Below are 72,089 nucleotides of genomic sequence, written 5' to 3'. Positions count from 1 at the left end.
GTCCGTATTCGGCCGAATTCGAATCCTACGAATCAAATTAATATTCCCAAAAAAACTCCACCACTTGATTCCAATTGGGTTCTAGGAGGTCCCCTATAGGCTAAAGCAGCAATTCAGCAAGTTTTAGAAGGCAAATGGTCGAAGTCGAATTTTTAAAGAGACAGTATATGATAAATTTCGATATTCGAATTTTATAATTTTTTTCAAATTCGAATTGGACTTAGACTATTCCCTAGTCGAAGTACACAAAAAATAGCTCAATTATATATATATATATTCCTGTGAGTGCGAGACTTTCTTGCAGTTTATATATATATATTTAGCTCCAAAGGTTGCCAGCACTCTCGAAAAAAGGAATTAATTTGCCTGGGTGCAGAAACAACAAAATATCTCCAAGAACTGTAGAAAGATCCGCACTCATAGGTCTTATAGAGAAAAATAAAGAATTTATTAGTTACACAGGACTGATGTTTCGGCCTCCCCAAGGCCTTTCTCAAAGTGCAAATGATTCACAGTCATGCCTTATATTCACTCACTGGCGGGAAACATCAGCTATAACAAAACTCAAATAATCATGGTTGCAGACAAAATCATTTAAACAATTAACACATTCATTCACCGTATATCAGTAAGGTATAACATATGTTCAAAAATACACAGCAAGTTAAAAACAAGTTACCAAACCCCTAGATAAAAACAAGACACAATGTAGCCTTATATTACTCAATCCATCTAAGCAGGCTACATATTGTTATTAATATTACAAATGTGTCGCTTAATCGAGAAACAATTTGGTATCAAACACAATAAATATCAATCTCCCATTATTCCACTGGATTAACCATTTCATATCTTATACTGTCGGCTTATGTGCTGATGAGAGAGGGCAGAATTATGTAAAGCAAGATTTGTATAAATATAAAGTGGGACATTAACTAAGATTTGTAGTTGTGCCAGGCGTAACTTCGCCGCACTTCGCCAGGCGTAGTTTCGCCAGCGCTTCGCAAATTCACTAAAATCCGAAGTTGCGCTTAGGGGTAGTGTAAGGTTGCGAAGTTGCGCTAGCGTTGATTCTCTAAGCGAAGCGAAGTTACGCTAGCGATGGTTAATTTGCATACGGCGCGAAATTCAAATTTCAATGGAGGAATATGTAGCAGCACTACAAATGCCTAGAAAACCTTCAAAACATCAAATAAAATTTTTATTTTGCCCTACACATGTGCCCACTGTATAGTTAAGTTGCCATGAGTCAGGTAATGTAGGGGGGAAGGAGGGGAGCCCCATACATTTTTTCGATCTTTTTCAGCCAACCACCCATAATATAGAAAAAACACCAGCGCTTTTTGGGACTTAGAAAAATGTTTAACTTTTTTTGAAGAAATCCCTATCTCATCCATGATAATGTGTTAAACCTACAAAAAAAAAACCCAGGTGCTAGTTGTTTAAATCTATCTAAAAAAAACCAAAACAACCCTGAAAATCCATCAGTGTATCAGAAGTCTCTATTACCCTCCTATATATATATATATTGATTCCTGTGAGTTTGAGACTGAGACTTTCTTGCAGTATATATATATATATCTATATATATACACACAACCATAAAATAACCCATTATGTGTGAATTTAAGTGGAATTGAGTATTTCTTAAACCACTGTCCATATAAAGCTATGTATGAGCATCGTATAATAGCGTGCCCATTGTTCTTCTCATATGAGGGTATAACACTTTCCTTTGGGAGAGCCGGGCGAGGGCTTCTACAGACAAACAGATGGAAGACAGATCTGCAATGCAGTCGTATCATTTTTGCAAGGAGAAGACATTGGAGTGCCGAGTGTATTAGGCAGTGATGGAGAACAAACACTGGGGTTACATTTGTGGATTTACTTAGACACAGCCATCCGCCTCCAATAGAGCCACATTATATCCCGCTTCTAGGGTGGAAATCATCTGTAGCGCATTGTATTTCTTCCCCTGACACACTCCTTATTAAATAAACCGAGAGCTGTTGTTAAAATTGAGGCGATTAACCATTTCTAAAAATACCAGCTGCTTTTCCATAATTACGGCTGCTTAGCACGCACTGCCTTCCCTCTAATAAATAAATAGATCTTGCAGCATGGCAATGGCTTTTTTTTTTATTTGTTATGGAAAAAAAACCAGCCCTCATTTTTTTTATTCATTTGTTCATGTTGTGATTATGGCGTCTTGTTAAATTGCAACGCAGCATCCTCACTGGTTATTAAGGAGTTAAATCCGTCCCGATCCTCTGGGTTATGGTGGCTGCTTTGGGATTAAGGTACTCACATCTGTTAGACTAGCAGAAGAAATAAAAAAACGAATGAGAGCAATAAGCGTTGTGCACTCTGGAGTCCCAAATTGTGCCATGATTTAGAATGTTGTTACAGGTATCCTACGGGTGCATTATAAAAGCTACTGGCAGATAAATTGGTAATAACCTGTATTTTATACAATGGATATCATTACTAAGGACTGCAGCTGTCGACATAATGAATTCCCGTACATGGGGCATAACTCAGCCATTAATGTATGATATATTCAGCTTTTTCTTATATACACACAGTAATTGGCATAGGCTTAATGGATATAGAATCTAGTAAAATGTGTCAGTTATATTCCCTACACCGCCAACCTATTGGGTGAAGGAAGGAGGAGAAAGTTTGCCTAGGAAATTAAGTAAAGTAAGAGAGGGAGCAAAGGAAGGAAATGAGGGACCCCATTTCACCCAAAGGGGTCTTGGATTAGGCGTTGTTGGCTTTCTTTCTGAAGGCTGTCCTCCAGGTGGCATCTAAAGTGCTTGTTTATTTTTTTGGATTCAATTTTGTCAGGTAGGGATGGTTTTCCAGCTTGTTCCCAAGTACCCCAGGGTGGTGGAGTTTTCTGCTAACAGGAGCACCATCCCAGGGTATCAGGTAAATCCTTGCAATCCTCTTGGATGCCCTAACATTTGGCACCCCTCATTGATTGGACCTTTCCTTTAATCCATAGTTCCTCAGCCAATGGGATGGCACTTTACTTCACTGCCACTAAAATTGCTGCACTTGCACCTCAGCCCTAGCCTTATGGCACAAAAAAAAAATCTGTCAGGTCATTCTTTTGTGATTTCTATCTATTTACTGTATTTTACCTCTTGTTATGACTTGGGCCCAACAATCTAGGGGGATGTGTCCATCAGGCTCCTTCTCCCTTGAACCCTTGTAGGTGTTTTGTAGGAAGGGGGGCAAAGGGATCCTCCGTAGCCTTGCAACTATGGATGGTCTGAAGACTTTTGTCCCTACATGCTTTCTGGCTGGGGGGTGGGGGGTGGGAGTTGAAGACAGAGGGACTTTCCTTAGCCTTGTGGTCAAGGACCCATACCATTTCATGGTCACAGTTTTTTTGGATAGGTTCTTCAATTTTTAAGGAGAGTCTGATTGCAACCACACTCAGGGGTAAAAAACAAAAAAATGTGTTCTCTATACTGGAGAAATGTCACCTGCATGATATATCTCTACCAGGGGTCCCCAACCTTTTTTACCCATGAGCCACATTCAAATGTAAAAAAAGTTGGAGAGCAACACAAGCATGAAAGAAGTTCATGGAGGTGACTAATTAGGGCTGTTATTGACTACTGGTGCATATGTGGACTGGCAGCCTACAGGAGACTTTGTTTGGCAGTACATTTGATTTTATACAACCAAAATCTTCCTCCAAGCCTGGATTTCAAATATAAGCACCTGCTTTGAGGCCACTGGGAGCAACATCCAAGGGGTCCGAGAGCAACATATTGCTCATGAGCTGCTGGTTGGGGATCACTGATCTATACTAATAAGTCAAATCAGCTTCAGACTTCAGAATGGCTTCAAAAAGACCTTGACTTTTTCTAGATTTATTATACCCGAGGCTGCTAAAAGTCAGAATCCAAAAATACTCCAACGAGGTCCTGTAGAAGTCAATGGCAAAGTTCCCATGTCAAATTTGAAGATATCATGGTCTGTGCTGAATTTCATCCAAAAATCCGAAAAATGTGTGGGTTTCTAGTGATATCAGGAAAAATTTGAGCGTTCATGCATAAAACTCAAAAAAATTGTTTTTATTAAACAAAAACACAAATTTTCCAAGTTTTTTCCAGAACCGATTGTATCGAGTTTTTCTAATCGTGGATGGGAGTTTGGTCAGGGTTTTTATTTATTAAAATAATGAGAAAAATTCGGATTTTAGTAAATAACCCCCTTAGTGTATGAGTAGTGGAGATGGATCACTTAGTTTGGCATGTATGTCTGTCTTATGTGCAAACCAAAGTTTATGTCTTTCAATTTAGATTCACAGTATACGGAGGTCGCAGAATATACATTTTTGGAATCATATAGACAAGGTTTGGAAGTGAAGTGAGTGGCTGTGAGGAGGTTAGGATCAGGTCATGCTTAAATAATGAGAGCTCATGTTCGTTCTTGCCTATTAAAAGCCTTTTAATGTCTGAATAATCGTGAATAGCTATTGCGAGGGGCTGAAATTCTTGTCCCTGCCTTGTCTTCTTGCTAATGGGTATTTTACTCATCTGTGATGCCAGCAGCTTAAGCCTGGTAGTAATATTAGAGAAGTACGTTTTTAAATCTTTACGAAACCCACAGAGACTCTTATTCTCTCTAGAACTTCCCTCTAGCTGATGGAATTTATTAGGGAGCTAACGCTTCACAAAGAAGTAGCTAAAAATGTTATACATTATGTTTTGTATCAGCCCAAGGCAACCACAGCCCTTTACCAGTAAACATCTGTGTCTCCAAAGATGCCCCAGTAGCTCCCCATCTTCTTTTCTGCTGATTCACTGCACATGCTCTGTGCTGCTGTCACTTACCGAGCTTAGGGACCCACTCACAATTTACACATTTTCTGCTATGTTTGATGATGATTTCCAGTGACCCCTAGGTTTAGCTTCTTAAAGGGGTTGTTCACCTTCTAACACTCTTTTCAGTTCAGTTGGTTTCAGAAAGTTCACCAGAAATGGTGGAGGAAGATGGTGCCCCGGAGCTCTGCTGTGCTGCTCTGCATATTAGGATCAGCTTTTTTTTAGGATTTTTTTCCGACTAATGCACAGTACGGAGAGGGGGCAATGCCAGGCAGTTAAAGGGGACCCGTCACAATTATTCCAAATTCTATTTTATCACATTAGTCAATCAAAATTAACTTTTATTTCACTGTATAAATTATTTGAATCTTGTTTCCATCAGTCTGGGAACACATAATTATAACAAGCAGGCAGGAGCCATTTTGTGGACACTGTTATTAAGACAAGCCTTGTATCATCTCAGAATCTTGTTTGTGCACCAGAATGGGGGACCTGATGTCCATCCCCATGTCCTGGCTACACAATTAAATGGTAATGAGAACAGGGGAATGTGGGGAGAGCAGTGACATGTAGGAAGTGCTGAATGGAAAGTGAAAGGAATTGCTTGTCCCTCCTCTCTGCCTAAGGCAGTGATCCCCAACCAGTAGCTCGTGAGCAACATGTTGCTCTCCAACCCCTTGGATGTTGCTCCCAGTGGCCTCAAAGCAGTCGATTATTTTTGAATTCCAGGCTTGAAGGCAAGTTTTGGTTGTACAAAAACCAAGTCTACTGCCAAACAGAACCTGAATGTAGATTGACAATCCACATAGGGGCTACCAAATGACCAATCACAGCCCTTATTTGGCACCCCAAGAACAATTTACAAGTCTGTGTTGCTCCCCAACTCCTTTTTCTTCTGAATGTTGCTCACGGGTTCATAAGGTTGGGGATCCCTGGCCTAAGGCATAGAGGAGGGGCAGACAGTATTTGATTGACAGCTGAGATTTTTAAAAGAGCTTACAATGACTGTGAATGCTTTAATAAAAATGTGAAATTGGATTTCATGTTTAATTTGAAAAGGACTCTTATTATACAGATTTTTGTGTTTGGGTGACAGGTTTACTTTAAGGGGGGCTTTTTTGGTATGGAGGGTTTAGTTCTCCTTTAACTGAAACCCAAAACACACTGAGCATGTGCAGTGCCACTGGCACACAAAAGATGGCCTAACAAGATCCAATATGTCCTGTGTACAAATTTGAAGACTTTGACCAAATCTGTTTAAAGGGGTTGTTCACCTTCAAAAAACACGTTGTTTTCAGATAGATCACCAGAAATAACGACTTTTTCCAATTACTTTATATTTTCTATGAGTGACCATTTTTCTAATATTCAAGTTTAAAGTGTAATTTTTCACCTTCTAAAGCAGCTCTAGGAGGGTAGGGGGTCGTCGACCCTGTAAACTGATCTAAATGGATACATTTAGTTGATACATTTCTTATCTTTGTCCCTGCTGAGCAGAATCTCTGGGTTTCATTACAGGCAGCTGTTAGACTTGATTCAATAGTTACTAATACTCCAGAGATGCTGCTGAGAAATGGATCAACTAAGGGGCATATTTATCATGGGTTTAATTTCGAATTGAAAAAACGTAGAAATTCAAAAAGACCATTAAGTCGAAGTTTTTTTTTTGGTCGACTAGGTCTGTTTCCGATTGAAAAGGTCCGTATTTGGCCAAATTCAAATCATACGAATCAAAGGAATATCGCATTCGATCGAATTCGATTCAAAATGTTTCCCCATAGGCTAAAACAGCAATTCGGCAGGTTTAAATGGTGAATGGTCGAAGTCGAATTTTTAAAGAGACAGTACATTTGAAACGAATTTGGACTATTCCCTAGTCAAAGTACACAAAAAATAGTAGGGATGCACCAAATCCAGGAGTCGGTTCGGGATTCAGCCGTTTTCAGCAGGATTCGGCGGAATCCTTCTGCCCGGCCGAACCGAATCCAAATCCCAATTTGCATATGCAATTTAGGGGCGGGGACGAAAATCACTTGACTTTTTGTCACAAAACAAGGAAGTAAAAAATGTTTTCCCCTAAAACAGTAGCTTATACTTGATCCCAATTAAGATATATTAAATCCTTATTGGAGGCAAAACCAGCCTATTGGGTTTATTTAATGTTCACATGATTTTCTAGTAGACTTAACGTATGAAGATCCAAATTACAGAAAGATCCATTATCCGGGAAAAAAAACCCAGGTCCCGAGCATTCTGGACAGGGTCGGACTGGGCTGACGGGACACCGGGAAAAAACCTGGTGGGCCATGTCAGCCCAGACCCGCTCCCTGCAAAAATGATGTTCAAGTCGCGGCAGTACATGTGCATGCGCAATTGCGAAAAAAACCCCAGTACACGTGCATGCACAATTACGGTGCACTGCGGTTCGGCAGGGGGCCTGGGGACAACAACCCTGGTGGGCCTCGGGCCCCTTAGTCCGACCCTGATTCTGGATAACAGGTCCCATACTTGATTTCAACTAAAATATAATTAATCCTTATTGGAGGCAAAACCAGCCTATTGGATGTGCAAGGGAGCGTCTAATAAATGCTTGTTTCTGGGAATCACAGATTACATTGAGGTTATAGTGCAGCCCTTCTAGATGGATTTTCTAGACGTGTGCCTGTCTATTATTCAAATGAATGCATGGTTACTAGGGTCATTTGGACCCTAGCAACCAGATTGTTGAAACTGCAAACTGAAGAGCTGCGGAATAAAAAGCTAAATAAGTCAAAAACCACAAATAATAAAAAATGAAAACCAATTGCAAATTGTCTCACAATATCACTCTCTACATCATACTAAAAGTTAATTTAAAGGGGAACAACAGGGGGAACTATATTACAGAGCAATGTTTGGGGTGCAGTAGCTCAGTATCACACTGTACTGACATTCTAGCAGCAGCATAAATAACCAAGATAATTTCCAAGCATAATTTATACATTTAGCTGTTGCAGTAAACAATTCACTTGGATTCTTTATTCCTCGTGCTTCTTCAGTCGCTTTATCTGATAATGCCGGGTGACAAGTGCAGCACTAGGCTGTTTATCAATGTAGCTCTAAATCCTACAGACACAATAGAAAATAAACCTCTCATGATGAAACGGTGCATTTCTGAAAGTATAAATATATTGAGGATTATTTAGGCTGTGCAGTAGCTTATCTAGAATTACATACCTTATTGTAATATATAAGGCTATAAAAAGTCACTGAGGATTCCATGATCCAGGACATGGGACCTCTTGTACTTTTATATATTACATGAAGGTATATTATTCCTGATAAGCTACACATTTTAATAAGTCATGAAACATGTAGGAACTCAATACGCAACAATTATAATTAAATGTATATGAGTTATTTTTGGCTAGTATAACTAGTATAACGCTATAGTCTCCATGGAGTTCTGTGACCATATAAAGGCACAAGGCTGCAGGCTGAGTTATACAGGGAACTCTGAGTATCACTCATGTATTATAAGGGATAATGTACCCCCTACTGTAAATGATAAGGATATTAGAAGTCACTGATGAGTTAAATGACCTTATAAAAACACAAAGCTGCATGCCATAACACCAACATATGCCAATGCCGCGCCCCCTCCTGCTCCACTCTTCTAACTTCCAGCATCAGAGCGGGTGGAGGAGGGGCCGCATCGCTAGTGCATTGAGCGCTATTGCAATCGCTGCACCAGAAGAGCCGAATTTCCGCTTTAAAAAACGGAAATTCGTCTCTTAAAGTTACCAGAGGCGGCTTTTTGCCGCCCTTGGTAACTGGCCGCTCCGTGCTGCTTGAGGCAAGACTCTCACCTTGCCTCATGGCTGGAGCGGCCCTGCAGGGAGGTTCTTAAACATGAATAAAGGGTTTAAATCATAGTCAGATCAAAGCAATGGCATCACTGTGCATTGGCCAGGAAGAGCCACCTCCAGCTATCAGTCCTATGGTGGAGCACAATGCTGCTCTTGCTAGTTACTTCTGTCTTACACTCCTAGAGTGTCTATGACACAGCTAGTCCCATTGAATCTCTTTCACAAGTTCCCTGTTCTTTCACTTCATTAAAGGGTTGTCCCTTTAGGGAACACTCTTTACTTTGGCCTTGTTGTCCCAGGCTTCACAGTAGACATCCACCTTAGTCAGAAGATAGAGGCCAAGGAAGAAAAGGCCTGGGGTTTCAGTCACTATATTAAAGAAAATTGTCATATATCCCTGAGCCAATAGGGGAATAACTATCCCACCCAGGTTACTGAGCCAATAGGAGAATTACTATCCCACCCAGGTAACTGAGCCAATAGGAGAATAACTATCCCACCCAGGTAACTGAGCCAATAGGAGAATAACTATCCCACCCAGGTTACTGAGCCAATAGGAGAATTACTATCCCACCCAGGTAACTGAGCCAATAGGGCAATAACTATCCCACCCAGGTAGCTGTGGATACAGGTGCCAGAACTTAGAAAGAAAATGAAATAATTTTTTAGAAGGGAATGGACTAAGCATTAGGGATTTTAAGCCTACGAGTCCCTACATAAGCTTTCCAGAAAGTAGGTGGATTTTAGTAGTGACCACCAGTCAGGGTCGGACTGGGCTGGTGGGACCCTGGGAAAAAACCTTGTTGGCCCCACTTCCCAGAGCCGCTATTAGCGCTGCTCCCTGAACTCCCTTGCGGCCCCCAGTTGCTGCCGTGAGCAGGGAATAAATGAAGTCACAGGGGGCCAAAGGAGGGTTGCGGCACTTTGGGGGCCTGAGGTGTCTTCACCAGGGGCAGTTTTGGGGCCCCAAAGCAGCAGCCCCAGTGGACTTCCGGCAGCCCAGTCCAATTGTGCCACCAGTTGGGTGGGTTCACGTTGAAATTTGGCCAGCCATTGCAGGTTAGGGTTGGGTGCAGGTCAGACTGGGGAAGTACACTCCTTCTCTGCTCCCAAAAATTCCATCTTAGAACTGGAGGTGTGCACAGAAGTAGTAGAAGAACAGAGAGAGAATAAATGGGTACGGGTTGGGTGTGGGTCCAACGATGGCAATATTTTGCAGGTTAGGGTTGAGTGCTGGTTAAGGTTCACCGGTTAAAGTTGGGTGTGGGTTGAGTTTTTCCTGGCCTGCACATCACTAATTGTAAGGTAGGGTTGCTACTTTTCCTAAACCTAGACAGCCAGGTTTTTGGGAGGGCTGTCTGGGCCAAAAACTACCTGCCCAGTTTTTCAAATTAGGAAAACCAAGCAAGACTCTATGAGATTGACATGGACGTTGCAGATCTCAACGTCATAGCCCCACTCTGTGATGTAACTGGCCCACCTCCCATGATATCACTGTCCCATACAGTGATGTCACCCCCAACGCCCCGAGTTAGTGACAGGCAAAAGTGACAACCCTATTGTTAGAGTCACCCACTTGTGTGGGGTCAATATTTACTGAATTTTCAGTGCAGAATACTGGTAACAATGTCTCAGCAATGAGTTTAAACTCAGAATTTCTGAACCTGACAAACTGCTTTGTTCTCTGTAGCAACAAAATCTCTGCACCAGACTCATTCATGGAGCATCACCGGAGCACAGAGAAACTGTTGTATGAGAGCAAGGAGGTATTTATGGTTGACCGAAGCCGAGATAATAGATGGTTAATGACTTTATGGATTAAAGGTATTGTGTTCAATGCAAGAATTTGACAGCAGCTACATGGAAAGTTGTTTTCCGAGACTTACTGATTGACAGGTTCCAGGTCATTGCCATTTTCCAAGGTATCGTTCTTCCGGAACAAGTGCATAGGAAACAGTATATTTATTGACATAACAAGCCATTTAAGGACATTGATACCTTGGTGTTTTTTTTTGTTTTGTTATTGGAATTTCCTGACATATTTTTCCAAAGTTTTTTTAAAAAAATCTGCTGAACTGAAATTGATAGAGAGAAATTCCTACGCTGGTACAGTTTTATCTTGACATATGTTATAAATGGAAAAAGAACAGCTTTCCTTAGGGGTAACCCTTATTTTTCCACAAGATCTGGAAAGCTACATAAATTTAAGGCTATACCGTATGTGTTATGGAACTTGTTGTACTTGGATAGAAAATTGGCTGAATTCTGAGATTTATGTTTAATGGAACATTCTTCCTTCTGAGCAACGCTGTCACTGGGACATCTCATTGTACCATTCTTGCTCCTCTTATTTGTAATTCATTTGCTAGGTTTGGCACAACAGGCGTTTTTCACAGTAAAAGTATGAAATTCTCCGCCTGGAGAGGTAATGTTGGCAGAACATTATAATACTGACACTACTGTGCTGGATATATTTTTGGGAAAAATTCAGGGACACTTGACTTAATTAAAAAATGTGTCGAATGTCCCAACCTCATTCACCAGAGACACAAAACAAACAAAATCAGTGGCTGATGATGGCATAAAATTTAAGGCATGAAGATCCTTGAAGAGATTTTATAAACCAAATAAAAATGGCTTTGCCTTGAAACAATGTACAGTATGTCTTTTAGTAAATGCTAAGTTTGTTGGAAATTTAATTTGGAGTTAGAGCAACTTCTACTTCCTGTCATGTGACTACACATGGTTTGCACCTGAAAAGTGTCCAAGAGTCAGAGGTCCTGCAGTTGCAAGTTGACTGCGAGGTCCTGGACAAAAGATACTGTAAAATGTTCTCGGAAGGTAGCCACAGCCAACTTTGAGTTATTCTGGGGTCAACTTTCCGAAGCTCTGAAAAAATATCTTCATGCATGAGGTTGATCCAAGAGAGCTCTTTCCTTATATACATTCATGGGTGAACCACATGTTCTGACTTTTGGACAAGATACACTTTACTCACTGGGCTGTTCTTCCACCACTTTTGTTCCAGGGAAACACCCGTCCTGCAGGCAACCAGGTTTTTATTCTTATTCAATTATATCACTTTGGCAACGGTATCTGGATTTTCGCATCCCTTCGGCAGAGTAAATGTGGGAAGAGCTAAATATTCTCAGTTATGATGCACAAATGTGCCCAAAATCCAGGTTTCTATTAGTATTCAAAGATATAATTTTGGCAGTGGTATCTGGTTTTTTCACATCCCTTTGGCAGAGTAAATGTGGGAATTGGGAAGAGCTGTATATTCTCAGTAATGATGCACAAGTGTGCCCAAAATCGAAGGGACCCGCCAATGTACTTGTGCAGTGTCGGACTGGCCCACTGGGATACCAGGAAAACTCTGGGTGGGCCCTGGTGTCAGTGGGGCCTCATGCTGCTAAACATTTGAGCTTTTTCATGGCCATTCCTATTCCTATTCATTCAGAGGCTAAATAGTTGGAATAATACATTATAGTATGTAAACAAAAGATACAAGGAGAATAGAGGTTGAGTGAGGAGCAGAAGAATAATAGTACTGAGAGTGGGCACTTGCTCTAAGGTTTTTTTTGGTGGGCCCCTGGTTTAAGGTTTTTGTGTGGGCCCCTGGTGTCCCAGTCCGACACTGTACTTGTGGGTCTGGAGGCTTCAGGTCACAAAGAACCATCTACTGGCTCAAGTTTTAGGCAGGTGTCAAGTCCATCTACTTGTATTGCTTGATCAGGTCAAGCAGATATTCTTTTGACCCCAGGCTACACTCAGGCCTTGCCCTAGCCCAATCTGTTCTGGCCCCATCCCCAGCCTGCCCTTTTTCTCTGTGCTGGGCCCAGATGAAATTAAAAGATCCAGACAACAGGTCCCCTTTGGAGATATCAATAGGGATGTCCTTCTTCCTCCATGATGTGAACTGATGGTTCGGACCATGGGAAAACTGGAGTGATATGGGTTCTGATGGATGTGGATACTGCTCCAGCCATCAACCTCCCAGAACAGACATTCAGGAGGTATTAGACAATACCCCCCTTTACACTTCATTACAAACCAACCATGCCTTGTTACACCTGCACCTGCCTGCAGTATAAATATAGACGACTCCTGAAAAACACTCAGCACTCTGATCCTTTGAAAACCTATCTTTATATACACTTATTGACATTTCATTACTGATATTTAATGGGATTCTTTCCCGGCAACCTTTCACCCCCCTTTATGGCTCCATAGAAACACCATTGTGTCATTACTGTAGACTCTACAGTTTCATAGCTTTAGTTTTACATAGTCAACGGTTCCTATAGTAATTGAACTTAGAGTAATTCAGCATCCGCTTTAGTAAATTAGACCTCAGAGTCTTCAAAAGGTCATGATCGAAGCCACCAATGAAAGGGAAGCAGGCAAACCCCTAGCCTTTAATATGTAAGCCTGCTTGGAGCTCTATTTTCTAGCTAGTAATCTCTAATCCACATCTTATTATTGTCATTTTGAAAATTCTCTGCTCACAATCTAGTTCTCAGTGGAGACATTTTTCTCTGAGGCCCCGAGCGCCACCTGGAGGAGCACAGCACAAGGATCCTCGTATATAGACAAAGTCTAAGATGACTGACATTCAATTAAATTTTAATACAATATGAAATCTGTGTAGCTATACATATTGCTCTTCCTCCCTCGTGTATTTACTAGTAATATCTAATTTTTAAATGAACACAAAATGTCCCTTTTACATTGTGCCCCTTTCTGCACATATCAGCCGACGAGAAACATAACGGACACGCCACATGATTGGTGCAGTATCCCTGCGCCTCCAATAATCTTCAACAGATGCTTTCCACGAGGAAAAAAAAATATAAGGAGTTTATCTTGTTGCCATGGAAACAGTGCAAAGGCAGCAGTTGTGCATGATGGGACATATAGTTACCAGAGCAGTGACTGTAGTGCCATCTTGTGGCGGCACAAGCACATTTTTTTCTCTCTTTTCTTTAATCGAATCTCTTAATTCTTTTGTTTTAATTTTTTATTCTTGGTTTATAAATTGTAATATTATTATTAAGACTAAGAACACCTTATTTGATATTGTTTTCTGCCTGGCATGCAAGGAGACACTATAACAGCGTAGAGTTCTGTAAATTCCTGATAATCCTCTTAGTACTACGGTTGCCACCTGGCTGGTATTTCATGAGCCTGGATGGGGAAACTGATGCTCGATATCAATTCTATTAATAGGGAAGGAAGCATAAAAAGGTTGCAAGGCCACTACATTCCTAAAAATATATGTATATATATATATATATATATATATATATATATATATATATATATATATATATATATAGTATTTATGGCATATTTTTATACTAGGTATAAATTGATCTCTCAGTTCATAACAACAATCAGTTATAAAGACTATTTAGGAGTAAGTAGAAGCACCGAGGGGTTTCCCGGGGTTTCAGGTTAGGCACTTGGGGGTGCCTAACATTTGGCACCCCCAAGTGCTAAACGACTTTCCTTCTCCTTTAATAGTTAGAACTTCTGAAGGTCATCCCACTTTAAAATATGAAAAACGCCAGTGTTTTTTTTTAAATTTTTATGATTTTTCGGCATACAGGTGTCACTGACATAAGATTGAGGATAATGTAGCTTCATCTTATCAGTTCGTCGGGTATAACCTGGTGAAGGAAACTCTGTCGAAAGGGGTAACGTAAAGGAAAATTTGCACTTTATTGAATTTGTGGCGTAACAATCGTTCACCTGAGCGAAAATTCGCCTGGCTATAGGGGGTGAAACTTCGTTAGTGATGAACTCTTTCGAATTGTCTTCTACGCCTGTTAGTGAATTAGTGATCTCCCTGTGGATTGGATTTCTGGTGAATTTTCACTAGCGATGGCCACTTTGCCTTTAGTAAATTTGCCCCCATGAATAGACAATATAATGGTTGGCAGTATGGCACATGAAACGTCTCTTTGGTGTACAAAATAATCATAAAAGAAAATCAACCATAGCAAAAGGACAACAATACCTCACAGCTCTATGGTCCCTGAGCTCCTCCCTTCTAACGCGTTTTGTGCCTCCTCCGGTGAAGCATCAAACTACTCAGTACAAAACCCATCACCATGTAAAATCCAGCAAGTTCTAAGCATACCTTCTAAGAACAGGTTACCACCTCTCTGTCCCCACTGCGCCCATCCTTTTCTATTTAGCAACCAGAAAAAGCATTAAAGGATAAGTAAACCTTAAAAATAAGTGAATGTAAAATTGATGAGGGTTATATTCTAAGCACTTTTGGGATGTACATTCATTATTTATTCTTTTTAAACTCCTAGATATTAAAGGAGAAGGAAAGCTACTGAAGCAGTTTATTGCCAATAGATTAGCCACAATAGAGCAAGCTATTAGACTATATTTATTCTGTAGAATGCTTTACCAGACCTGAGTAAAAAGCTCTAGAAGCTCTCTATTTGTTTAGGATAGCAGCTGCCATATTAGCTTGGTGTGACATCACTTCCTGCCTGAGCCTCTCCCTGCTCACTCATAGCTCTGGGCTCAGATTACAGCAGAGAAGGGAGGGGGAAGAGGAACAAACTGAGCATGCTCAAGCCCTAGCCCTGGAGGTTTAAGCTGAAAACAGGAAGTCTGATACAGAAGCCCATGAGTACACAATAGAAGGAAAGAAATGCTGTGTTTCTTTCGACAGAGGACTCAGAGCAGCATTACTTTGAGGGTTTACTGGTGTATTTATATAGACCTTTCTGATAAAGCTTACTTAATTTTAGCCTTTCCTTCTCCTTTACATGTACTGTTAACATGAATGAATTTTGTTACAACAGCGTCGCCTGCTGGTCATTTTCCAACAAGTCTGACCACCAAGTAGTCAAGGAAGTTGTCAGGAGAAAGAAAGAGGCTGCTCTGATGTTCTTCTGCTCAGGAACGATGTGAGAAAGGATTCTAATTGTTTTCCTAAGCAGAAGAACATCAGAGCAGCCTCTTTCTTTCTCCTGACAACTTCCTTGACTACTTGGTGGTCAGACTGGTGGGAAACTGACCAGCAGGTGGCGCTGTTATAACTTTCATTCACTTATGTTTAAAGGGGTGGTTAATTTTTAGTATGTTACAGAATGGCTAATTCTAACCAACTTTTTAATTGGCCTTCATTTTTTTCTTTTTTATAGTTATTGAATTATCTGCCTTCTTCTTCTGACTCTTTCCAGATTTCAAATGGGGGTCACTGACCTCATCTAAAAACAAATGCTCATAAGGCTACAAATATATTGTTATTGCCACTTTTTATTACTCATCTTTCTATTCTATTAGCTGTCCCCAGCACGCCCATCTTCTTCTATTTAACAGCCAAGTAAAAGCACAGATCACCACCCATCTGTCCCCTGTGCCCCTATTTTCTTTTATTCAGCAGCCAGGCTCAGCACCTCTATCTCCCCGGTGCACCCATTTCTACTTCTATTTAGCTGCCAGGAAAAAAACTTCAGTTGTCACTAGTGAACTCATCTTCTCCTTTTTAACAGCCACAATGCACAATACACCCATCATTTTCTATTCAGCAGCCAGGAAAGAGTTCGGAGAACCAATGCTTTGTACCCAGTGCACCATTTTCTTTTATTCGGCTGCCAGAGTTCAGTTCACCACCTCTCTGTCCCCAGTGAACCCTTCTGCTTTTATTCAATAGTCAGGAAAAAGGTTCCAGTTTGCCACATTTCTGTCCCTAATAATGAACCATCTTTTTCTGTTTAGCAGCCAGGAAAATAGAGTTCAGTTTAGCACCTTGTACTTGGTGATCTCGTTCCTGGATCACCGTTTCCCACAGTTCAGCCCCCAGTGCACTCATCTATTTCTATTCAAGACAAAAAGCAAAGTTTTGAACTTCTCTGTTCCCATTGCTCAGATCTTCTCCTTGTGACAGGTCACTGTTTGGTAAATAGGTGACATAGTCAGACTGTACTTTCACTCACTGGTGTGGGTTTGGTTCTATTCTCAACTCCTTGTGACCTTGGGCATGTGGGGGCTGATCATTTGCCTACCCCTAGTCTGTGCTTTCTTGCCCCTTGCTCCCTCTGACCCCCATGGGCCCCGCCGAACCAGACCTGCTCCCGACCCTGGGCGGTGCAACCTTACCTCCACCCGGCCCCGATCGCAGCCTCAACAAGATAAAATAAGGTAAGTGGTGTGGGGTTGTTGCTGAGGAGGCCAGAGCCAGAAGGGGGTTGCGTCTGTGGCAGGGGCAGAAGGGAGTTGCAGCTAGGGTCCCAATGGGCCCTGGACCCCCAAGACCAATGCTACTTGCCCCAGCTGCTGCATGTCACTACTTGTTACTGCATTAGCCACCATTTTTCACATGCGCATACCGTGGGGGCACCTAGCCAGCTTGGTCTGCATCTGGTTAAAGGAGAACTAAACCCTCAATATGAATATGGCTAAAATTCCATATTTTATATGCTGAATTTATTGCACCAGCCTAAAGTTTCAGCTTGTCAATAGCAGCAACGATCCAGGACTTCAAACTTTCACAGGGGGTCACCATCTTGGAAAGTGTCTGTGACACTCACATGCTCAGTGGGCTCTGATTGGCTTTTGAGAAGCTAAGCTTAGGGCTCGTCACTAATTATCCAGCAGAAAATGAGCTTCCCTGGCTGTAATATAAGCTGATGCTACAGGTTTGCTGATTATTAATTTCTGATGCTAATTGCACTGGTTTCTGTGCTGCCATGTAGTAATTATCTGTATTAATTACTAATCAGCCTTATATTGTGACATTTCTATTCTATGTGTACTGTATATTGTGAGTGGGTCCCTAAGCTCAGTAAGTGACAGCAGCACAGAGCATGTGCAGTGAATCAGCAGAAAAGAAGATGGGGAGCTACTGGGGCATCTTTGGAGACACAGATCTTTACTGCTAAAGGGCTGTGGTTGCCTTGGGCTGTTACAGAAGCACAAAACATCATGTACAATATTTATAGCTACTTATTTAGATAGGCTTTAGTTCTCCTTTACAAATTAACATAGTAAGTTTAGTTGAAAAAAAATGTCCATCAAGTTCAACCTTTTAAGTCTATATATAACCTGCCTAACTGCTACTTGATTCAGAGGGAGGCAAAAAAACCCATTTGAAGCCTCTCCAATTTGCCTCAGAGGGGAGCAATTTACCACTGGTACAGATCCAAGTGCTTTAATTTCCCTAATTTATACAATGCTGAGGAACAGAGACATTGATGTATTCATGGGGCAAAGTGCATGGAATCCACTCAATATACAGTATATATATATATATATATATATATATATATATATATATATATATATACACTAGACATTAAGCCCATTAAATTAACGGGCGCTAGAACGGGCCGCCAGAGACGGTCCGTGGGGCACATGCGCAGTAGCGCAATCCCACTGACACAGGGACAGAGACACTTCAACTTTATTATATAGGATATATATATATAGAATCAGTATGGAAATGTGTCTATTAAACACTGCTTCCAATGGGGCAGAAGGGCAGCCACTGAAACTGGAGGATGCTAACTGCTGACTAGTTGCTATGGGTTACTAGACTGAGTGCAAATGTTACCCCTTCTATTACATTACCCCCACCTTTTAGAATAAAAATGCAGGAATATTTACAGGAATTAAATATAATGATATATATATATATTCAAATATAATAAATCTGGACTGAAATTCCGCGCAGCACAGACAGGATTCCATATCTATCCCAACGGTTTCCCTAACAATAACTGGGCCAAACGCCCTAACACTATAAATCAATAATTCCTATCAACTATACTCTGATTGGTTTATTGTTCTCCCTTTCCTTTTAGGGATTGCGTCAGTCCAACCTAAAGTGATAACAAGCAGTCACAACAGATGTCTTTCTCCAAACCTATCGTCGTGCCAGCTGCCTGTTCCTAAAATATCCTCAAGCCAATGATCACGTTGCAATGTCCATGGATCAGAGAGCAGGTTAGACTCACAGACACTGTGCTGGGACTCTGTCTGGATCTGTGCTCCCTGTTCCAAGTGTTCTCCCCTTTCTCTTGCGCCCAAAATGGTTATTAAGGTCTTTGTGGCTACCGTGGCAGGATCCACTGCGGTAAGTTTGAGGGTTTTTATTTCCTTTTATATGGGGGTGTTGCACGTGTCCAGTGTGAGAAAGGCATCGAGGCTGCACAGAAGAATTTCAAAACAGGAAAAACTAAATTTTTTAAAACTAAATTATGTTAAATCTGCGCGTTGGGTTACATTTATTTTTTTAATTTATTGCATTAATATATGCAAGGAAATGGCTTTTATAAGGGCTATGGCACATGATGTATTTCGCTTGTCTGTTCCCCCAAAAACACTGCACTTTTGGGGGATCATCACACCCGCAGGGCAAACTATGGCACATTCCCTTTTTGGATAACGGAAAGCAATTATGTCTCTTCCCCCAATGGGCCCCTGGGATCTATGGGTCGAAGAGACACCCTTAAAAAAAATATCAAAGACTTAAAAGGTATAACAATTACAGCAGAACGATTTTCTGCGGACCAGAACAAAATGTTGTGAAATCCCGGAAAATGTAACTCTCTATTAGGGCAGAGACACACGGGCAGATTCGGGGAGATTAATCGCCCGACGACAAATCTCCTCTTCTTCAGGGGTGACTAATCTCCCCGAACTGCCTTCCCGCCGGCTAGAATGAAAATCGCCGGCGGGATGGCACTCTTAGCACTTTGTTTTCCGAAGTCGCCTGAAGTTGTCTCACGAGGAAACGGGCGACTTCGAAAAATGAATCGATCCAAGGGCCATCTCGCCGGTGATTTTCATTCTAGCCATCGGGAAGGCAGTTCGGGGAGATTAGTCGCCCCAAAGAAGAGGAGATTTGTCGCCGGCCACTAATCTCCCCGAATCTGCCTGTGTGTCTCTGCCCTTAGATATTATATACAGTATTGGTGGGACCACGAAAAAAAGTTTAAAAAAGGGTATGTATTTCACTATAATACACAAAAGCCATGAATATCTTGTAAATTATATCCTTATAAACTGTGAGTTCTGATGTCATCAGTTATAAACGGTGAGTTATGTCATTTCTGTCACATGACTCACTGAAATTTGTGTATTATAATAAATAAAGTACCCCCAGTTGTAAAATATCAGGATATTAGAAATTACCTCGGAGTTCCATGACCTGTATAAAAACACTCGTGTTTTTATATGGTCATGAAACTCCTCGGTAACTTGTAATATCCTTATATTTTACAAGAGGGGGTACTTTATTCACTATGTATAACATATTTTCAGTGAGTACATCAGTGCTGTCCAAAACAGTAAGTAAGTGAATCCAGTGATTGGATTACTTTTCTAGAGTCATAAAAATTGTGTTTTCTCCCTCCAGGCATGATTTAATTGGGCAAACGATTGAACTTGCTGAAATGTTCATTTTTTTCAACCTCATCCATTATGTAACTATGTAACCAGCGGCCCTCCAGCTGTTGTTATAATGCAACTTACAGTATCCCAGTCAGTGAAGTAACTAGATATTACTGGACCCCACAGCAAATTATTTTTCAGGCCCCCTAAATGCCTAGAAGTTTATTTGTTTTACCAATATTTATTGAAATTGTAAATGAATTCGGGCCTTATGGGGTCCCTATACCTCCTGGGCCCCCCTGCAGGGTCTGCTTCCTCTGTAGTTACACCCCTAATCCCAGCCAACTCGTACAAAGGGGTGTTCCTGGCACATGGTTTTGGCATTACCAGAGCCTTGGTATTTTCAAATATAAAATGTTTTAAAACTTTGCCTGCAAGGGCCGATCCCACATACTTGCTATGCAATATGCTCAGTGCTTAATAAATAAGATTAAATGCAAAATAAAGGCACAGCTCATGTATCCTTAATAGTGTTAATAATGTGTCTGGAAGGCTTGGGAGAAGGTATTTGGGAGGCCGGTGGGGTTACAAGTTGAGATGGGTGAAGGGACAGTAGGCAGGGGGGGAGGGAGACGAGTTTCCTTATATATCCCTGTCTGACAACTGATCCCACATACTGTAACTTGGTGCCTTGCATTTCACAGCCACTCAAAAGACTTTATCAGCTTTGCTCTGAGAGATATAACAGGGGACACAGAGACACTTCCAGACGCATTCCGTAGGGATAAGATAAAATGTGCCCAAATGTCTTGTTTTCCTGCAGCTGTAAGGGCAGAGACACACGCTCAGATTCGGGGAGATTTAGTCGCCCGGTCAGTGCCGGTCCAGCCCAGCCAGTAGCCCTAGGCGAGGAAAGACGTGTGCGTGCCTGCGCAGAAAACCTCGTGTGAGCATGCACGTGAAACTGCATGCGCGAAAAGTCCCGCAGGTGAAAAAAAAAAACGATTGCGCCGCAAAAAGGACACCGGCCAGAGCACTAATCGTGGACTGGACTAGGGGGTAGGAGAGGCAGAGAAGGTGCATGCCTGGTGCCCCCCAAAGCTTTGTGCCCTAGGCACGTGCCTACTCTGCATACACCTAGTTCTTGCCCTGGTGATAAACTACCTCTTATTCGGGGCGACTAATCTCCCGAACTACCTCCCGCCGGCTAGAATGTAAATCGCCGGCAGGATGGTACTCGGAGCACTTCGTTTTCTGAAGTCGTCCAAAGTTTCCTCATGAGGAAAATAAAAAAATAAAGAGTGCCATTCCACTGGCGATTCACATTTTAGCTGGCGGGAGGCAGTTTCGTTGAGGGAGATTAGTCGCCCCGATTAGTCTGGGCGACTAAACTCCCAGAATCTGAGCGTGTGTCTCTGCCCTAAGTGCTGCTTCCAGGCATTGCTGGGGCCCAGGGCAGAAATAATATTGCTGGGCCCTCAGATCCATGGCAACAGCTATGATTTCATAGTCTGTTATCTGAGCCCCCCACACACACTTTTACTACACAACAAAAATAGTGACACACAAACATTTTGACAGACAAAATCAGCGATGGGCTGGGGGGTCCACCAGGGCTGCTGTCTCAGGGGTCCACACAGACTCCGGGGTCTCTGCCCCAGGCGAAACCCCCTCCACCAATGCGCCCCCTGCCCTAGTCTCAACCTACTTCTACTACTGGGCCCCAGCTGCAATCCCCTCTGCCTCTGGGCCCCCCACTTCCACTGCACCCCCCTCGGCTCCCCTTTAAGCACACCTTATATTACTGTATCTTGTTGCGCATCAATCAGGGCCAGGATGGAGGTAAGCGTGCAGTTCCCAGGGCAGGGAGCAGGTCTAGGCCACCATTGCCACTGGGTTGTTTTCCAGTCTGACCGTGGACAAAATGGGCCTCATTTTAACAATCAGTTGGTACAATGAGCTTTCTCTGGGTCAGATCAGAAAGGAACAATTAAAGATGGAGTGGGAAATATGGCAGAATTTACTATAAAATGTAGTTAGTAAATTGCAACTCACTCGGGGGAGCATTCCCCAAAGATGCAGAGTAGAGAGCGTGTTCTAATGAGATTCTGCTGTAATATACTGGCCAGTTTCCCCAGCAATGCCGTGTAGTCTGGCACGTGTGTGTCAAAGAGAAATAACATTTGCACAAATAAGAATAAAACTTCACGTCTTACAATGTAATATTGAGCATTTTAAGGCCTGCTTGAAGGTGGTGTAATCCTTTGGCAAACATGACTTTTTCCGTAAGAAGTTTTATTACATTCACCGGCCACTGGGGCAAACTTTAACATTCGCAATCTTTCTTCCAGTTTCTGGAAATTCCCACATTTTTCTACTGCGCATATTTTTCCCAGTTACCGACTTTCATTTCACATCCGAAATGCATATTGATCATAATCATAATCTAGAATATACAGGATTCTGTTCAAATACTTCTACCAACAACCAATAGTCCGGCTTGTTGATTATTACACGTGTTCCCTCAAAACATAACTGTGAATCAGACTTAGGGGCCCATTTACTTAGTTCGAGTGAAGGAATAGAGGAAAAATTGTTTGAATTTCGAATGGTCGAATATGGCTACTTCGACCATCGAATGGGCTACTTCGACCTTCGACTACGACCTTCGACTTTGAATCGAACGATTCGAACTAAAAATCGTTCGACTATTCGACCATTCGATAGTCGAAGTACTGTCTCTTTAAAAATGTCTTCAACCCCCTAGTTCGCCACCTAAAACCTACCGAGGCCAATGTTAGCCTATGGGGAAGGTCCCCATAGGCTTCCTAACAATTTCCTGATTGTTAGGAATAAGGAATATCCTTCGATCGATGGATTAAAATCCTTCGATCGAAGGAATAGCGCAAAATCCTTCGACTTCGATATTCAAAGTCAAGGATTTTACTTCGACGGTCGAATATCGAGGGTTAATTAATCATCGATATTCGACCTTAGGTAAATGTGCCTCTTAGAGAACTTGAATGCAATCTTGTTTCAACCCTATAAACGCATAGGGGCAGATTTACAGAAGAGCGAAGTGGCTAACGCTAGTGACTTTTCGTCAGCGTAGCAACCGGCAGGGACATCGGCAATTTACTAACAGCCACAGGCGCCAATTCTTTAGTGAAAAGGACCGTCGATATCGGTCATTCGCACCCTATCGGCAGGCGACTTTTCGCTCTGACGAACGGACGTTACTACGCAAATTCAGTAAAATGCGGATTTTACTGAACGTTACCTCTTTTACCAGAGTTGACTTCACCACCTCAGACCAGGCGAAGTGCTATAAAGCAGCGAGATCTTCCTCAATCTTCCTCACTTACATCATAGCCTGTCTGCCGAAAATGCATTAAAGTTCAAAAAATGCTGGCGACTTTTCCTTTTTTGATGCTGAATTGCTTGAAAAAGTCCTGACTTGAACTTTTTTTGGGTAACCGGTTTTCTTCAGACATTTCCTAACATATGGAACATTCATTTTACAGTGGGCTCATGTGTAGGGAATTATATTAACTCTCTTGTCTTTATTAAGGTTCCCTGGACTTGTGTAATATAAAGCCGGAACTTAAACCATTTGCAGCAACATTTATAATAAAGACGTCCATAAACTTTAAATTACCTGCTGTAAGCAAATTGACCTAAGCGCAAGATCACTATTGAATTTTCACAAACGAACGCTAGTGCATCTGTGCTAAGAAATGCTCGCACTGCCGAAGTAATGCTAGCAAAAAGTCGCCAGCGTTCTTCGCCCGGGAAGAAACTTTGCATTTTAGTGAATTAGCGTATTCGCAGTGCATATGCGCTTGGCAAAATGGTGCGATGTGCGCAAATTGGTCGCTGGCAACAATTCGCCCTTTAGTAAATCTGCCCCATAGATTAGAGCAGTGGCGTAACTAGATGTTACTGGGCTCCACAGCAAATTCATTTTAGGGCCCCCAAGATAAAGGTTGTCCTTTTTTTTACCAATATACGTTGAAATTGCTCATTAATTAGGGCCTCCTGGGGCCCCTGTACCTCCTGGGTCCCTCTGCAGCCGCTGGGTCTGCTTCCTCTGTAGTTACACCCCTGCATTGCAGATTGTGAAGGGAAAAAATATTCTTCTCTCTCTTGAACAGATAAAAAAGAAGCAACAAGAAGTAGTGGGGTTTTTGGAGGCCAACCGAATTGACTTTGAACAAAAGGATATTGCGTGTAATGATGACAATCGCCAATGGATGAGGGAAAACGTCCCCGGGGAGAAGAAACCGGAGAATGGGATTCCTCTTCCTCCCCAGATTTTCAACGAAGAACAGTATTGTGGGGTAAGAAGTGACCCTCTCAGTCAAGGAATCTGAATTTCTAATTTTAAATAAACGATAACATAGAAGGAACAGACGTTGATGATTTTATTTAGAGAAAGTGGCCGTGTTCCCCAGATACTTCAATAGTGCCAGATTCTTGCTTCATCCATATTATTATTCAATGATATATTACTTATTAAATGAAGCAACAACCTTTGCTGCTCTGTATCTATAGAAACAGGCCAATAGGATAACCCCACCAAGTTATTAAGGGAAATTAGAACTCATTGGGGCTCATTTATCAACACTGGGCAAATTTGCCCATGGGCAGTTACCTATAGCAACCAATCAGTGATGAGCTTTTTGAAGCCAGCTGCAAGTAGAACAATGAATGTAGCAATTTGATTGGTTGTCATGGGTTACTGTCCATGGGCAAATTTGCCCAGTGTTGATAAATGACCCCCACTGTGCTGGTGAATAGAAATGGGCATGTTGATAAAATCAATAATATATATACTGTTTTTACTTAGTATGTCGGTAGGTGTGGTTAATTCAGGTATGGGATCCGTTATCCAGAAACCCGTTAACCTCTGAATTACGGGAAGGCCGTCTCCCATTGTATCCAAATTTTTAAAAAGGATTTCCTTTTTCTGTACTAAAGATTCTCATTATGGCAAATGATAACAGGGCCGGCCAATCAATTTAACTAGAACTCCCGGGATCTTGAGTAGATGGTTCAGAGATTCTTTCAGCTGAAGCTCAGTGGAGGGAATTTGCTGCATTTCCCTGGATTAGAAGCCAAAACATAGGGAATATGGATAAAAACTCATCACTAACTGGCACTGTTTGCCCTCGGGGAATTAAAAAATTCTAGGCGGCTTTTACAAAAGCACCGGGGTTTAAGCGATTGTCTTGGATAATTAGATGAGGCACGAGGAGAGCAGCGGGGAGGCACCAGTGGGAGGGGGGTTCACTTTTATTTTCATTGGCTTCTTGCCAGATAAAAAAAAAAACAAAATAAAAAAGCCTATGAATACGTAGAGCCGACCAGTGAAATCTGGCCTTAACTTCTCTTGTGCCATGTTATAATGAATATACAGTATATCCAGTGTTTTCCCTTTTCCTTTCTCTTTTACTAAATGATCTTTATTTTATAATTTTAAAGTTTATAAATCAAAATTAACTTTCACAGAGTGATATTCTGAGACAATTTGCAATTGTTTTTAATTGGGGTTTGACTTATTTAGCTTTTAATTCAGCAGCTGTCCAGTTGGCAATTTCAGCAATCTGGCTGCTAGGTTTCCAATTACCCTAACAACCATGCCTTGATTTGAATAAGAGACTGGAATATGAATAGGAGAGGCCTGAATAGAAAGAGGAGTAATAAAAAGTAGCAATAACAATAAATGTGTAGTGTTTCCGAAACATTTGGTTTTAGACGGGTTCAGTGACCCCCATGTGAAAGCTGGAAAGGGTCAGACATAGAAGGCAAATAATTAAAAAAATTATAAAAAAAGAAAAAAATGAAGACCAATTGAAAAGTTTCTTGGATTTAGCCATTCTATAACCCACTAAAAGTCAATTTAAAGGTGAACCATCCCTTTAAGAAAAGTTAAAGAATTTCCATCAACCCACACCTGACCATAACTCACCCACTCCCAACTCAGACCTGGCCGCCCCGTCCCCCCTATTTATAGACCTGCACCCGACCCACTCAGCGGTGATGTAAAGAAAAGGGCGGGTCTAGAAAGTCAGGGAATGGAAGCCAGCAGTGTGAGACGAAGGCCTGTGACCGAAAGATTCATGGTCGGACTGGGCCAGTGGGACACCAGGAGAAAACTCAGTGAGTCCCAACTCTTGTGGACCCCTCCGGCCCAGACCCGCTCCCTGCAAGACCTCCCTCTCCTGCCCCGGACTCCCGAAGAAAAAAGGGAAACATGCGGGTGCACACACGCAGGGAAGGTGGGAGGGGGCATGCAGATGGGCTGGAGGCACAGAGGTGACTTTGCACCAGGGGCCCCTGAGACAGCAGCCAATGGGCCCCCCGTCCGACCCTGCAAAGATTTTTTGCGGATCCCGTGGGTTTTTCAGGCTTGCCCGCACTTCACTAATTGTCGGCTCAACTCAACTAAAACAGCTCTGCAAATGTATCAAGAAATGAAGGCAGGTTATTGGTTACTTTTGTACCCTATAAGGACACACACACCACTCAAAGAAACTTTTCAATGTCACAAATGAATAATTAATACTTTTACTCATTCTTAGGACTTTGAATCGTTCTTTGATGCTAAAGAAGGAAATGAAATATTTGTGTTCCTGGGATTAACTCCACCTGCGAGTAAAAAGGTATGACTGTGCTTTGTGCTTATACTAAAGGATAGGACGCTCGGGCTATGGTTTGTCAGTTTTTTTGGATAATATTATTTATTGATATATTTTCATTGTAAACTCTATTGGCAATGCCCGAATGCCTTGGGTACATACAGTATACTCTCCTTAATTTTATGATGTATAAAACTTTATAAATAAAGGGGAATATTTTGATTAGGGATGCATCAAATCCAAGATTCGGCCTTTTTCAGCAGGGTTCTGCCGAATCCAAGTGCCTGGTTGAACCGGATCCGAATCCTTAAAATCACTTGATTTTTGTCACATGAACAAGGAAGTAAAGAATTTTTTTATCGCTTTAATCGGTTCTCTTTTGCCTATCCTAACCCTGATTTGCATATGCAAATTAGGGTTTGGATTCAGTATTTCAGTATTTCAGTATTCCAATTATTCACAAAGGATTCAGCTGGATCCCAAAACAGTGGATTCAGTGCATCCCTAATTTTGATGACAATAATAATGATGATCTGACTTAACTATGGAGGAAACAAGACCCCACGGTCTGGAGGGGTCTGGACCTACTGTCTGTTTCTTCTATAGCTGAAAAGAATACTGACGCTTAGGGATGGGTGAATTTTTTCGCCTCGTTTCGCCGCAAAAATGACACCCATAGACTTGTATGTCGTTGTGCATCAAAAAAAAAAGACGCACGTCAGAAAATTTTGCAGCATGACAACATTTTTTGTCGCCCGTAGACTTTAATGGGCGTTGGCGACATTTCGCTGGAGGCTAATTTTTGTTGAAACGAAATGAGTCAAATTCACCCATCCCTAGTGACGCTTCCCAACCGCTCTATTACCTGCGGTGAGGAAGAGGATCACAGGTGGCCAGGAGACTCCGCCTATGGCGGAGAGTGGGGCGGGGACTGAGCAAGCGCCAGATGGAGAGTGGGGCGGGGAGTCAGCAAACGCGGAATGGGGAGTGGGCGGGCAGGAGGGTGGTTGGGGATTGCAGTGCTCTGGGTCCCTCCAACATTTATTAAAAAGGGGGAACCGGCACACTCTAGTTAAGCCGCTGTGCTCTGACCGTCTCATTTTCCTCAAAGACTAATTTTAATTTTACAAATGTTAAATGCTTAATTAAATGAACACTATCCCCACCTAATCCACTGTGTGTGTGTGAAATGTTTATCATGCTTTCTGGTCATGAGCTTCTGAAATGTTAAGAACGACCGTGCCAGGCAAACTATGGAAGGATCATATGATATTGAGTGTTGTCTCTTGATTTTCTTTCCTTGAATTCATGTTTCATCTGTACAAAAGAATTTCTTCAGATCTCTTAGATCAATGCCAGTGATTACGGATTATGAATTGATACAGGGGTGTTTCGGTGGGGCCCTGCTGTGAGTCTGTATGTAACATGACCCATACCAGCTCATGTGTGTTGGCTGATGGAAGCTCATCCAGTTTGCAGGATATTTTTATCTAAGGCGTCATGATTGGAATTCTGCCTCCCTTTCAAGTTTCTTCCCTTCTCATAACCAATTTTATTTCTTCCAGTGCTCAAACCCCAATGACTCCAGAAACATATTTCATTATGTGCAGATCTATGAAAAGGTTTTTCAGTAATGTCCTTCACCAGCGTCAGTACACTGAGTAAAGGCTGAAATAATATACAATACCCATGTGACTTTATTTAAATTGATGATTGGGGTGTAAAGCTGTAAGTACAGAATGTTGACAGTATAAGATAAATAATATAGAAGTGACTGTACATTTCAGACTGCACAGTCCAAGGACGGCAAGAGAGAAGGTTATCTGCCCATTTGTCACAGTCGTTTATCTGATTTTATATAATTATCTGCTCAAAGAGGCAACAATAACAAGTGTAGATAATATAATGATGTGTCTTTCTCTGGGGATATTTATACGTGTGTGTAAATTCCTTAGCAGAAGGTCAAATGGCTTCAGATTTGTAATTGGGCTCAGTATCTTGGAACATGATTGGCCTGTGTTTCCATTATCTGACGGACTGGCCCATCACTGCCTTTGTTCTTGGACCACTTTGGGGCACATTTACTAAGGGTCGAATTTGGAAGTTAAAAAACTTCAAAATTCGAACATCGAATTTGATACTTCGAGAGTCGAAGTATTTTTTTTGATCGAAAACGGCTGATCGATTAAATCGTTTGAATCGAACGAAATACTTTGACTAGTAAAAACTTAGCCAAACACTCAGAAAGGTTATAGGAGGTCCCCCCATAGGCTAAACAGCAATTCGGCAGGTTTAAGGTGGTGAAGTGTCAATGTTGAAGTCGAAGAGACAGAACTTCGATTTTCGATTCGAATCAAATTGAATTTTGGCCTATTCCATGGTATACCCATAAATTACTTCGAAAGTCAAAATTTTTGAATTCAAAAATTCACTTCGACCCTTAGTAAATGGGCCCCTTTGTGTTGACTAAAAATCCACATCTTTCATTAAGAAGATATTTATTTCTTGTTTCTTCTTGTTCTTCTAGTGATCACTGCCCCTACTGCCACACTAAAATGTAATTAGGTGCTCCTTCTCCTTCCTACTAAAACTGACTAGGTGGTTTAAAGGAGAACTAAACCTTAAAAATATATGTGGCTAAAAAGGCCATATTTTATATAGTGAACTTATTGCACGAGGCTAAAGTTTCAGCTTGTCAATAGCAGCAATGATCCAGGACTTCAAACTTGTCACAGGGGGTCACCATCTTGGAAAGTGTCTGTGACACTCACATGCTCAGTGGGCTCTGATTGGCTGTTGAGAAGCTAAGCTTAGGGCTCGTCACTAATTATCCAGCAGAAAATGAGCTTCCCCTGTAATATAAGCTGATGCTACAGGTTTGCTGATTATTAAATTCTGATGCTAATTGCACTGGTTTCTGTGCTGCCATGTAGTAATTATGTGTATTAATTACTAATCAGCCTTATATTGTGACATGTCTATTCTATGTGTACTGTATATTGTGAGTGGGTCCCTAAGCTCAGTAAGTGACAGCAGCACAGAGCATGTGCAGTGAATCAGCAGAAAAGAAGATGGGGAGCTACTGGGGCATCTTTGGAGACACAGATCTTTACTGCTAAAGGGCTGTGGTTGCCTTGGGCTGGTACAGAAGCACAAAACATAATGTACAACATTTCTAGCTACTTCTTTAGTTATGCTTTAGTTCTCCTTTAGGATGTGTTCTAGTGGTGGTCAAGATGAAGAAGAGGAAAGCATTTAAATCATTAATCAAAGCAGACAGATGCTTCTTTTAAGAAGAATTATTTTAATCACTTAAATACTACAAGCGTTGTGGTACATCCAATTGTGCATTGCAATATGTTTGGAAAGGCCGGAGATACTGGTGGGGGGGAAATTCTCTGGATGCCAGTGATGGGCGAGAATAGGATACACCTTGCTGGCTGCCTTGTATTTCTCTGTACACAACATAATGAATGTATCCTTGCAGACAGCAGTCGGGGGGATTAACCAGGCTTCCATATGGCATAAAGTGCAATTCAGAGGCAAGGCGACATTAATACATCTCAATAAAGCTCCGTGTAAAGCAAAGAAGAGCAAATGTCGGCTATCATTAGCTTGGCTTTCTGCGGCATCTCAGTTGGCTGTGCATCAAGAAATCCCACTGACCAAAGTGTTGCCTGTCCGTATCCCTAGTGCCTTGTTTCAAAGCCTTTCCTTCTGCTGCACAGAATGTATCATAGTCATAAGACAGGCTGTTATCTATCCAGATTGGCTCTCATACATGTTCCTATGTGCCGGAGTTTGGGAATGATTTAAAAAAATATGGAAGTTGAGGAATAGTCAGAGGAACATTTTTGAAATTTAGAAATGCTTAGTCCGTTAATAGAATTTTTGTGTGGTTTGTGCAGAGCGGTGTAACTAGAATAATTAATTATATATATATATATATATATATATATTATATTAATAATAATTTAATTGTGCCCAAAGCTTTTGGAATCTTCTAGATGTTGGTCCTCTCAGTAGTAGTTCCACCATCTGCTTCTTCTCTACCACTGAGGATGTCTATCCTATGGCTCAAGAGCTGTGGTTGATCTACAACTCCAAGTGGGTTATTTATTAAAGTCCGAATGGTAAAAACTATTTGTGGAAAAAAACCCTCAAATCGATTATACCCCAATGCTGCAAAAAGCCTGAATCCCATAATCTCAGACCTGTCGAGGTCCTGTATAAGTCAATGGGAGAGGCATCTATCTCAAATTGAAGTTATCGGGTCTTCTGGGTTTTCACCAGAAAATCCGACTTATTCAGGGTTTTCAAGCAAGAACTCGAAAAAATCTAGGTATTCGGTAAAAAAGCCCAAAATATTCAGAAAAAGTCCGAAAAATTTTAGCAGTTCTGTTTTTTTGGAGTTTATCCAATTAAATCAATTTTTTTACTAATAAATAAGCAAAAATCGGGCATAGTAGTTTGGTTGTGTTTTTTTTCTAAATAAAATATGAGATAAATTTGGATTTTAGTAAATAACCCACCAAGTATCTATATCTGTAGTCCTAGGGAAAATCTAATAAACCCACTGGCTCAGTGAATACTTGCTATAAGGAACCTCTGTTATATTGCATATAGAAACTGGGGCTTCGGTATCATAGCCCTGAAAATAAAACAGAACGATTATATATATATAAACCTAGACAAGACAGTGCACCTTGGTCTTTCTTGGTGGCAACCAGATCTAATCTAATTTCTGACCTTTCCAGAAATACTTGTTGTGTCCATATTTCACATCGTACTGTATGTAAGATGAATAACCAGAAAGCATAATTACTGCAGGTTTTTATTCTTCTTCACTCAACTGACAGTAATAAAACTTTTGTTTGGTATAGGATATGGAGGTACCATCTGACTTGCACAATGGGGAAGTTCCAGTAGAAGACAACACTGTAATCATTATTTTCTTTGTTTACTTTCTAAACAACTTTTTTTTTCTATCTTTCTTATCTCTTTTATTATTATGGGATCTATTATCCGGAGTGCTTGGGATGTAGAGATTTTCCTCCATAATTTGGAACACCATGCTTTAAAGGGATACTGTCATGGGAACAGTTTTTTTTTTTTTTCAAAACGCATCAGTTAATAGTGCTGCTCCAGCAGAATTCTCCACTGAAATCTGTTTCTCAAAAGAACAAACAGATTTTTTTATATTTAATTTTTATACCTGACATGGAGCTAGACATTTTGTTAGTTTCCTAGCTGCCCCCAGTCATGTGACTTGTGCTCTGATAAACTTCAGTCACTCTTTACTGCTGTACTGCAAGTTGGAGTGATATCACTCCCCTCCCTTTCCCCCCCAGCAGCCTAACAACAGAACAATGGGAAGGTAACCAGATATCAGCTCCCTAACACAAGATAACAGTTGCCTGGTAGATATAAGAACAGCGCTCAATAGTAAAATCCAGGTCCCACTGCGACACATTCAGTTACATTGAGTAGGAGAAACAGCAGCCTTTCAGAAAGCAGTTCCATCCTAAAGTGCTGGCTCTTTCTGAAAGCACATGACCAGGCAAAATGACCTGAGATGCACCTACACACCAATATTACAACTAAATACACTTGCTGGTTCTGGAATGAAATTTTATATTGTAGAGTGATTTATTTGCAGTGTAAACAGTGTCATTTAGAAATAAAAACGACATCATAAAAAAAAATGACAGAATCCCTTTAAGGCGACTGAAACATTTCAACATAAGAAATAAATACGATTATTTTGCCATCAAAACCGATCCAAATTGGTTTAGTTATCATGGAATACAAGGTACTGTTTTGCTATTAATGAGAAAAAGCAGGTCATTCCAAATTTAAATGGGTGCCTGATTTTCTGAGTATTTGGGATAACTGTTTCCGGATAACAGACTCCATACCTGTATTAGACTCTAACTGTGTGTGTTGGAATCACTTTATTTGGAACAGTGCATCACAGTGAAATTGTGAAAGCTGTACAGAATCCATAATTTACAAAATGAACTTAAATCTGCAAAACTGAAATAATGAGCATGATTTGTCAGGATGATAAAAAATGATCAAGTGCACTTTATAGGCAAAAACGTGGTCAGCCCTGGTGAAACAAGTGAACAATCTCGTTTCATATTTAGTTCAAATTTAAATTCTGGGATGTGTCGCCCTCGCTGATCCATATTCTGGATTCTGTACATCCCCACACTAAGGGGGTTATTTATCAGAGGTCGAGTGTTAGAGTTTTTCTTATACCTTGAATGAACTCGAATGTTTTTTTTATTTAAGAAAAAACTCGAATGGAAATAAACACGAAACCTAAGAATTCGAGTTAATCGAGTTTTCTGCGGGAAAAAACTTGAATCGCTTGAATTATTTAAGTTTTTCGGGCAAAATCCTCGGAAAAAACAACATGAAGGCTATTAACATATTCAAATAGTTCAAGGAACCTCTAACATTGACTTCTACATGACCTCAACAGGTTTCAGAGGTTGGGGTATAATAAATCTTGAAAACATTTTTTGAGTTTTGACTAAAAATTCAACTCGAAAGCTCAAATTTTTGTGGAGAACACAACTCGAACCGAAATAAATAACCCTATTGATAAATAGCCTTAATGCACTGTGAGAGTACCGTAATCTTCTTTTTTTGTGTTTAAGATAATAATCGGTTGATCAGTTGAATGCCAACAAATAATAACCAAGTATCGGCGTTAATTCTCCAAGTTTGGCACTAAATATTAAACTAACCAAAACTGTTTAATCAACGTATTGATTAGGAAATGTATTTTACTTCAGGGGAAGATTGTGTCGGAGTTACGGTTGCTGTAAAGGAATTAAAATATAAACCTAAAATCAAGGGATGTTACACATGATCTTACCATCTGTGTATAACCCTCAGGGAACACATAGGAGGACACCAGTGCTAGCTTGTGACCCAACCCCATCTTTATGGGAATATAGGGATCATTTTGGGTTCTCTCTGGACAGAAGATCTGCTTGAGACTAATCTCTGCTATAAAGATTCCCATAATCAGGCCCATATCTAAAGATGCATCTCCAATACGGATTCTTACACCAATAGGTGGTTGGAAATAATGATGTTTCTTGCTCACAAGTATGTAGATTAACTGCAATTTAAGGCAGTTGCATGCATGTTTTTCTGTTAATACCTAACTCTAGCAGTTTACTTTATTCATTATAAAACAAATACTCCTGACTCCAGCGATAATGAAACTGCAGATGGCAGATAGAGTAGACACGCCGCCTGCAACGAGGAACGAAGTTGATTCTAAGCAAGACGTGATGTAGTCTATCAGCACACACACACACAGCGGGGGTCATTTATAAACTGTGGGCAAATTGGCACCTGGGCAGTAACCCATAGCAACCAATCAGTGATTAGCTTTTTTCAAACAGCAGCAGTTTGAGCCTTGAAATCAGTCGTCTGATTGGTTTCCATGGGTTACTGCCCAGGTGAAAATATGCCCATTGTTTATAACTGCGACCCGGTGATTTCTTTACTCTGATGTTCCCCAATGATAAACTCCCCATAATCATCCCCAACAGCCACCCCTGTGGGCCGACAGAAAGACAAGACTATCAAAGGGGTGGGGATAACTAGAGATTGGGTTGAGTTTGGGCTGATATAGGAGTGTTTAACCGAGTTAGGTCTTTAAAGTGTGGATTCTTTGGATGAGAAGTCTTTTAACTTTTAACTTGTGGGGCCATTCTACTAAGTTGGTAGGACCCACCACATACAAGGCCCAGGCAGGCAATTCGCTAAGAGCCTGGGCCTCATAGGGGGCAAGGGCCCTAACAACTAGTAGTATGGACCCCATGATTTCTGACGGCTGTCATGGGTAGCACTAGAAATACAACACTATTGTCTTGTGAAAACAGCAGCCATGCTGTACAACTCTTGGCAGTTTGGAAAACATGGAGGACAAAATGCCTGAAATTTCTTTGTGTACCATAGTCCTGATCATGAACTTTAAAGAACCAATTTTATTAAAACTGGAGGTGTTTTTTTCGACAATCTGTAAAAACTGTAGTGATATAAATGGGATCTCAAATCTTTTGGAATTCCGTTTTTATTTAGACCGAGCAACTGAAAAATCTAAAACTTTGAATGAAAAAAGGGGAAGTGTATTTTCATCATTCTGTTTTAGTTTTCACTGTATTTTAAAACAGTAAACTTTACAATATAACAATTTGATTTTTGTGTTTCAAGTTTTTTTCATAAATAAGCCAGCGACGGAGGAAAACAGACAAGCATAATAATGATTTTATTCTATCTTGAAAAATCTTGAATTTGAAAATTCAAGGACAGTCACAAATGTTATCTATCCTATGTTCTCTTTCAAGGAAGCAAATGGAAAAAATGTTCCTTTAATTCTTTTAACAGAGAAAAATTTTTTCTTTTGCAACAATGGAAATCCTTAGAACGCTGATCCAGAGCAACAATATTTATTCCTATATATATATACTTATAGGTGGAGATAATGCAGATGAAATTAGATAAAGTGCTCAGTGTACTTTAGTATACCATGTAAGGACTAGTGGGCTTAAAGTGATACTGACACTAAAAAACTATTCTTCAAAATAAAGTACAATATGGGGGTTATTTACTTAACCTCACATTTTTCAGGTCAGGCTTTTTGGGGCAAAAATTTGAATTTTTTCATGGAAAAAAAACCTTGAATTTTTCGAAATTTATTATACCCCAATGCTGCAAAAAGCCTGAATCTGAAAATCATTAATCTCAGACCTGTCGAGTTCATGTATTAGTCAATGATAAGTTAATGGGAGATGTCCCTATACCAATTTGAAGATTTGAAGGTTTGCACTGGATTTAGGCGATAAAAATGTGGGGTTTGCGGGACAAAAACCCGAAAAATCGAACAGTTCTGGAGAAAAGTTAAAAAAAATTGTACAATTCAGGTTTTTGCTAGATTTTATCGAGTTTTTTTCCAGTTTATTCGAGTTATTATAATGATAAATAAGGCGAAATTGGGAATGGGAGCTTGGTCTAGCTTTTTTTTATTGAAACAATGAGATCGGATTTTAGTAAATAATCCCCCAAAAATTAACTATAAGTCATGTAGATCATTTTTGGTGATAGGGCTGCTTTTATACGTAATTGTCACTTGAAGTTCCCAAACCTGATTGTTTTGCCAACCTGACTGTCGCTTCTCAACCTGTCGGTTAAGGGCAGAGACGCACGCTCAGATTTGGGGAGATTTAGTCGTCCGGTGATAAATCGGCTCTTCTTTGGGGCAACTAATCTCCCCGAACTGCCTCCCGCCACCTAGAATCTAAATCGTCAGCAGTCGCCCGAAGTTTCTTCGTCTCTGCCCTAAGAGTTTATAATGGACTACTGAAGCACAAATATTGAAGCCCCCCTTTTAGAGAAATATGGGGATCAGATAGGGAATGTAAAAGCATTAGATAAATACAAATTATAAAGAGCAAGTGAAGACAATGTTATGATATATGTAAAAAAAGGTTACATTTCTGGTGTCCACATCTCTTTAAAAATGGAGCAATTACTCCATGTTGTGCTTTGCTATTTGGGAATATTTTGCTTTGGTCAGGCCCTTTCTGGGAGACATATTCTGACTTTAAATCAAGTCTCAGTATGAACAATAAACTGCATTTGGTTTCCAATATTCCAATTTGTATCTAATGTGTAATCTGATTTGATTTTACAACTAATATTTGAAAATGAATTTAAAAAATGAAATACCTTGTCCTTCTTCACACAATCTCTTGGCTTTGTTCGGCGCAGGAAGTGACGGTACCAGTAGTTTCGCCGAACGAGGAGGTTCCAGCAGAAGAAGTCACTGTAAATAAATGAGTATTCCATCTTACTTAATGTCTAACCAGCTTTTTGTATTAACAAACACATGGATAAGTACAATTAATTCATTTTGTCAGAAAATATAATACAGTGACTTGAATGCCTTAATTCCTAATGTTCCTACTTTTTTCAGTCTTATTTTCTGTGTGTGTGTGCTGGTAGCATATTAATTCAATGATTTGTAGTAAGAAATATAATAATAATATAAATAATATAAATATATAATAATATAAAGATGCACCAAATCCATCATTTAAAAATTGCGAGATCAGTTCTCTAACAAAAACACCATAGTTATTCTGATAAATCTGATGTATTCTTGCTATGACATCACAGAATTACATCACAAAATCAGACATTGAACTAAAGCCCAACAATGTTCTTAAATTTTAGGGGCCCATTTACTAACAATCGAAGTTCGTTTTTTTCCCCACGAATCTCTAAAAATTTGCAGTTTTCAATTTTTTTTTAAAAAAACACTAAAAATTTGAGATTTATTAAGTGTAAAAACCTTTAATACAAAACTTCGCCGGGTAAAACTTGTTGAGGTCCTACAGAAGTCAGTGGGAACTGTGCTGATCCTGTTGGTCTAAATCAATTTGAACTTGTAGAGGATTTCGGATTTTTTTCCCCCTAGGAATTGTCCGAAAAACTTGAACATTGACATTGCTCAGGATAATTTTCAGTTTGTACTTTTTGTAATTCGTATTTTTTAATAAATCTCAAGACATTCATAGGGGCAGAATTATCAAAGGTCGAATTTCGAAGTGAAATATACTTCGAAATTCGGCCATCGAATGGCTATCGAATTACGAAGTTGAAGTTTTTTTTACCGAATTTGACCGTTTTGCTGTTGAAGTAAAATCGTTCAAACGATTTCAGCGATCGATCGATTTTACTTCGACTACAAAAAACTTTACATGCATTAGAAGGTCCTCATAGGCTAAAATAGCACTTCGGCAGGTTTAATTTGGCGAACTATTGAAGTCGAAGTTTTTTTAAAGAGACAGTACATATCGATTATCGAATGGTCGAATATTCGAATTATATTTACTTCAAACCGAATTCGAAGTAAATTCGAAGTCTTAGTATCCTATTCGATGGTCGATGGTATCCAAAAAATTACTTCGAATTTGAAATTTATTACTTTGAAAATTCCCTCGAATTCACTTCGACCCTTGATAAATCTGTCCCTTAGAGTTTGTGAGTTTAGTTGCGGTTTCAAACACCTCTAAAATCACTAAAATCTAATCTTTGTTAAATAGGCCCTTTAGTCTTTTTGCCCAAATACATATCTTGGATTTTGTGCATCTCCATATATAATAAATTGGTTCAAAATAACCATCTGTCAATGGGAAATACTGTGCTGCTATGAACTTATTGAATAGCACTGCGTATCTTGCCAGCGCTATATAAATAAATGATGATGATGATAGGACTGTATGTGATATGTGTTTGTTGAGATAACAACAATAGGTCCTTCACTTTGACAGCAGTTTCAGGGTTCAGGTCCAAGCGCTATGACTTTACTGGCAAAATAATCGATGTCACCGGAGTTTCACTCTTTAAACAGAGCTCAGGACGTAAGACATAATAATTAATTTCCATTTTTTTTCTCTTGGATTTGTTTGGCGCAGAAATCGGAAGTACCAACTGATGTGCAAAACGAGACGGTTCCCGCAGAAGAGAGCTCTGTAATTTAAATGAGTATAATCCTTGTTTAATGTCTAACCATCTTCTTAACCAACAACTTGATATTTATGAATAATAATTGACAAATGAGAAAATAATGAATTTTGCATACCTCCCAACTTCCATTTATTTTGAGAAACAGTCAAAATCATGGACCAAAAAAGTGTTCAGTTTATCAAAAAATAGGTGGGGTTTCATGGGAACCTTGGGTGCTGGTGGTTATTGATGCACATTGATTTGGAGGATTGGGGATGTCGCCATATGAATTTTGAGGTCTGGAATGTTGGGAGATATGGTATTTACGCTTGTTTTGCTGTGGCTCAAATCTAATGGCCTGTACTTGTCGAAGATGTATATTTACAGCAGAGCATTACAGGTATGGGACCTGCTATCCAGAATGCTAGGGACCTGGAGTTTTCCGGGAAATGGATCTTTCCATAATTTGGATCTTCATACCTTAAAGGGGCTGTTCACCTTTAAACTAGTTGGTTTCAGATAGATCACTAGAAATAACAACTCTTTCCAATTACTTTCTATTTTCTATTTGTGACCGTTTTTCTAATATTGAAGTGTAAAGTGTCATTTTTCACCTTCTAAAAGCAGCTCTGGGTGGGGGGGCTGGGGTCACCGACCCCCCAAACTTTTCGAAATTGATAAATTTAGTTGATACATTTGTTATCATTACAGGCAGCTGTTAGAATTGATACAATAGTTGCTAATACTCCAGAGATGCTGCTGAGAAATGGATCAACTAAATGTTGTAAAATTGTAACAGTTCAGAGTCTGCACCTGAATTACTGAGCTGCCAGACTCAAACACCAGAGACACAAACATTCAACTTTACACTTAGATTTTGGAAAAACAATAAAAAATAAATAATGGAATGTAATTGAAAAAAAGTCTTTATTTCTGGGGAACAAAGTGAAAACAACTGAACTGAAAAAAGTATTTGGAAGGTGAACAAACCCCTTTAAGTCTACTAGAAAATCATATAAACATGAAATAAACCCAATAGGCTGGTTTTGCCTCCAATAAGGATTAATTATATCTTAGTTGGGATCAAGAACAAGTTACAAGTTTTATTATTATAAAGAAAAAGGAAATAATTTTATAAAAATGTGGTTATTTCATTATAATTGAATCTATGGGAGGCTGCCATTCCATAATTCGAAGCTTTCTGGATAACGGGTTTCCGGATAACGTATCCCATACCTGTATAATGAAGCAAATAACCAGATGCACCGAACCCTCTTTTAAAATTTGTCTTAATACGGAATTGTGTTTCCAGCAACAGATTTGGCTAAATATTAAATTAAATCTGATCTGACAAAATTACAATTGGCCACAAGTTTTGATCAAAGCCAGATGTTCTGGTAGTGAAAGCTCTCATTATTCTGGGAATTGCTAAAAGTTAAAAATCTGGCCAGAGTTGTGACAATATCCTGGATTCTGTGCATCCATGGCTTAGCTACTGACAGCACTATATCATTTGAATTCTTTTGCAATAACAAAAATCACCTTAATACTTATGAATAACCTATATCTTTCCATCACATGTTTAATTGTTAAAAAAAAAAAACCTGAATACCTAAAATTGAAATTGCATTTCTTAATGTTTGCTTTAATCTTTTCCCAAAATCATAATTTTGTTTATATTTGTTTGTTTGTCCTCTACTAAAATGTCCTCCAAGACTGTGACTCTGTCTGTAGACAAAACCAGCTGAATCGCTGTCTCGGTTATTGAAGGTCCCATTAAAGGTCCCCATACATGGGCCAATATAAGCTGCAGACAGACTAAGTCGCCAGTTTATTGGGCAGTGTATGGGGCCCTCCGATGGGCTTCCACGATCAATATCTGGCTGAAAATCACACAGATGTCGATCGGATCGAGGACTGCATTGGTTCGTTGATGCAGTCCTCTGCTGACCGCCCGTATTCTCGCTTTTGTGATCTGATCATTGGGCCCTAGGGCCCACGGTCGGATCAGCCCAAAATTGCCCACCTTAATTTGGGCATATCAGGGAGAGATTTGATGACTTAGCCATATGAACAGATCTCTGCATGTATGGGAAGCTTAAAGGGATACTGTCATGGGAAAACATGTTTTTTTCAAAACACATCAGATAGTGCTGCCGCAGCAGAATTCTGCACTGAAATTCATTTTTCAATAGAGCAAACGGATTTTTTTATATTCAATTTTAAAATCTGACATGGGGCTAGACATATTGCCAGTTTCCCAGCTGCCCCCAGTCATGTGACTTGTGCTCTGATAAACTTCAGTCACTCTTTACTGCAAGTTGGAGTGATATCACTCCCCTCCCTCCCCCCCCCCCCCCACCAGCAGCCAAACAACAGAACAATGGGAAGGTAACCAGATAACAGCTCCCTAACACAAGATAACAGCTGCCTGGTAGATCTAAGTTCAATAGTAAAAGCCAAGTCCCACTGAGACTGATTCAGTTACATTAAGTAAGAGAAATAACAGCCTGCCAGAAAGTAGTTCCATCCTAAAGTGCAGGCACAAGTCACATGACTGGGGCAGCTGGGAAACTGATTTCAAAATTGAATATAAAAAAATCAATTTGCACTTTTGAGAAATGGATTTCAGTGCAGAATTCTGCTGGAGCAGCTCTATTAACTGATGTGTTTTGAAAAAAACATGTTTTCCCATGACAGTATCTCGATAAAAGCTGCTGATAAACCGAGACGGCACCTTATTGGCCCGTGTTTGGGGCCATCCGACGGGCTTCCCCAATCAATATCTGGCCAAAAGTCGGCCAGATCTCTATCGGACAGATTAAAAAATCCAGTTGGATCGCGGCTGCACCTGTGCATTTATCCACCCATTTCAAATGCATTATGTTCCAATCATTGGGCCCTAGGGCCCACAATCGGATCAGCCCGATATCGCCCACTTCAATGTGGGCATTTCGGGGAGAGATCTGCTCGTTTGGCGACATCACCTAACGAGCGGATCTCTACGTCTATGGTCACCTTAAGACCTAGAATTTTCTCTTTGCAAATAAAAGAACTTGAGGGGCACACTCAACTTTAAAGACAAATAGAAACATAGAAAAGTAGAAGTAGAAACATGGAAAAGAAAAGTAGAATTTACACATTCTGGGTTGGGTTACAAGTAGAGGGTTAAGCAAGAGGCCTTTTATGGAGGTTGACTCCATTGACTATCAGCCCTGAGCTGATTTTGAATCTGTTGTAACTACTTCTGCTGTAACTACTTACATTAACACCCAGCTCTGGATTCTGCATATGTCCCGTTTTTCCATACAACCAAATTGGGCAGATTAAACTGTTCCGGGATGAAGTTGATGGTCATATTATGGGAGCTCTTGGGCAGTGAGGCCAAATAAATATCACACACATAAATTAGCCAGATGGGTTCATACTACACTTGCAACCAGGGTCGGACCACTCTTCATACCCACCTCTATACAATTCAGACCAAGCCTAGGGCACAACACCACTACCAAGGGATATATATCTGTGTAGGTAGGGCAGATACCATGTGACTCAAATTGCAATTAAACCGTCCTTAATTAACAAAGGGGTTGGAGATGATGTAGTTACAATCCAAATATAACTTTATAAGTTATTAGAAATCACTCTTTGACCTCTATCAAGCCTTTATACATCTTAGACGTCCTTATTGACTTCTAATATCCTTTATTTCCTAAATATAATATTTCATTATTCAATTTCTAAGCCCCAACCTGAGCTACTAACAATAGTATTCGTCTAGGATTGCTCGTTTGTACTAATTAACAGTGTAACTCTAACGCCACTCCAAACATTTATCCATAATAAACTCTGTCTAATACTAGAACTCTAGCCTTAATGGATAATGTACCCCTGACATATATATCATATAGGATATTAAAAAAATTTTTTTAAAAAAATTGCAAAATCTGAATAAATTAAAGATTATATTTTGAGGGGGAGGGGGTACATTATTCCTTAGGATGATAACAAGTCTAACCTTTAAACAGTTACAGGTGTTGCATTTACCATATTGGCACAGTTGAGTAATTTTTGGGTAGTGTTAATGTGACTTTTCATCGTTTAGATTAGTGAAAGTCCCCCTAAGAAGGAGGAGGAAGCTGAAGAGGAGGAGGTGAGCAGGAGTCCGCTGAGATTTTGGAGAATTTCAGGAATGATAAAAATAAATAACTTAAATGGGTTGTTCATCTTTTAAGTAATTTTTAATATGATGTAGAGCGTGATATTCTGAGACAATCGGTTTTCATTTTTTATTATTTGTGGTAGGGATGCACCGAATCTAGGATTCAGTTCAGGATTTGGCCTTTTTCAGCAGGATTCGGATTTGGCCGAATCCTTCTGCCTGGCCGAACCAAATCCTAATTTGCATATGCAAATTAGGGGCGGGGAGGGACTTTTTGTCACAAAACAAGGTAGTAAAAATGTTTTCCCCTTCCCACCCCTAATTTGCATATTCATATTAGGGTTCAGATTCGGTTCGGTATTTGGCCGAATCTTTTGCGAAGGATTCGGGGGTTTGGCCTAATCCAAAATAGTGGATTCGGTGCATCCCTAATTTGTGGGTTTTTAGTTATTTAGCTTTTTATTCAACAACTCTCTAATTTGCAATTTCAGCAACATGGTTGCTAGGATCCAAATTCCCCCAGCAACCAGGCATTGATTTGAATAAAAGACTGGAATATGAATAGGAGGGGCTTGAATAGAAAGAAGAAGACTAAACAGTAGCAATAACAAGAAATGTGTAGCATTTGTTTTTATATGGGGTCTGCAAATAATTTTAGAACTATAAAAAAGAAAAAATGGAGGCCAGTTGAAAAGTTGCTTAGAATTAGTCATTCTACAAAACACGAAAAGTTAATTTAAAGGTGAACCACCCCTTTAATGCTTTCCACAATCTTTCCTCGATCCTCTTTCATTTTGTGCGTCCGAGTAACAACAAATGTTGGCTGTGAACATGCCTGGCAGAACTTGCTATATAAAGACTCCCCGGTCTCAATGTTAGGGACACCTGTCACAATCATTCATTTCAATACTGTACTGGAAAACACCCATTGCCCATTGATATCAAGCCATGAATACTGGTTCTTTTATTCATTATCTGAGTGCTGTTTGGAGTGTATTATAATGGCTGGAAGTGATGAAGTGTAACAGAACACTGAGAAGTGAGAGACACTTAATTATACATTATATATATATATATATATATATATATATATATATATATATATATATATATATATATATATATATATGGAAGTCTGATAATATTCTTAAAGGATAAGTAAACCTTTAAAATAAGTGAATGTAAAATTGATGAGGGGGCTATTATGAGCACTTTTGTAATGTACCTTCATTATTCATTTTCTTTTTATTCCAAGATATTAAAGGGATACTGTCATGAGAAAAAAAATTTTTTTTCAAAATGAATCAGTTAATAGTGCTGCTCCAGCAGAATTCTGCACTGAAATCAAACAGATTTTTTTATATTCAATTTTGAAATCTGACATGGGGCTAGACATATTGTCAATTTCCCAGCTGCCCCAAGTCATGTGACTTGTGCTCTGATAAACTTCAATCACTCTTTACTGCTGTACTGCAAGTTGGAGTGATATCACCCCCTCCCTTTCCCCCCCAGCAGCCAAACAAAAGAACAATGGGAAGGTAACCAGATAGCTCCCTAACACAAGATAACAGCTGCCTGGTATATCTAAGAACAACACTCAATAGTAAAATCCCATGTCCCACTGAGACACATTCAGTTACATTGCGAAGGAAAAACAGCAGCCGGACAGAAAGCATTTCTCTCCTAAAGTGCAGGCACAAGTCACATGACTAGGGGCAGCTGCGAAATTGACAAAATGTCTAGCCCCATGTCAAATTTCAAAATTGAATATAAAAAATCTGTTTGCTCTTTTGAGAAATGGATTTCAGTGCAGAATTCTGCTGGAGTAGCACTATTAACTGATGTGTTTTGAAAAAAAACATGTTTTCCTATGACAGGATCCCTTTAAGGGATACATGTGCTGTTAATATAAATGAATTTAGTTACAACAGCGCCACCTGCTGGTCAGTTTCCCACCAGTCTGACCACCAAGTAGTCAAGGAAGTTGTCAGGAGAAAGAAAGAGGCTGTTCTGATGTTATTCTGCTTAGGAAAACAATTAGAAACCTTTCTCACATCTTTCCTAAGCAAGAGAACTTTAGAGCAGCCTCTTTCTTTCTCCTGACAATTTCTTACTTGACTACTTGGTGGTCAGACAAGTGGGGAAAATAGCCAGCAGGTGGTGCTGTTGTAACAAAATTCATTCATATTAACAGCACATGTATCCCTTAATATCTTGGAATAAAAAGAAAATAAATAATGAATGTACATGACAAAAGCGCTTAGAAAAGCCCCCTCATAAATTTTACATTCACTTATTGTAAAGGTTTACTTATCCTTTAAACGTGGAGTTAAAAACTAGTATCATGCATCGAATGCATCGGGATGCATCGAATACAGGATTCGGCTCGGGATTCGGCCAGGATTCGTCCTTTTTCAGCAGGATTCAGATTCGGCCGAATCCTTCTGCCCGGCTGAACCAAATCCTAATTTGCATATGCAAATCACGTGACTTTTTGTCGCAAAATAAGGAAGTTTGTATATGAAAATTAGGATTCGTTTCGCTATTCGGCCGAAACTTTTACAAAAGATTTGAGGGTTAGGTCGGATCCAAAATAGTGGATTCGGTGCATCCCCAAAACAAATGTAGGTAAAATTGCTCAGATCGCTCTTCCAAGTGTTTTACATTCATTTACTTGAACATTTTTTTTTCAAAATTTCAAGGTAATATTGAAACAATATCACCACTTGATCTTTATTCTGTCCCATTGGCTACAGTCAGCAAATAAGTTAGAAAATTAAAGCGGTTCTTTACCTTTAAATTAACTTTTAGTAGAATGTAGAGAGTGATATTTGCATATAGTTTTCATTTTTTATTATTTGTGGGTTTTTGAGTTATTTCAGCTCTCCAGTTTGCAGTTTCAGCCGTCTGGTTGCTAGGGTCCAAATTCCCCTAGCAACCATGCATTGATTAGAATAAGAGACTGGAATATGAATAGGAGAGGCCTGAATAGAAAGATGAGTAATAAAAGGTAGCAATAACAATAAATGTGTAGCCTTACAGCGCATTTGTTTTTTTAGATGGGGTCAGTGACCCCCCATTTTCAAAGCAAAAAGGCAAATAATTAAAAACACTTTAAAAAATAAATAATGAAGACCAATTAAAAAGTTGCTTAGAACTGGTCATTTTATAAAATACTAAAACTTAACTTAAAGGGGCAGTTCACCTTAAAGTTCCATTTTAGTATGATATAGAATGGTTAATTCTAAGCAACCTTTTAATTGGTCTAAATGATTTATTTTTTTAAAGTTTTTAAATTGGCCTTCATTATGTCTTTTTTATAGCATTTGAATTATTTGCCCTCTTTTTATGACTCTTCCAGCTTTCAAATTGGAATCACTGACCCCATCTAAAAAACAAATGCTCTATAAGGTTATGTATTTATTGTTATTGCTACTTTGTATTACTCCTTTTTATCTTTCTATCTTGCAGGCCCTCTCCAATTCATAGTCTCTCTCAGATATTAATGGGCCCCACAGCAAATTACTTTTTAGGCCCCCAAAATGTCTAGAGGTTGACCTGTTTTAACAATATTTATTTAACTTCTAAATGAATAAGGGCCTCATGGGGCCCATATACCTCCTAGGCCCCCCTGTAGCCGCAGGGTCTGCTTCCTCTGTAGTTACGCCCCTGCAGTCTCTTATTCAAATTAATGCAGGGTAAAAAGCTAAATAACTCAAAAAACACAAATAATAAAAAATGAAAACCAATTGCAAATTGTCTCTGAATATCAGTCTGATATTCACTCTGTTATATGAGTTCTGCCATGGAGTAACAACAAAAAAAAATATTGGGAACACCGTTAGTGATGGGCAAATTTGTCCTGTTTCGATTCACTGCGAAATTATGACATGGATGAAAAACTAGCGAAACACGATATTTGACGGAATTGTGGCTGGCGTCAGAATTGTCGCTAGCATCAAAAAACGTTGACTGTCGAATTTATTTGCCACCAGAAATTTTCCGCCTGGTGAATAAATTCGCCCATCACTAAAAACCATATAAACAGCCAACAATAGGACACAGTATGTAGGACAATTGGTTAATTCCTCTCTATTTCAACCCCCTTGTTTGTAATGTGAGTGCTGGCAGAATTCTAATTGGCTGTTTTCATCATGTGACATGAAGAGATTACAGTAATTATGTCCTAGAATTGAAATGTAAAGTTATTGTTGGTGTTAGAGAAGTAGATGATACAGGAAGAAGTCTGAGGTCTAAAACTGGCCATAAATATAGAGATCCCCTCGTTTGGTGAGGTCGCCAAACGAGCGAATCTCTCTCCGATATGCCCACCTTGAGGTGAGTGATATCGGGCTGATCTGATCGTGAGCTCTAGGCCCCAACGAGGAGAATACGGCGGTCAGATCAAGGACCATATCAACGAACCAATGTGTTCCTCGTTCTGACGGGATTTTTTAACTTGCCCGATCTGGCCAACTTTTGGCTTGATATCAAACAGGGAAGCCCGTCTGATGGCCCCATACACTGTCCAATAACCTGCTGACTTAATCTGTCTGCACTTTTTATCTGCCCTTAAACCCGAAGCCTATGCCAGTGCTAATTACTTACTCAAGGACCTCTTTCTTAGATCAAGATGTTACAGTGTTTTCATATAGGTTTAACCTTGTTTGATGAAACGTTTGATCCCAAAGGGACATATGAAAACCAGAAGCCTCAAAACCTTTGCTCTGTTGGTGTATATAGATAGATATCACTTGGAAACCTCTCCATCGGCGAATCAGTTGTTAGTTATCAAGAAGTGACAAAAGGCTTTAAAACGTGTCCTTGTCTTTGAGGGACACAATGGAAACACAGTCTGTGTCAATGAAAGAGAATATTGGCATTAGAAACTGTGCGTAGGGATCTTCTCACCTTTGGGTCCATCATCATTTATTCACCCACGCACTATACTGACTAATGGTCATATCATTGTTTCACTCTGTAGGTTCAAGAAGAAGTAGAAGAAGAAGTAGAGCAAGAATAGACGGGAGAACGCTTGAAATTAGTTCTGTTTCATGATACATCAAGGTATTGTTTTTAATTTATACTGTTTTTTTTTATGGCTTACTGTCACACCAAAAAAATACTTTACTACTGATTTTCTTGTAGGCATTATATGGGTCATTGAAAAGGACAATAGATATTTATTCCTTTGGTTTAGGGGTGATGACCAATTCTTCTTGGTTCTGTGCTACGAGAGGTTGTTTAAAAAACCCCTTAGTGCTCATTCAAAAAGAAGACTTGTCAATGCACCTGTTTGGGATTTAACCCCACTTATCTGGTCACACCCCTGTAATAGGTCTGTCACCTGCTGTCAGTAATTTGAACCTGAAATCAAATTTAAGGTGGCCATACGTTGGCTGATAAAAGCTGCCAACAGACAAAGTCAACAGCTTATTGGCCAATGTATGGGGTCCCTTCCGAAGGGCTTCCCTGGCCACTATTCGGCTAGATGTCCATCAGGCAGGTTAAAAAGACCGCGTCGAGTCGAGGACCGCATTGGTTAGTTGATGCAGGCCTCACACGGACTTCCTGCATATTCCTTGTTGTGATCAGCCCAACATCGCTCACTCACGGTGGACAAAGTGGGGCAAGATCTGCTCATTTGGCGACCTCTCAAAAAGAGCTGATATGCACATGTCTGGCCACTAGTGTTGGCGAATTTATTCGACAGGCGCAAATTTGCTGCGAAATCTCAGCGGTGCTGTCAACGATTAATGGATGCTCATTGACTTTAATGGGCGCTGGCTTCAACTTTGACGCTGACCAATTGTCGCTGGCGTCAAAATCAGCGTTTCACAAATTTTTCACCAGTTTTGAGAATTTCGTGTGAAATTTGTGACGAAGCCAAGCAAATTTGCCCATCACTACTGGCCACCTTTACTAATTCCTTTAAAATGCAGAGAATTGTCACTTGAAGTCCTCCGATATGGTGTGAAGTAGGGAGCACTACTGCTGGTGGGACCGTGCTCAATGGAGAAGGGATTGGTGCAGAATGGAGTGGGGTAATGGAGTTGGGTAAGGGGGAACAGATCACTTCAAAGATGGGTTGACATCTCTGGTCTTGCTGTGCTCTACACCCAAGGCAGATCTAGCAATATCTATAAAGAATGTTTTAAAATGCAGCCACAGTATAGTGACTAGTAGTATATATAGAACTGTATTTAGTGACAAATGAGTGGTGAACATTCCAAAAATTCCTTTATGCAAGCGATGATTGTTAGTCATCAAGTTTTAGTCTGCCCTCTTGTGGTGTAATCAAGGAGATAGGGAATTTGTTAGTTACTTATGTATTACTTATCCTGTCTTTAAAACATTAGAGATTTGCTTGTGCCAATCCTTCACTGGCCAATAAATCAGTGAAATAGAGATTTTGTCTTGTAGGAAAATCTTCTTTACCTCTCTTCTTCTTTTCACGATTGAATTGGATTTTTTTTCAAGCAGAAATAATATTATAATATTTTGTTTGTGTGTTTATTGTGCTTAATAATAGTCTCTGGGAAGGGACTTTGGCTGGTTGCAGGATCTGACTGGGCCTGTGGGGCACCGGGAAAAAACCTAGTGTGCCCCGGCTCTCATGGTCCCCACTGGCCCAAACCTGCTCCATGCCCTTGCTGTCTCGATTTCTGTAACCCGATAATAGTCTCTGGGAAGGGAGTGTGACTGTGGGATAGCAGGTATAGTAGGGAGAGATGGTGTCTATAGTAACAGTGGATAATAGTCTCTGGGAAGGGAGTGTGACTGTGGGATAGCAGGTATAGTAGGGAGAGATGGTGCCTATAGTAACAGTGGATAATAGTCTCTGGGAAGGGAGTGTGACTGTGGAATAGCAGGTATAGTAGGGAGAGATGGTGTCTATAGTAACAGTGGATAATAGTCTCTGGGAAGGGAGTGTGACTGTGGGATAGCAGGTATAGTAGGGAGAGATGGTGCCTATAGTAACAGTGGGATAACAGTCTCTGGGAAGGGAGTCTGACTGTGGGATAGCAGGTATAGTAGGGAGAGATGGTGCCTATAGTAACAGTGGATAATAGTCTCTGGGAAGGGAGTGTGACTGTGGGATAGCAGGTATAGTAGGGAGAGATGGTGCCTATAGTAACAGTGGATAATAGTCTCTGGGAAGGGAGTGTGACTGTGGGATAGCAGGTATAGTAGGGAGAGACGGTGCCTATAGTAACAGTGGGATAATAGTCTCTGGGAAGGGAGTGTGACTGTGGGATAGCAGGTATAGTAGGGAGAGATGGTGTCTATAGTAACAGTGGATAATAGTCTCTGGGAAGGGAGTGTGACTGTGGGATAGCAGGTATAGTAGGGAGAGATGGTGTCTATAGTAACAGTGGATAATAGTCTCTGGGAAGGGAGTGTGACTGTGGGATAGCAGGTATAGTAGGGAGAGATGATGCCTATAGTAACAGTGGATAATAGTCTCTGGGAAGGGAGTGTGACTGTGGGATAGCAGGTATAGTAGGGAGAGATGGTGCCTATAGTAACAGTGGATAATAGTCTCTGGGAAGGGAGTTTGACTGTGGGATAGCAGGTATAGTAGGTAGAGATGGTGTCTATAGTAACAGTGGGATAATAGTCTCTGGGAAGGGAGTGTGACTGTGGGATAGCAGGTATAGTAGGGAGAGATGGTGTCTATAGTAACAGTGGGATAATAGTCTCTGGGAAGGGAGTGTGACTGTGGGATAGCAGGTATAGTAGGGAGAGATGGTGCCTATAGTAACAGTGGATAATAGTCTCTGGGAAGGGAGTGTGACTGTGGGATAGCAGGTATAGTAGGGAGAGATGGTGTCTATAGTAACAGTGGATAATAGTCTCTGGGAAGGGAGTGTGACTGTGGGATAGCAGATATAGTAGGGAGAGATGGTGCCTATAGTAACAGTGGATAATAGTCTCTGGGAAGGGAGTGTGACTGTGGGATAGCAGATATAGTAGGGAGAGATGGTGCCTATAGTAACAGTGGATAATAGTCTCTGGGAAGGGAGTGTGACTGTGGGATAGCAGGTATAGTAGGGAGAGATGGTGCCTATAGTAACAGTGGATAATAGTCTCTGGGAAGGGAGTGTGACTGTGGGATAGCAGGTATAGTAGGGAGAGATGGTGCCTATAGTAACAGTGGATAATAGTCTCTGGGAAGGGAGTGTGACTGTGGGATAGCAGGTATAGTAGGGAGAGATGGTGTCTATAGTAACAGTGGGATAATAGTCTCTGAGAAGGGAGTGTGACTGTGGGATAGCAGGTATAGTAGGGAGAGATGGTGTCTATAGTAACAGTGGGATAATAGTCTCTGGGAAGGGAGTGTGACTGTGGGATAGCAGGTATAGTAGGGAGAGATGGTGCCTATAGTAACAGTGGATAATAGTCTCTGGGAAGGGAGTGTGACTGTGAGATAGCAGGTATAGTAGGGAGAGATGGTGTCTATAGTAACAGTGGATAATAGTCTCTGGGAAGGGAGTGTGACTGTGGGATAGCAGGTATAGTAGGGAGAGATGGTGCCTATAGTAACAGTGGATAATAGTCTCTGGGAAGGGAGTGTGACTGTGGGATAGCAGGTATAGTAGGGAGAGATGGTGTCTATAGTAACAGTGGATAATAGTCTCTGGGAAGGGAGTGTGACTGTGGGATAGCAGGTATAGTAGGGAGAGAGTAGAGTAATCAGTATCACTATTACACCTTTAAAAGGTCTGGAAATGTTAGTTGGATAAGGCTCTGACAAAAGTTCACTTTTAGATTAATTGTGAAATCTGTTTTACCTTGGACCCCATTACATAAGGATGCAGAGACCTATAATTTGGACCAGCTATAGATGTACATATTAGATTTTATTTTATGATAATATATAAGGAAATATATCTCTTTCCTTGCAGGCTGCCCAGGCATGGTAGTGCCACACAACTGAATCTGACACACACAGTGTTCCACAGAATTCTCTTTATATTTGGGACGCTGCAGCATCGAATAATGAAGAACCTTCCCAAGATGCCACTATCTGGTCCTGCCGGGGTTTTCCATATGGGATTCAATGTGATCTCTTTGCACTGTCATTTCCCCAAGATCTATTACAAACAGGATGCTTCGTATACAGTTTCTAATAAAGTTATAATATAACATTGTATTATTTCTAACACAGGCTCAGAGTTTCTATTAATTATCAGCGAGTGTATTTGAGAGCAATAAGGAAATTATCTGATAAGGAGGAATAGCGGCAACAGTTGGTGGGATAATGGCACATGGCTAAAGGGATGGTTCATCTTTAAGTTAACTTTTAGTATGTTATAGAATGGCTAATTCTAAGCAACTCTACAATTGGTCTTCATTATTTCTTTTTTATAGTTTCTGAATTATTTGCCTTTTTCTTCTGACTATTTTCACCTTTCAAAAAGGGGTCGCTGACCTCATCTAAAAAAACAAATGCTCTTTAAGGCTACAAATTTATTTTTATTGCTACTTTTTATTACTCATCTTCCTATTCAGACTCTCTCCTATTCATATTCCAGTCTCTTATTCAAATCAGTGCATGGTTGCTAAGGTAATTTCAACCCTAGCAACCAGATGACTGACATTGCAAACGGGGAGAGCTGCTGAATAAAAAGCTAAATAACTCAAAAACCAAAAAAAATGAAAAGCAAAATCTATCATATGGGGAGGCAAATTTATCAAAGGTCGAATTTCAAGTTCATGTGAGTTTTTAAAACACCTATAAACTCCCATGAACTGGAAATTCGACCAACTGAAATTTATTTAAAAAATTAAATTTTCAAAACTCGGGTGAATAGGATCGACCTGAAAACTTCTCCGAAAAAAACTCCAATGTCAGGAAGGCTGGAAACAACTCCAAATTGACTAAAACAGTAATTCAGCAGGTTTTAGGTGGTGAATAGTCGAATTCCAGTTCTTAAAGGGCCAGTGTATGATAAATCTTGAAAATCGAATTAGAATTTTTAAAAAAAACTTGAATCAAATTTTAACAATTCCCTAGTCAAATTATGGGTTTACCGTAACCTGGTATGGTGCCTTGGCGTGCAACTTTATGATCATAGATTTGTAACTAGAAACCCCTGTTTTTGAAGATAGATGAAGTCATGGTGGGGGCCCTGGGAGACAAGGGGGTCAGTCTGTATGTCAGTCTGATCTCGCCAGACCCTGCTAAAGTAGGACGGGCGACAGAAGGAAGTGTGAGCGAGTGGGCAAGAGGGGAACGGGGGTTTAGCCTTCAGGCTGTGTGCTGGGCCCCGGGTGCACTTGCACAGATACTAAAAATTATTTGTTCATAAAGGCTTGTAGCATTAAGATCATTTAATCATTTGTTCTGCAATTAATAAACAGGGCTCAGTTATTTGATTTGACATTTATTAGGGGAGGAATGTTCATACAGGGAGGAACTGGCAAGACCTGCTATTCCGATAACCTCCCTTTATCTGGAAACCCAACCTTACCACTTAATTGCTGGCACCAACGTGCCAATGTATCAATTTACTGACTAAGTTATAAAATTGCTTAATAGCAACGTGCTGAGAATCCATACCGAGCTCACGGCAGTTGCACACAGTTGGGGTCATTTATCAACACTGGGCAAATTTGCCCATGGGCAGTAACCCCTGGCGACCAATCAAATTGCTGCATTCATTGTTCTACTTGCAGCTGGCTCGAAGAATCTAATCACTGATTGGTTGCTATAGGTAACTGCCCTTGGGCAAATTTGCCCAGTGTTGATAAATGAGCCTGTCTTTTGGAGGCAGAACTAGTTCTAAATGCCAAGCCTGGATGTTGGCTTGTGACGGCACAGTGCTGCCCTCGTGTGTTGATAAAGTAACTTTAGATTTTCACCATAAAAAAGTCTGCCCAACATAATTAAGAAGTATGGTGACTCAGGGGTGAGCACTGCTGCCTGGCAGCGTTGGAGTTCAATGTTCTTTTATAATTTCTAGTAAAAAGGATAGATATGGAGACATAGGTGGCACACATTTTCAGCTGGCTAGTATCCCTTTAACGCCTCAAAAAAGGCAGAGAAAACAGCACACACTATTCCACTTACCACCTAATTCTAGCCCCTTCTGTATGTAGTGATGCAGCGGTGTAACTATAGAGAAAGCAGACCCTGCGGTTGCAGGGGGGGAGCAGGATTGTGGGGGCTCAGTGAGACCCTAATTAATGAGCAATTTTAATATATCTTGGTAGAATAGGCCAACTTATCAATATTTTGGGGCTAGAGTTTCCACCTGGCCGGTATTGTAAAAATGATGGTTGATCCCAATGTTATTAATAGGGAAAAAAGATAAATATATAGGAAGGTCAGTGATCCCAATGTTATTAATAGGGAAAAAAGATAAGTATATAGGAAGGTCAGTATTTTTTTCCAGAAAAGGTGGCAACCCTATTTGGGGTCCTAAATTGAAATTGCTTTGGGGCCCAGTAACATCTAGTTATGCCACTGACGCATGAAGAGAAAGGTGCACCCAGTTCTGGGAGCACAAAGATTTGAGCTTCAGGGGGCAAGTGCCAAAGATTTGATGCTAGTGACAAAAAAACAGAAATGGCACAATGAGAGGTCTGAAAAAAGAGCTGATAAAGTGAAAATAAAGAAGTAGCCCCCCAACCACACTCTCAAACCATTGACAGCCAATGAATGTTGTGGTATGACCACACCACTGGGCTTTGTTATAAGAACACCAGCATTGTCCTGCCTTTCATTAGTCCAAATTATAGGTCTCCGTGTCCTTATCTAGTCCTTATCTAGAGTAAAACAGATTTCACAATTAATCTAAAACTGAACTTTGGTCAGAGACTTATCCAACTACAATTTCCAGCCCATTCAAAGAGTAAAATAGTGATACTGATTACTCTACCCAACTTAAAGGGATACTGTCATGGGAAAAAATTTTTACCCCCCAAATGAATCAGTTAATAGTGCTGCTCCAGCAGAATTCTGCACTGAAATTTATTTCTCAAAAGAGCAAACAGACTTTTTTTATATTCAATTTTGAAATCTGACATGGGGCTAGACATATTGTCAATTTTCCAGCTGCCCCAAGTCATGTGACTTGTGCTCTGATAAACTTCAATCACTCTTTACTGCTGTACTGCAAGTTGGAGTGATATCACCCCCTCCCTTTTCCCCCCAGCAGCCAAACAACAGAACAATGGGAAGGTAACCAGATAGCAGCTCCCTAACACAAGATAACAGCTGCCTGGTAGATCTAAGAACAACACTCAATAGTAAAATCCAGGTCCCACTGCAGCACATTCAGTTACATTGAGAAGGAAAAACAGCAGCCTGCCAGAAAGCATTTCTCTCCTAAAGTGCAGGCACAAGTCACATGACCAGGGGCAGCTGGGAAATTGACAAAATGTCTAGCCCCATGGCAGATTTCAAAATTGAATATAAAAAAAATCTGTTTGCTCTTTTGAGAAATGGATTTCAGTACAAAATTCTGCTGGAGTAGCACTATTAACTGATGCGTTTTGAAAAAAAACATGTTTTACGATGACAGGATCCCTTTAATATAACTTCTGCTCCACAGCCACAGTCCCAGCATTGTGCCAGCCTCCTGCCTTTCATTAGTCACTTGGTTTTCTTTCCATTGTGATAGGGGGGCTTGGTAAGATGCAAATACAGGATAAAAATGGGAGCCATACCAGATACAGAAAGAAAAGCTTGTGCCTTAAAGGGGTTGTTCACCATTAAATTAACATTACGGGGCAGATGTTCAAGGGTCGAAGAGTAAATTCAAATTTTGAATTAGAATTTTCTAGTTTTTTTTTGTGATGATAAATCTCGAAAATCGAATTCGATTTTTTTTAAAAAACTTGAATCAAATTTTAACAATTCCCTAATCAAATTTGACCATTGTGGCCATAAAAAAACCTAGAAAATTCGAATTCAAAATTTGAATTTTCTCTTCGACCCTTGAACATCTGCCCCATAATGTTAATTTAATGGTGAACAACCCCTTTCAGGCACAACCTTTTCTTTCTGTATCTGGTATGGGTCCCATTTTTATTATGTTTTAGCATCTTACCAAGCCCCCCTATCACAATGGAAAGTAATCCAAGTGACCAATGAAAGGCAGGAGGCTGGCACAATGCTGGGACTGTGGCTGTGGAGTAGAAGTTAAATTAAGTTGGGTAGAGTAATCAGTATCACTATTTTACTCCTTTGAATGGGCTGGAAATTGTAGTTGGATAAATCTCTGACCAAAGTTCAGTTTTAGATTAATTGTGAAATCTGTTTTACTCTAGATAAGGACTAGATAAGGACACAGAGACCTATAATTTGGACTAATGAAAGGCAGGACAATGCTGGTGTTCTTATAACAAAGCCCAGTGGTGTGGTCATACCACAACATTCATTGGCTGTCAATGGTTTGAGAGTGTGGTTGGGGGGCTACTTCTTTATTTTCACTTTATCAGCTCTTTTTTCAGACCTCTCATTGTGCCATTTCTGTTTTTTTGTCACTAGCATCAAATCTTTGGCACTTGCCCCCTGAAGCTCAAATCTTTGTGCTCCCAGAACTGGGTGCACCTTTCTCTTCATGCGTCAGTAGCATAACTAGATGTTACTGGGCCCCAAAGCAATTTCAATTTAGGACCCCACATATGGTTGCTACCTTTTCTGGAAAAAAATACCGGCCTTCCTATATACTTATCTTTTTTCCCTATTAATAACATTGGGATCAACCATAATTTTTACAGTACCGGCCAGGTGGAAACTCTAGCCCCAAAATATTGATAAGTTGGCCTATTCTACCAAGATATATTAAAATTGCTCATTAATTAGGGTCTCACTGAGCCCCCACAATCCTGCTCCCTCCCTGCAACCGCAGGGTCTGCTTTCTCTATAGTTACACCGCTGCATCACTACATACAGAAGGGGCTAGAATTAGGTGGTAAGTGGAATAGTGTGTGCTGTTTTCTCTGCCTTTTGAGGCTTTAAAGTGATACTGTTATGAGAAAACATGCCTTTTTCAAAACACACCAGTTAATAGTGCTGCTCCAGGAGAATTCTGCACTGAAATCTGTTTTTCAATAGAGCAAACTGATTTTTTAATATTTAGTTTTGAAATCTGTCATGGGGCTAGACATATTGTCAGTTTCCCAGCTGCCCCCAGTCATGTGACTTGTACTCTGATAAAATCCAGTCACCCTTTACTGCTGTACTGCAACTGCTGTACTGCTGTACTGAACAATGGGAAGGTAACCAGATAGCAGCTAACAGGTAACATAAGATAACAGCTGCCTGGTAGATCTAAGAACAACGCTCAATAGTAAAATCCAGGTCCCACTGAGACACATTCAGTTACATTGAGTAGGAGAAACAACAGCCTGCCAGAAAGCAGTTCATCCTAAAGTGCTGGCTCTTTCTGAAATCACATGACCAGGCAAAATGACCGGAGGTGCACCTACACACCAATATTACAACTAAAAAAATATACTTGCTGGTTCAGGAATGAAATTTTACACGGTAGAGGGAATAATTTGCAGGGTAAACAGTGTAATTTAGAAATAAAAACGACACCATAAAAATCATGACAGAATCCCTTTAATGCAGTGATCTTACAGCCCTGCTACCACTGTGACTAGCCAGCTGTAAATGTGTGCCACCTATGTCTCCATATCTATCCTTTTTACTAGAAATTATGAAAGAACATTGAACTCCAACGCTGCCAGGCAGCAGTGCTCACCCCTGAGTCACCATACTTCTTAATTATGTTGGGCAGACTTTTTTGTTGTGAAAATCTAAAGTTACTTTATCAACACACGAGGGCAGCACTGAGCCGTCACAAATGCACCTGATCATCCCAAATGCACCGCCAGGCTTGGCATGTAGAACTAGTTCTGCCTCCAAAAGACACACTGTGTGCAACTGCCGTGAGCTCGGTATTGATTCTCAGCACGTTGCTATCAAGCAATTTTATACCTTAGTCAGTAAATTATCTGCTGCTGAAAAGATACGGTGGTGCCAGCAATTAAGTGGTAAGGTTGGGTTTTCAGATAAAGGGAGGTTATCGGAATAGCAGGTCTTGCCAGTTCCTCCCTGTTTAAACATTCTGACCCTAATAAATGTCAAATTGAATAACTGAGCCCTGTTTATTAATTGCAGAACGAATGACTAAATGATCTTAATGCTACAAGCCTTTATGAACATATAATTTTCAGTATCTGTGCAAGTGCACCCGGGGTCCAAGAACACAGCCTGAAGGCTAAAGCTCCGTTCCCCTCTTGCCCACTCGCTCACACTTCCTTCTGTCGCCCGTCCTACCTTAGCAGGGTCTGGGGAGATCAGACTGACATACAGACTGACCCCCTTGTCTCCCAGGGCCCCCACCATTACAGCAATGGTTATACCACTGTAAGTGCATCTATCTTCAAAAACAGGGGTTTCTAGTTACAAATCTATGATCATAAAGTTGCATGTCAAGGCACCATACCAGGTTACGGTAAACCCCTAATGGTGGTCCCTCTGGTCATACAACATATGTTTCATAGGCTGGCAACAGCACTGTATATACTAGTAGGTGTATATAATTAATAAAGCTATATAAACAGCAGCACTACACATACTAGTAGGTATATATAAATATTATAGTAAATAAAGTACCCCCTCTTGTAAAGTATAAGGATATTATAAGTTACGTTGGAGTTTCATGACCATATAAAAACACGAGGCCAAAGGTCATGGAACTCCGAGGTAACTTCTAATATCCTTATACTTTACACTAGGGGGTACTTTATTTATTAAAATACACAAATTTCAGCAACTCACCGTTTATAACTGATGACATCACTAGTCACTGTTTATAAGGATATCATTTACAAGATATTCATGGCTTTTGTGTATTATATAGTGAATAAAGTACTGTAAAATATAAGGGTATTATAAGTTACTGAGGAGTTCCATGACTATATACACTTTTATACAGGTCATGGAACTCCGAGGTAACTTCTAATATCCTCATATTTTCCAACAGGGGGTACTTTATTTATTATAATACACAAGTTTCAGTGAGTCATGTGACAGAAATGACATCACTACTCACCATTTATAACTGATGACATCACTAGTCACTGTTTATAAGAATATAATTTACAAGATAGTCATGGCTTTTGTGTATTATAAAGGTATACGCACAGCAGCACTGCTGTTTCCAATAACATATGACATCAGGCTTATATATAATAAATAAAGTACCCCCTCTTGTAAAATATAAGGATATTATAAGTTACCGAGGAGTTTCATGACCATATAAAAACACGAGACCGAAGGCTGAGTCTTTTTATACAGGTCATGGAACTCCAAGGTAACTTCTAATATCCTCATATATTACAACTGGGGGTACTTTATTTATTATAATACACAAATTTCAGCGAGTCATGTGACAGAAATGACATCAGAACTCACCGTTTATAAGGATATAATTTACAGGTTATTCATGGCATTGTGCAGGGGCGCTTCGTCAATGAGGCGAACTGAGAATTTCGTCTCAGGCAGCAGCGCCCCACTAGGTACCAGAGGCAGCAAAAATGGAACTACTTTCACAATGGAACTACTTTCAGATAAGCTATTGTTTTATTACTCAATGTAAATGGAGTCATAACTTGGGTTAGCAGGACTTGGATTTTTACTATTGAGTGCTGTTCTCATTTCTACCACTAGGTTGCAATGCAGGGAGCTTTCATTTGGTTAACATTCCCAATGTTCTGTTGCTAGGCTGCTGATGGGGGAAAGAGAGGAGATGAGCCTATTGGGTTTATTTAATGTTTAAATGTATTAAGCAGACAAAGAATAGAGATCCAAATTATGGAAAGACCCATTATCTGGAAAACCCCAGGTCCCATCCCTGTAATTGCAAATCATTCATCTTTTTGCTCTGCTTTATACAAACATTCATGACAAAGATAATATATATAATTTTATGTATACAGGTATATAATTATCTTAGCTACAACTTCCCAATCCTACTTGAGTTATTAGTTAATAAACTGAGTGATATATTGTTTCCTATTGTTTCTTTAAGCAACCAATGTAAGCAGTTTAACATGTAATTGTGTCACCCAGCTACCAATACATTTTTTTTGTAGAACAATCTGTCATTTTTCAAATATAATTTATGCGATTAAACTGAATACATTCCAGAGATATTATGTAGGTCAGACTAGCTGTACAAAAAAAGAAAGAGTAAGAGACCATACAGTACTTCTAATACTTGACATTAAGGGGTCGATTTATCAAAGGTCGAAGTGAAATTTCGAATGAAAAAAAATCTAATTTCAACCTATTTTTTGTGTACTTCTACTAGGGAATAGTCCAAATTCGATCCGAATTTGAAAAAAAATGCAAAAATTTTAAATTTATCATGTACTGTCTCTTTAAAAATTCGACTTCGACCATTCGCCATCTACAACCTGCCGAATTGCTGTTTTAGCCTATGGGGGACCTCCTAGAACCTATCTGGAGTCAATTGGTGGACTTTGAAAAAGTTTTTTTGGGGAAAAACTTTGAATGCGATATTACTTCGATTTTTACGATTCGAATTCGGCCGAAAACGGAATTTGGACCTATTCGACCAAAAAAAAACTTCGACTTAATTTCAGTTGGTGTTTTTGAATTCGAATTTCGAAATTTTTTTCAGTTCGAAACAGGAAATTCAAAACTGTCAAATTCGAATTGTGAATTATCCAAACTCAATTCAAATTTATACCCTGAGGCTGTAAAAAGTCCTAATCTAAAAATCCGGCATCTCAGACCTACCAAGGTTGTATATAAGTCAATGGGAGAGGTCCCTATCCTATTTGGAAGTTTCTGTGGTCTGCCCTGGAATTAGCCTGAAAATCCTACTATTTTGGACTTTTCAGGCAAAAGTCTGAAAGAGATTTGGGAAAAAATGCACAATTCGGATTTTTGCATGTTTTTTTTTTTTTCCTCAATCCGATTAAATTGTGCTTTTTTTTAATAATAAATAAAGTCCAATCTTGGATTCTAGTTTGGTTGAATTTTTTTTAAATTAAAATAATCAGATAAATTTGGACTTTGATAAATAAGGCCTCCTGTATGTTATAGAATAGCTAATTCAAAGCAACTTAATCTTTTTTGTTTCTTTATAGTTTTTTTAATAAAACTTCTGACTTTCTCCATCTTTTAATGTGTGGGTCACTGACCCCATCTAAAAACAAATGCTCTGTAAGGCTGCAAATGTATAGTTATTGCTACTTTTTATTGCTCATCTTTTTTATTCCGTCCTCTCCTATTCATATTCCAGTCTCTTATTCAAATGAATGCATGGTTGCTAGGGGAATTTGGACCCTAGCCACCAAATGGCTGAACTTTCAAACCGGAGAGCTGCTGAATAAAAAGCTAAATAACTCAAAAACAATAAATAATAAAATAATGAAAACCCAATAGCAAATTGTCTCAGAATATCACTCTCTACATCATATTAAAAGTTAATCTAAAGGTGAACAACCCCTTTAAAGACATAATTAGGTTTGCTCTCATATATGCATATTTTTATTTATAAAGCAGTACATGGAAACATAACACTGAACGTACAAATAATACATCAATAAAACAGAGAGGAAACACAGCAATAACTGATGGCAATAGTGATGGGCGAATTTATTCGCCAGGCGCGAATTGGGGGCGAATTCCTGAAATTCGACGCCGGGGAATAAATTCACGAAACCACTGTGAAAATTTGCCGGCGTCAAAAATGAAACACTGGCATCATTTTGGGAATTTTTTGCCGTTTTGCAAATTTCCCTGGAAATTTGCGAATTTTTCTGCACAGCAAAATGCCCCAAATTCGCCCATCACTACACATCAGTAAATACAAAATTACAATGACATTCACGATTGAGTGCCAAGATGCAAGAGGAATGTGGCCCCTGCCCACTAGATCTAAATCCTATAATCACCCTCTATTTTGGTAAATTAGTTGCATGAAGACATGGCAAATTTGAAACATTCCAGACCCATCCCTCTAATGGTGGTGGTGTCATTTTAAACATTCATCTTGGAAACACCTTCACTGTCTGCAAGTGTGTTCTCTGTACAAAAAGTGCATGGTCGCTAGTCGCCGGCGCATTTGCAAGAGGAAGAAGGTCGGCGCAGGAGGGCCAGAGACGGGTTGTGGCTTAGCTGGGGAAACGGAGGGGGTTTTGCATCTGGGGTGGGGGGCCCGGATGGGTGTGGGGGGCCCTGAGCCCCGGTTGGCCCCCAGTCTGACGCTTCCCCCACTTGTGGCTTTTAAGAGAGAGAGATTGCCCAGACCAATAAAGGCATAAGACCACCATTAATGGGCTGCGTGTGGGGATGCTACAACCCCATGGAAATGTGGACATTCTTTTTGCAGAGCAACTCTGCATTACACAAAATTGAGGATTGTGGGAGCTCTCTAACGCAAAGCAAAATATATAAGTACAATGAAAGTTCAACTCATATATGTCATATGCAAAATTGTGCTTTGGTTTTCCACAGATCCACCTTGTTTGGCCCTAACCCTAATCCAGCCATGTCATAAACCAGGGGTCCCCAATGTTTTGTACCCAAGAACCACATTCATAAGCACACACAAAGTTCCTGAGGATGCCAAATAAGGGCTGTGATTGGCTGTTTGGTAGCCGCTATATGGACTGGCAGACTACAGGAGACTCTGTTTGGCAGTACATCTGTTTTTTATGCAACTAAAACTTGTCTCCAAACCTGGAATTCAACAATAAGCTCCTGCTTTGAGGCCACTGGGAGCAACATCCAAGGGATTAGTGAGTAACATGCTGCTTATGAGCCACTGGTTGGGGATCACTGACATAAACCATAGCTGAACGCCAACGAATTCTCATCATTTTCACAACTGCCTATCCGTTTTCCTTTCTTGGTTCAGTACTTTTGGCTTTTTTCACGCAGACTGAATTGGTGTCTTTGCTGTTGTTATCTGCTAACATCATCCTATATGACTGCTGCACAAAATCTCACAACATATTTAAAAGATCCAGGAATAAAAGAAGGACAAGCAAGAGAGGGAAAAAAAACAAAAAAGTAACATGAATAGGATATGGATGGTGTATCGGGTTTACTAGAAATTATTTTGTCATATCCTATATCATTTTATGTTATCTTACATCACTGATTCTACGTTATATCTTTATCCTTAGTAAAGGGGCTGAATTTTTGCTTAACTGACAAGGGTAATACATTTAAATGTAAGGCAGAAGCGCAACTGTAGAATCAAAAAGTACTAGTGATAAAAAAAACTGCCGCCAAGGGTGGGAATTGTGGTTATTTTTAAGAAAAAAAGGAAGTTTATTTACAATTACTGTGTAATAAATCAGATCAATACTGGAAGCTGTCACTCAATGCAGTCAAGGACGTCTATGAGAAAATTGGTCCATTGGAATTCATCAAAAAAAAAACTTTTATCAAAAATAAATTGAGTTTCACCAACTACTTACAGTATATTAGACCTAAAATTCCTAAGACTTCTACAAACTGGCAATCTGGGCAGCTAAGTGGCAAATGAGATTCACTGTTGATAAATGTAAAGTCATGCACCTGGGATGTAACAATATCCACTTATACCCTTAATGGGACTGCACTAGGCAAATCCATAATGGAAAAGGACCTTGGAGTCCTTGTAGATGATAAACTTGGCTGTAGCAAGCAATGGCAGTCAGCAGCATCAAGGGCAAATAAGGTCTTGAGCTGTATTAAAAGGGGCATAGAGTTAAGGGAGGAGGGGGTCATTCTTCCACTGTATAGAGCACTTGTAAGGCCCCATCTAGAATATGCCGTACAGTTTTGGTCTCCATCACTCAAACAGGACATTATTGTATTAGAGAGGGTACAGAGAAGGGCAACTAAGCTGGTAAAGGGAAAATCTTAGCTATGAGGAAAGACTGGCCAAATTGGGGATGTTCACGCTGGAGAAGAGGCGCTTAAGGGGAGATATGATAACTATGTATAAATATATAAGGGGATCATATAATAATCTCTCTAATGCTTTATTTACCAGTAGGTCTTTCCAGCTGACACAAGGTCACCCATTCCGATTAGAAGAAAAGAGGTTCCGCCTAAATATTGGGAAAGGGTTTGTTACAGTGAGAGCTGTGAAGATGTGGAATTGTCTCCCTGAATCAGTGGTACAGGCTGATACATTAGATAGGTATAAGAAGGGGTTGGATGGTGTTTAGCAAGTGAGGGAATACAGGGATATGGGAGATAGCTCATAGTCCAAGTTGATCCAGGGACTGGTCCCATTGCCATTTTGGAGTCAGGAAGGAATATCATCTTTAAAAAAAATGTTACAAGTAAGAATTTGGGGAGGCACATTTATCAAAGGGCGAACTTTGAATTCATTTGAGTTTTTAAAAATTCGCCCTCCATAAATTAGAAATTTGACCAATTGAAATTTGTTGAATTGAGTCGGCCCGAAAATTCGAATCTAATTTGATTTGAATTCAATTCAAATTTAAAAAACTCGATTCAAGTTTTTTCTCCGAAAATTGATCCCTGGACCACTCCCATTGACTTAAACAGCAATTCGGCAGGTTTTAGGGGGCGAATTCGAGTTCTTAAAGGGACAGAGTAGGATACATTTTCAAAAATCTTTTTTTTTAAACTCAAATCGAATTTGAAAAACTCCCTAGTCAAATTTGACAGTTTGGATCATAAAAAAATTTGATCACTCCTGCTGATAGAAGCACCAGCCCAGTGTGTCAGGTAAGTAAATACAATCACTTGGGGGTGCCTAACATTTGGCACCCCCAATTAAATATGCCTTTCCTTTAAGGGGGTTAATTACTAAAATCTGAATTTATCTCATATTTTATTTAAAAAAAACATGACCAAACTCCCATACCGGATTTTAGCGTAATTATTAATAAAAAACTTGATTTAATCGGATCGTGGAAAAACTCGATAAAATCTAGCGAAAACTCAGACCATCTAGTCTGAGATGGTGGATTTTCAGATTCTGGATTTTTGCAGCATATTTGCAATAAATTGTGAAAAATTCAAGTTTTTATTTTCTCAAAAAATTTGAGTTTTCTAGTGCAAAAACATGCATTTTTCGAGTGTAACATTCGGACTTTAAAGGGATTCTGTCATGATTTTATGGTGAAGCTTTTATTTCTAAATGACACTGTTTACACTGCAGATAATTCAATCCACAATATAAAATGTAATTCCTGAACCAGCAAGTGTATTTATTTAGTTGTAATATTGGTGTGTAGGTGCATCTCAGGTCATTTTGGTCATGTGCTTTCAGAAAGAGCCAGCACTTTAGGATGGAACTGCTTCCTGGCAGGCTGTTGTTTCTCCTACTCAATGTAACTGAATGTGTCTCAGTGGGACCTGGATTTTACTATTGAGTGCTGTTCTTAGATCTAGCAAGCAGCTGTTATCTTGTGTTAGGGAGCTGCTATCTGGTTAACTTCCCATTGTTCTGTTGTTAGGCTGCTGGGGGGGGAGGGAGGGGGGTGATAACACTTCAACTTGCAGAACAGCAGTTAAAGAGTGACTGAAGTTTATCAGAGCACAAGTCACACGACTAAGAGCAGCTGGGAAACTGACAATATGTCTAGCTCCATGTCAGATTTCAAAATTAAATATAAAAAAAATCTGTTTGCTCTTTTGAGAAATGGATTTCAGTACAGAATTCTGATGTTTTGAAAAAATGTTTTTTTCCCCATGACTGTATCCCTTTAATAAATAACCCCTAAGTTTGCCCAAGAGCAGTTACCCATAGCAACCGATCAGATGGTAGAATTTACTGGCTCCATATTCAAAGGCAAACATCCTATTGGTTGCTATGAGTTACTGCTCCTGGGCAAACTTAATGCCTTTTATTACATATGGGAGTTAAATGTTACTGCTACAAATAAACAGGACAATCTAGAGCAGCAGCTAATCATATGGATGAATCAGCAATAAACATAGGGCTCGTTTTTAATCCTTTTAACTTAAAGGGCACCGATCACAGCCAAAATCAAACACATATTAACAATCTGACCAGTACAACCTAAACACGTTTAATCAAATTACTTATATCGTTTTTTGAAAAAAACTGCCGGTTTTAAAAAATCTCTTACTTTGTCAAATGGGTTCTTTCACTGAGGGAGGACATACTGAAACTATAACAGAGACTATAATATGCAAATATCAGGAGCATGCTCAGATTGTAACACTGCTTTGAGTATTCTACCCAGAATGCCTAGCTTTAGTAAACTCCTCCACTAGAAGTATCAGGAGATTTCCCTATCTTGTCCCCTGCTGGTGATGTTATTATGCAAATGAAGGGCACACACTAAGTTCCAGCAGGTGGCAGCACTACTGAACAGCAGCTAACACACAGGTTTGGCTCATTTGAAAATAGCTTAGAAGGGTTGATAAGCAAGAAGGAATTTCAACTGAGCATGTGCGAGATTTCAGAGCTGCAGTTGGCTGGGAAGATATAGGTAGGAGGAGCCAGTGAAATCCAAGATGCCTGCCTCAGCTAGAAGATAAGGGAGAGCTTGCAGAAGGAATAGTGAGCTGATGATTTACATTATTACATTTTTAAAAATCATATTTTTTGAACTTTCAGATAGTGTATTTACTTAGTAAATGATTTTAGTTATGATTGGTGCCCTTTAAGATTTTAAATAAGCAACATATTTTAACGCATCTATTTTTTTTTTTTATAGCTTTTGAAATGTATGGATGTAGCATTTCTAATATATATATATATATATATATATATATATATATATATGTATATATATATATATATATATATATTAGAAATTATTAAACACAATTTTATTAATAATACACAATTTATATTGGCACTGAGCATCTAGTACATATTTTCATCCAAGTGGCCCCATCTGGCATTGGGATTCCGTTCTGCCCCATTGAAAGAATATAAAAAGGGACTTAAATAGGTGCATGGAATGCTTGACAGGATAATTCTATAAAAACAAAAGACACATGTAGAGGTGTAAGTTAGATTTCATTATATCATAAAGATTCACAAGCTTAAATCAGGCGACGTATGATTTTCACTCACTTTAAGGGGCAGATTTATCAAGGGTCGAAGTGAAAATTCAAAGGAAAAAAAATTCCTTTAAAATCATGTAAACATTAAGGGACATATTTATCAAGGGTTCAATTCCCATAAACTCTCATAAACTTGAAAAAAAAATAACCAACCAAACTTTATTTATAAAATCGAATGGTTGAATAGGATCGACCCGCAAACTCAAATCAAATTAGATTCGAGTTTTTAAAAAAAAAAAAAAAAAATAATTACATTTTAAAAAGTCCACCAAACTATTCCAAATTGATTGTAGGAGGTCCCCCATAGTCTAAAATACCAATTCAGCAGGTTTTATATGGCGAATAGTCAAATTCTACTTCTTAAAGGGACAGTACATGATAAATTTCGAAATTCACATTTTTAATTTTTTTTTTAACTCAAATCGAATTTGGACTATTCCCTAGTTGAATTACACTAAAATAAACTTGAAATTTGAATTTTCAATTCGACCCGTGATAAATCTACCCCTAAATAAACCCAGTAGGCTGGTTTTGCTTCCAATAAGGATTAATTATATCTTAGTTGGGATCAAGTACAAGCTACTGTTTTATTATTACACAGAAAAAGGAAATCATTTTTAAAAATGTAGATTATTTGGATAAAATGGAGTCTATGGGAGACGGTTGTTCCGTAATTTGGAGCTTTCTGGATAACGGGTTTCCGGATACCTGCATTACTATAATCATTCTGCCATTTTATCTCTGAGCAACAATATCCTCAGTTGTTTCCTTATACCGTATATCTTAATGTTAGCTAATAGGCCATTTCACTAGCACCCCGTATTATATAACTGCACACAAATAGAGAATATTATTTTACTGTGACTCACTAGCTAATGTTAATCATATAGTATAGAGAAGAAATAACCCTCGCACACCCTGGACTTCCCGATCTGTACGAGTCCCAGGTGCTCAATGAAGGAGGCGTTCGCAACCTCAAATTCAACGTGAAGAGCAGAGAAATCACTGGCACAACTTGGGTTATTTCTCATTTATTGCGGATGCAACGTTTCGGGGCGTAACCCCTTTGTCAAGCATACCGCATGTTATTTAAAGGATTACAAATTAGGCTCTAATTAGCAAACATAATTACTTAGAAAACTTGAAAGAGTTCAAAAGTGAAAAAAGTGGAAAAAAAGGCCATAATTTTTTTAGATTAGATTCAACTTTATTGTCATTACACAAGTACAAGTACAAGGCAACGAAATGCAGTTTAGGTCTAACCAGTAGTGCAATAAGCAGTAAGTGCAGGATAAGGTATAAATTATAATTGGTATGTACAAGAATGTTTACAAATAATAATATTTACAAGGTGATTACAGTCATATGAACATAATATACAGTTTGTAGTAACTATAATCAGTAGTTACAAGCAGATGAACAAATGTACAGGTTGCTGAAGTACAATATTGAATGTGCAATGGTAATGGGGATAGTGTAAGGTGGGGGGTTTAAAGGAGTCAGTAAGGTGCAGAGTTCAGAATGGAGACAGCTCTAGGAAAGAAACTGTTCCTCAGTCTGCTGGTTCTTGTCCGGTGTAACCTGAAACGCCTGCCTGAAGGCAGAAGAGAAAACAGTCTGTGGGCAGGGTGAGAGGAGTCCTTAAGAACACTGCGTGCTCGACGAAGACAGTGCTTCTTCTGGATGTCCTCAATGGATGGAAGCGGAATCCCTGTGATGCGCTGGGCAGTTTTTACCACCCGCTGCAACGCCTTGCGCTCAGCAACAGAGCAGCTCCCATACCACACTGTGACACAGCTGGTCAGGATGCTCTCTATTGTGCAGCGATAAAAGTTCACTAGGATGGCTGAGGACAGCTGGTTTTTCTTTAGTATTCTTAAGAAGAAGAGGCGCTGGTGAGCCTTCTTGACCAGGCTGGAGGTGTTGGTAGTCCAGGACAGGTCCTCCGAGATGTGGGTTCCCAGGAACTTGAAGGATGACACAGGTTCAACAGCCATCCCGTTTATGTGGATGGGATCATGGGAGCCACTTCTCTTCTTCTTCCTGAAGTCCACAATGAGCTCCTTGGTCTTGGTGGTGTTAAGGAGCAAATTATTTTCCGTGCACCAAGTGGCTAGATGCTGGACCTCTTCCCTGTAGGCAGTCTCATCATTGTTGCTGATGAGACCAATCACCGTGGTATCGTCTGCAAACTTAATAATGGTGTTAGATCCATTTACAGGTCTGCAGTCGTGGGTGAAGAGGGAGTAGAGGAAGGGGCTCAGCACACAGCCCTGTGGTACACCAGTGTTGAGTGTGATGTTAGTGGAGCAGATGTGGCCTGACCTGACATGCTGTGGTCTGTTGGTCAGAAAGTCCATAATCCAGTTGCAAAATGAGGAATTAATGTCCAGGGCTCTAAGTTTAGTGATTAACTTGGAGGGTATGACAGTATTGAATGCTGAGCTAAAGTCAACAAACAGCATCCGTGCGTAAGTGTTTTTATTGTCCAGGTGTGAGAGCACAGAGTGCAATGCTAAAGAGACTGCATCTTCTGTGCTCCTATTGCTGCGATAAGCAAATTGGTGAGGGTCCAGAGTTGATGGGAGAGAGTCTTTCAGATGTGACAATACTTACAGAGTGAATGATTTTAGTAAACGAAAAAAATGATTCCATCAAGCGAAAAAATTGTCCAAAGTTGTGGAATATCCTTCAGCCACTAATAAAAGTAAAGTGTCCGTGTGGTGATAGATAATTCATTTCAAAATACTCCAATCTAGCGTCAGAAAAATAAATTCATGTACATTATTTTAAAAAGTGGAAAAGCCCAGCACAATAATATATTTCGTAAGATATCTTTCCAAATGACATAAAAGTGTCCAATGTAGTGTAAAATAATGTATCAAAGACGTGTTATACCCAAAGTGCATATACAATGTATCAATCTCAATTAATTACATAAAATTGCTTTTCAAAGAATACTCAGGAGCCGATTCACCAAGGGTCGAATATCGAGGGTTAATTAACCCTCGATATTCGACTGGGAATTAAAATCCTTCGACTTCGAATATCGAAGTCGAAGGATTTTACTGCAAATAGTTCGATCGTTCGATCGAAGGAATAATCCTTCGATCGAACGATAAAATCCTTCGAATCGAACGATTCAAAGGATTTTAATCCAACGATCGAAGGAATATCCTTCGACCAAAAAAACTTAGCCAAGCCTATGGAGACCTTCCCCATAGGCTAACATTAAGTTCGGTGGCTTTTAGATGGCGAACTAGGGGGTCGAAGTTTTTTCTTAAAGCAGGGTCGGACTGGGGGGCCCGGGGCCCACCGGGACCGCTGTCCAGGGCCCCCCTCTGGCCCCCGCTACCTACTTTGAGCCGAATCGTCGATCACCATACTCGCTCAGGCGGCGCATCGCGCATGCGCAAAAATCACTAAGCACACATGCGCAAACGAGGCTAGGCGCGCATGCGCAAATAGCGCTGCGATGCGCCGAAATTGTTTTTTTTAGAAAAACTGTTTGGGAGAGCGGGTCTGGCCCGGCGGGGGCCCACTAGGGTCGGGGCCCACCGGGTATTTTCCCGGTGTCCCGCCGGGCCAGTCCGACACTGTCTTAAAGAGACAGTACTTCGACTATCGAATGGTCGAATAGTCGAACGATTTTTAGTTTGAATCCTTCGATTCGAAGTCGAAGTCGAAGTAGCCCATTCGATGGTCGAAGTAGCCCAAAAAACACTTCGAAATTCGAAGTTCTTTTACTTCGAATCCTTCACTCGAAGTTAGTGAATCGGCCCCTAAGTAACAATAAATACTAAGATTTCATTGCTAAAAATTGACAACATAATAGGTTTTTAGTCAACCACACAATTACATCTTAACAATAAAGTATATATACTGCCAATATTTATTAATAACAATTCCACTTCTATCTCACCCTACATAAATGGAGAGAAGAGAACCTTTCCCTGAGGGAAAAATAATTATGGTTAATAAACAAGAATTACAGGAAACAACTCATAATAAATTCCTCATTTAACCCTTTTGGATGGCGCGTTTGTAAAAACCAGATCCAATAACACTCTCTCCGGAGCAGTGATTTCTTTAAATCCATGCCTGGTTTTGGAAATACTTTTTCTAATATTTGCCAGCGCAGTTGTGAGAGTTGATGGGCATGGGAATAAAAATGCTTAGCAAGAAAAGTTTCACCCTTAAATGTTTCTTTTTCTTTTTGATCACGATTCCCTGCAGTAACTGGTGACGGATGATAAGTACGAATGGTGGATTTATGTTCGTTTAACCTTAATTTTATGGCCCTGCTCGTTTGTCTTATGTATAATAATATTTTACTGTGACTCACTAGCTAATGTAAATCATATACTATAATCATATACTATAATCATATACTATAAACATGTTCTAAATATGGCCTTTATCTGTTCCATTGTTCTCTTATTGCTAGTTATGTCGTGACTAATGATCATGCCAATAAAAGAGAGACTTTATTGTCTACTGTCTGTGCCGACACCCATAATAAATTATGTTTATTTAAATATTCCTTTTTTTGATTTAGCTGTGTACCAGCACCCAGGCACCAAAGCCCTACCCAAATAAAGAGCAATGCTTCTGAAGATGCCAAACCACCAATGATGCTTTGACATCTACGGGCGACAATTTTTTTGATGCACAACTTCGCTGGAGTCTATGGGAGTCATTTTCACGACAAAACTTGTCGAATAATTTCGCTCATCACTACAAACAACAACTTGCTCTTTGCTAATATCAGTTACTTGAACTTAAAGGGGTTGTAAACCCAATTACGATGCCATCCCACACTATTTCATTTGGAGGGCTTGAACTTGATGGATTTTGTCTTTTTTCAAACCGTTTTAACTATGTAACCCCTAGTTTTCTGCAGAATTTTCTGAAAAAACCACAATTATAGATATGGGATCCGTTATCCAGAAACCCGCTATCCAGAAAGCTCTGAATTACAGAAAAGCCGTTTTCCATAAACTCCATTATAATTAAATAATCTAAATTTTTAAAGATGATTTCCTTTTCCTTTGTAATAATAAAACAGTAGCCTGTACTTGATCCCAACTAAGATATAATTAATAGTGATGGGAGAATTTGTCCTGTTTTGATTCGCCACGAATTTTGCAAATTTCTTGCAAAATTCGCGAAACTGGGGGAAAATTTGGGAAACGGCAATTTTGACGTCGGCAACAATTCTGGCGTCAAAATGGGCGCTGGCGCCAATGTTTATTGTCAGAACCGACGCCGGTGTCAAAATTGTGACGCCGGCGAATTTTCAAGGCAAATTTGCTAATTTATTTGCTGGCGGCGAAACAGGCAAATTCGCAGCAAATTCGCGCCTGCCAAATAAATTTGCCCATCACTAATAATAAATTCTTATTGGAAGCAAAACCAGCCTATTGGGTTTATTTCATGTTTACATGATTTTCTAGTAGACTTAAGGTATGAAGATCCAAATTACGGAAAGACCCCTCATCCGAAAAACCCCAGGTCCCGAGCATTCTGTATAACAGATCCCATACTAGAACAAGACAATTCAACACTAAGGGGCAGATTTATCAAAGGTCGAGGTAAATTTCAATGAAAAAAATT

The 72,089-nt window shown here is 39.8% G+C and overlaps 1 protein-coding gene across 4 annotated transcripts; it reads left to right on the top strand.

Moving 5' to 3' along the window:
* The first annotated feature begins 18,595 nt into the window (after positions 1–18,595).
* Positions 18,596–51,567, top strand: sh3bgr.L (SH3 domain binding glutamate-rich protein L homeolog). Of its 4 annotated transcripts, NM_001092128.1 has the most exon segments (9): positions 18,698–18,800; positions 24,214–24,399; positions 26,644–26,724; positions 31,584–31,640; positions 36,499–36,555; positions 38,208–38,264; positions 42,344–42,391; positions 47,385–47,467; positions 51,310–51,567. In NM_001092128.1, coding segments are annotated over 8 exon segments (570 nt in total). In that variant the 5' UTR covers positions 18,698–18,755; the 3' UTR covers positions 47,424–47,467; positions 51,310–51,567.
* Positions 51,568–72,089: the final 20,522 nt, after the last annotated feature.

The sequence above is a fragment of the Xenopus laevis genome, chromosome 2L, assembly GCF_017654675.1.
Source record: "Xenopus laevis strain J_2021 chromosome 2L, Xenopus_laevis_v10.1, whole genome shotgun sequence".
NCBI lineage: Eukaryota > Metazoa > Chordata > Amphibia > Anura > Pipidae > Xenopus > Xenopus laevis.
Note: the sequence above shows the minus strand (reverse complement) of the source record. Positions and strands in the feature narration are given on the sequence as shown.

Coding starts and splice junctions, on each gene's coding strand:
- sh3bgr.L (XM_018245042.2), top strand. CDS start 18,756: ATGGTTATTAAGGTCTTTGTGGCTACCGTGGCAGGATCCACTGCG. Junction 18,801..24,213: donor CCGTGGCAGGATCCACTGCG/GTAAGTTTGAGG, acceptor TCTCTTGAACAG/ATAAAAAAGAAGCAACAAGA. Junction 38,265..47,384: donor TTCCCGCAGAAGAGAGCTCT/GTAATTTAAATG, acceptor TTCACTCTGTAG/GTTCAAGAAGAAGTAGAAGA.